Source organism: Stylophora pistillata, chromosome 11 (genome assembly GCF_964205215.1).
Source record: "Stylophora pistillata chromosome 11, jaStyPist1.2, whole genome shotgun sequence".
In the NCBI taxonomy this organism is placed as follows: domain Eukaryota; kingdom Metazoa; phylum Cnidaria; class Anthozoa; order Scleractinia; family Pocilloporidae; genus Stylophora; species Stylophora pistillata.
In genome coordinates, this window is record NC_142529.1 from 16,218,845 (window position 1) to 16,278,665 (window position 59,821).

General features: G+C 38.9%; 7 protein-coding genes across 11 annotated transcripts; 4 read left to right on the top strand and 3 right to left on the bottom strand.

Annotated features, from left to right (window-relative positions):
• Positions 1-5,387: 5,387 nt before the first annotated feature.
• Positions 5,388-11,597, bottom strand: LOC148720301 (uncharacterized). Of its 2 annotated transcripts, none has more exons than XM_088738990.1 (5): positions 11,449-11,597; positions 10,722-10,838; positions 7,808-8,130; positions 6,623-6,902; positions 5,388-6,360 (listed from the first exon to the last, which is right to left on the bottom strand). In XM_088738990.1, the coding sequence occupies exons 2-5, from the start codon at positions 10,824-10,826 to the stop codon at positions 6,073-6,075; spliced, it is 996 nt and encodes a 331-aa protein (XP_088595116.1). In that variant the 5' UTR covers positions 10,827-10,838; positions 11,449-11,597; the 3' UTR covers positions 5,388-6,072. The 2 variants fall into 2 exon arrangements, with proteins under 2 accessions (XP_088595116.1, XP_088595117.1); XM_088738991.1 differs by lacking the exon at positions 11,449-11,597 and adding an exon at positions 11,096-11,114.
• Positions 10,986-16,654, top strand: LOC111345752 (uncharacterized). 2 transcript variants are annotated; one of them, XM_088738992.1, is made up of 5 exons: positions 10,986-11,143; positions 11,654-11,837; positions 13,921-14,182; positions 14,865-15,012; positions 15,823-16,654. In XM_088738992.1, exons 2-5 carry the CDS (start codon positions 11,723-11,725, stop codon positions 16,216-16,218), a joined length of 921 nt encoding a protein of 306 aa, XP_088595118.1. In that variant the 5' UTR covers positions 10,986-11,143; positions 11,654-11,722; the 3' UTR covers positions 16,219-16,654. The 2 variants fall into 2 exon arrangements, with proteins under 2 accessions (XP_088595118.1, XP_088595119.1); XM_088738993.1 differs by lacking the exon at positions 10,986-11,143 and adding an exon at positions 11,238-11,361.
• Positions 16,655-18,865: 2,211 nt separating this feature from the next.
• On the top strand, positions 18,866-25,329 carry LOC111345757 (uncharacterized). The gene is made up of 9 exons (XM_022953040.2): positions 18,866-18,946; positions 19,025-19,059; positions 19,251-19,325; positions 19,979-20,070; positions 20,957-21,104; positions 22,729-22,833; positions 23,030-23,094; positions 23,555-23,671; positions 25,040-25,329. The coding sequence occupies exons 1-8, from the start codon at positions 18,880-18,882 to the stop codon at positions 23,601-23,603; spliced, it is 636 nt and encodes a 211-aa protein (XP_022808775.1). The 5' UTR covers positions 18,866-18,879; the 3' UTR covers positions 23,604-23,671; positions 25,040-25,329.
• A 1,734-nt stretch (positions 25,330-27,063) lies between these two features.
• Positions 27,064-32,798, top strand: LOC111345754 (F-box only protein 4). The gene is made up of 7 exons (XM_022953035.2): positions 27,064-27,626; positions 28,157-28,368; positions 29,266-29,498; positions 29,933-30,005; positions 30,479-30,690; positions 31,596-31,762; positions 32,464-32,798. Exons 1-7 carry the CDS (start codon positions 27,384-27,386, stop codon positions 32,536-32,538), a joined length of 1,215 nt encoding a protein of 404 aa, XP_022808770.2. The 5' UTR covers positions 27,064-27,383; the 3' UTR covers positions 32,539-32,798.
• Positions 32,725-33,475, bottom strand: LOC111345756 (uncharacterized). Its single transcript, XM_022953039.2, has one exon. It carries the CDS (start codon positions 33,456-33,458, stop codon positions 32,748-32,750), a length of 711 nt encoding a protein of 236 aa, XP_022808774.1. The 5' UTR covers positions 33,459-33,475; the 3' UTR covers positions 32,725-32,747.
• A 2-nt stretch (positions 33,476-33,477) lies between these two features.
• Positions 33,478-39,334, top strand: LOC111345755 (delta(3,5)-Delta(2,4)-dienoyl-CoA isomerase, mitochondrial). 2 transcript variants are annotated; one of them, XM_022953038.2, is made up of 9 exons: positions 33,508-33,623; positions 33,812-33,860; positions 35,007-35,232; positions 35,760-35,848; positions 36,088-36,323; positions 37,337-37,407; positions 37,600-37,671; positions 37,970-38,120; positions 38,259-39,334. In XM_022953038.2, the coding sequence occupies exons 3-9, from the start codon at positions 35,111-35,113 to the stop codon at positions 38,352-38,354; spliced, it is 837 nt and encodes a 278-aa protein (XP_022808773.2). In that variant the 5' UTR covers positions 33,508-33,623; positions 33,812-33,860; positions 35,007-35,110; the 3' UTR covers positions 38,355-39,334. The 2 variants fall into 2 exon arrangements, with proteins under 2 accessions (XP_022808772.2, XP_022808773.2); XM_022953037.2 differs by lacking the exon at positions 33,812-33,860 and having other exon boundaries at positions 33,478-33,623.
• Positions 39,335-39,896: 562 nt separating this feature from the next.
• On the bottom strand, positions 39,897-46,049 carry LOC111345751 (spermatogenesis-associated protein 6). 2 transcript variants are annotated; one of them, XM_022953030.2, is made up of 12 exons: positions 45,921-46,049; positions 45,650-45,790; positions 45,404-45,452; positions 45,273-45,320; positions 44,672-44,793; positions 43,763-43,888; positions 42,759-43,068; positions 42,017-42,363; positions 41,388-41,464; positions 41,124-41,213; positions 40,683-40,739; positions 39,897-40,393 (listed from the first exon to the last, which is right to left on the bottom strand). In XM_022953030.2, the coding sequence occupies exons 1-11, from the start codon at positions 45,966-45,968 to the stop codon at positions 40,724-40,726; spliced, it is 1,374 nt and encodes a 457-aa protein (XP_022808765.2). In that variant the 5' UTR covers positions 45,969-46,049; the 3' UTR covers positions 39,897-40,393; positions 40,683-40,723. The 2 variants fall into 2 exon arrangements, with proteins under 2 accessions (XP_022808765.2, XP_088594357.1); XM_088738231.1 differs by lacking the exon at positions 40,683-40,739.
• Positions 46,050-59,821: the final 13,772 nt, after the last annotated feature.

Here is a 59,821-nt window from a genome sequence, read left to right on the forward strand (position 1 = left end):
ATTTGCGAAGCTTGGAATCACTACCAATAAGCATTGCTTCTTACTAACATTAAGAGTAAGTTTGTTAATGATCATTTAACCATTTAGCAATAGCACGCAAGTCGGCATTTAGGGCGCACTCCAGACCAGCTGGGTTTGAGTCCTTGCAATAAAGCACTGTGTCATCAGCATATAGGACTACCTCCGAATGTTTGATGACAGTGGGCAAATCATTTATATCAAATCATTTATATAAATAAGAAATAACAATGGGCCCAATATGCTTCCCTGAGACACGCCATGCGTAAGAGGAAACAAATCAGACAATTCCGGACCGCACGATGTGCATTGCATTTGTCCATTAAGATATGACTCAAACCATTTAGCCTTGTCAGAAGTCACTCCAAAAGACGACAGCTTTCGTAGCAAGATTGTGTAGTCGACCATATCAAAGGCTTTGGATAGGTCCAAGAATACGGCTCCACACAGTTTACCCCTATCCATATTTAACAAAATTTCATCGGAAAAACTAGAAACAGCGTTAACTGTTGAATGTTTAGGCCGAAATTCTAATTGCTTTTCATTGAGTAGGTTATGGTTAAGGTATTGATGAAATTGATAATGCAGAGCCCTCTCTAGGATTTTACTGAGAGTTGGTAGGGCGATAATTAGACGGGCTAGTACGGTTCCCGGCTTTGAAAAGTGCTGTGACTTTAGCGCATCTCTAGATGTTAGGAAACTCGTTGGTTACAACTGAAATATTTAACAATTTCGTAATTGATAGAGTTATAGTTCGTGAAGCACATTTCAGTAAACGGGCACTGATTCTGTCTAACCCGATGGCCTCAAATCTGTTGTAAAACAAAGGAATGGCTTAACGGTTCTTAACTCAAAAGAAACCGCCGCTGGTTCAGCAACATTGAGTTTCGCAAGATTTACATAATTAAGAGATTGAGAGAATTTTTCTGCCATCAATCTTCCAACAGAAACAAAGTAATCATTCAGGGCTGTACCAACAGATTTGGGGTCGCTATATTGTACTCCACTTGCAATTATACACTGCGGGATAGATGAGCTAACGTTGCTTGAGGAAGCCTCATTTACTGATTTCCAAACCATGCCGGAATCGCCTTTACTTCGTTCAATTAGGTTGCAATAGTAATTTGACTTCAAGGACTTAATTTCGCGATTCACAAATATTCGCAGCTTTCTATACATTCCCCAGGGGTATGTAGAGTTTGATTTCTGTGCTTTTCGAAGATGATAATTGCGATCGCGCATCGATTCAGCGATTTTATTATTCATACAAGGAGCTGTCGTGACCTTTACTCGGCGCTTTTTAAGCGGTGCATGAGAATCCGCAACTTCGGTGAAGAATCTGTTCCAAGTCAAGACTGCGTCATTGACATTGCTCTCATCGTCAACAATGTGCCACAGAACATTTTTAAAGTCCTGGATGAGGGAATTTTCATCAAATCATTTGAATGACTGATATTCTATTGTCCTCCGTGTGGCCTTTGGGACACCAGCTTTTAGCACACAATAAATTAGTAAATGATCGCTTTTTGATAGGGACACAACGCTGCTATCAACAATTCGGTGCTGATTATAAACCAGGATCACATCATAGTTAGTAGAGGGGACCCAGTCCCCTCTACTAACTATGATCACATCAATTAACGATTTGGACTGTTCCACGATGCGAGTTGGTTCGGTGATAATTTGAGACAGGTCCAAAGAACGCGTAAATTTATGCAGAATCTGCATATCATGCTTGCATCCATAAGCGGGCTTCAGCAAGAGGTGAACATTCATGTCCCCCAGAATAATTAGATCACATCTATCAAAGTTCAAAGTAGGCATACAGTTTTCGAGACTGGAAATAAACTTGGTGAAATCAGCATAAGGTGCACGATATAAACAACAAATGAGAGTCGGTTTACATTTGGCGCTATTGAGTTCGATCCAAAGTAAAGCTTTTGATCTTGAGCTAGTAAAGCTTTTGATCTTGTCCCTCATCATATTGTATGTAATAAGCTCAAGTCATATGATATTAATCCTTATGTTATTAACTGGATAACTAATTTTTTGATTGACCGTAAACAGAGAGTCGTAGTTGATGGTGGCACAACAAAGTTCCCTGCAATTGGCAGGGGTGTTCCACACAGGACTGTCTTAGGTCCAGTGTTATTCTCCATAATGGTTAATGTCATAAAGGCTGTGAATCCGGAAAAAAATCTGCTTATCAAGTTTGCAGATGACATCACCATCATCCTAAATCTCTAGTGACGTCATGTGCGAGGGGCCTATTCCGATTGGGCCAAATTTGCCTGACGACTCTTCAGTCAGTGAAATTAAAAACATTAAGCTTTGGTCAAGTATGATTCGTATGAAACTAAATTTGACTGAGACAAGGGAGTTAGTAATGAGCCGGAAAGACCTAAAAAACCCCTCCTGGAACTGTGCACATGATTGAGAGAAAGAGTGAACTTATATTAATAGGAGTAGCCTTTCATGATAATCCATGCAACTGGGATAGTCATTTTGACAATATGAGGGATAAGGCTAATTCAAGACTCTATATCCTTAGGATTTTTAAGTACTATGGGTAAACTTTATAAGAACTCACGATCTTATTTCGTTGCTTAATTATGTCTGTATTTACCTACGCAATTGAGGTATGAGCGTGAGCTTCTGGTTGTAAATACCTCTCTAAGATCGATAAATTCTGTAAGCGAGCATGGAAATATGGTTACACCAAGGATCGCATATCCATCAACAATGTAATCTTAACTAGGGATAATTTGGATTTCGCTCCGACGAAGGGCTAACGCTCGAAACGTCAGCTTTTGTAATCGTTACGGTGGCCAATTTACCATTTCAACTTTGTTGATATATCCAAATTGTTTTGTTACCCCCACCGACACAGCCCCAAACAGTTTCTTTCGAAACTATCAGCCTTTATTAACTAGGGATAAACAACTGTGGGAGAAAGTCACACATGCATGCAGACGCGCATTGTTTGGCGGACTCCTTCCGAGTAAACGTGCACGTCCTTTACATCAGCGTGGTCTTAATTATACGTTACCGTGTGTTCGCACAGAGCGTTTTAAGCGCTGTTTTATAAATAGGTCTCTTTTTAACTTTATTTAGTTTAATGCTTGTAGGGATGCATTATAAACTTGCACGTATATTTGCAAGTGTTTAGTTTGATCTATGATATAACAAAGACTTTCATCATCATCATCATCATCATCATCACCAAAGACATTCATTCTCACCAGTATCTATGTCGTTCAGTACGCGAAACGGTAGACTATCTCTCACGTAGATAGTAACACCTCCACCTGTTTTTGACCCTTTATCCCGACGAACTAGTGTAAATCCTGGAAGGCAAATTTCTGAATCCTGAATGTTAGAATCAAGCGGTTCGACATGTTGAATTAAATCGTTGAGTTCTACAGTATCGTTGACATGTTCCCTCCCCGTTATTCGGACCCCTCGACATTACAATCATCCAATATGATGACCAACAGTCGCACCTTTTAGAGCGTGCCTTCGTGTTTAATATACCAAAAAATGGTCCGAAATGAAACTCTTGACGCGCGACTTTGTCTTTAAAGTTGGTTGGAGGTGAATGCTTCTTGATAATCACTTCCAAACTAGCCAATCAGCGCGCACGATAAGCGTTATTCATCTATATGGTTATACTGAAAGGCTATACGGTTCTTCTTCTGTAGGTCAGTGGCATCATGGCTCTAAATTGTTCGGCTGAAAGTGTCACTGCTGCTATGGAACAGATCACCAGTGTGAATCTAGTGGTTGCAAGGAAGAGATACGCTTAAGATATCAACGCATGTCAAGATCCAGAAACCACTGACCCTTACATTACAGTTTAGGAATAGAATGGCCAAACATGGGTTAACTTAGAAGGCGATAGCAACGAGAATGGTGGAAAAAATCTGTTAACAAGAAGAAAAATAGCTATGCACGTGCTTAGCCGGAAAAACTTACTCAACAAAGTGATATCCGGCCAAATTTTGGGTTGTTTGACAATGGAAACCCAATGGCAAATAATTCATGTTTATAGTTGCAGTTAAACGCTATCTTTCCACAGTATGATGAAATTAGGACTGGGGCCAATGGAGAAGGTATATACATGGGCTGTCCGCGAACTCCGAAGGTACGGTTCAGTTTTTTATGAACATTTTCCTCTGTGTAGTCACTACTGAAAGAAGTACGCTCCAGAAAGCACAAAATTTCTTTTAACATCCCTATTTAAAAATTCACTTTAAATTCAACAAGTAAACCGAGAGCTTTTCAAAATTATCTCCAAACTTACTTAACGTTAGCCTGGTAAATTTCAGTTGAAAACATTTTCAATAACTTTGCAGGACACCTTGCAACGCCCATTCGATGTCCAGGAATTGGTTCACAATAAGCTAGCACTCTGGCTAACAAGAACATCTTTTTGTGTAGCTCCTTTAATATTCAAGTAAATAGGAGAAGAGAACGTTGTGCGGTATCAAAAAAGGCCACGTTGCTGAGTAAAATGAAAAATGGCGGTCGCCAAGATCGAATTTATCAGCAGTTTTGAAAAAAAAATTTTGAAAGGCTTTCCTGAAATTTGTAGCATGAGTAAAGACATTTTAAAACTCGGCTTGGACTTTTTCTTCGAAATAAGCAACTACATCCGAATGTTTCAGCTACATGTCCTTAACTGACGCCCAGTGTATCATACCAAAGAACCACACAAGGGAGGTTCTGTACTTATGGACAACTAAAAAACCTTTAGCAATTACCAATGACTGATTGATGTCGCTGCTCTTCAAAATTTTCATAAAAATTTTGGCCAATTAGCCAAGGGAATAAGGGAGCTGTTGATTTTTTGCGAAAAACATTGAAATGATTATTGAAACAAGCTGAACAGTCAAAAGGCACTCGGCGTCTGAATATTGAGTTTCCAGTCAGTCCCACACTTTTTTCTACAGAATTTCAGTAACGTAGCGAACAAAATAGGAATCAGGCGTCATACTTTGGCGTATTTAAACGAGCAGACGCCATCGCAGGGGAAATTGCGCGCGCAAGAGGGCGGAAGGGGAGAGGAGTAGAAAAAAATGACGCTGGGGGAGGGGGGGGGATCGAGGTTGTAAAAAATGGCGCTGAGGAATATTTCTAACAATTTATGCTCAGAATCTTACGGAGACCGCTACGTTGAGAGTGGTCAGAGAGAAAGAAATGGCTTTTGCTCATTTCACAAAACATATCGCCTCCTAACCTCTCTTTAATCTGAACTTGGGGGTTGTCCTTAGATTTGTGTCATTATCTATCGCCTGTGGGTGGAAGATTTTGGGGATCACATGGTGTGCAGGGGGGAACGGATGGGGAATCAATGGTCGCCAACAGAGTATGACGGAGGCTATAGAATATTTATTTCCATTTACCTGCCAATGAGGGAGGGGGTATCATGAGTATAATATTACAGAGCGTTATGGCGGGAATCAGTTACATTTTATCGTCATGCAAGCAAAATCATCCATGCCCTCCTCCCCCTCCCCCTCGTCTCCGCCCAGGCGATAAATAAAGAACTGAGTCCCTAAAAAAAAGCTTCGGGTAGGTTGGGACTTAAAATGTAATAGGTTCCTCCAATTTTTTTTATCAAATTTATTTCGGGATAAAGAAAATTACAAAGGTTGATGAGTACAAAACCTAGCACTTTTACGTATAAATGCTATTTTCTTTACATCTTCGCATGTGTGCTTTTGTTACGGGCGTTACTTCGTGTATTAACAACCCCTAATTACGATGGTTATGTTAGCCTATGCCAAGCTCTCGATTGCAAACGTTTCTTATCTCTATAGCAACCACAACCACCAGTGTCCACTCGTCTTCACAGACCGCTAAGTGTCTGGAAAAGGCTATAGCGTGTGAGCCAAAAGCAAAAATTTCTAGCAATGTCAGCGACTCTTTGTTTCTCCAATTACTGCATTGAGACTCTTTGTTGTTCAACCTCGTTCTCAGGGTCACTCATCTTCCCACCCTTTCGGAGCGGAAAGATGAGACCCTGGAAACGAGGTTGTTTGGCAGTGTGTTTTAATTTTGGAATTGTGCCAGGGATTTGTAACCTACGTTAAGTTTGATGTTTTTATTCTGCCGCAAAGATCGTAGGTAGTTAAAAGCAGCTTTTTCCTCGTCAGTAGTTATACCCAGTGCTGAGTACAGATTCTTGAGGCCTTCCGATCTCGCTTCCTCTACCACTCGTAGCGCTTTCGCTTTTGCCTCAGCGTCAATAACCACGGCTTTAGCGCTCGCATTCTGGGCAATTTCTCGGGCTTCGTTGTAGATCTCGTTTTTAATCCTTTCGGTTTCCTTTCGAACAACCTTTATGGAAAAATGGAATAGCTAGTTGTTCAGCCTTCACGTAGATAACAACTCCAATTATAGATTAGCTAACATACAACAGTGAACGAGGTCGCCTAGCGGTTAGCGATCATCTATAAGGGAGCTGGAGATGTGGGGCAGACAGTTAGGAGAATTAAACGTTAAGGTATAGGAGGTAATATAGCCAATCAGTATCTCTTCCGCTGACGCAATGTCAATAACACTTTAGTTTCCACAAAAACGAAAAAGCTGTATGGTTTACCTTTTCCCGCAATTCAAATTGAGCCCGTTCTTCTTCAGCCGCCTCTGTGACTTGACGTAGATACCGACTTTTCACATCGTCATGCACATCGACCGCCAATAGCTGGAAGTATCTGACTTCCACGAACATTCCTCTTTCGTCATTCTTACACAAGGAATTTTCAATGCAGTAGCCACAAGCGGGCATCTTCTCTTCTTCAGTGGGACAGGTTTCTCTGCAGCAGCCATCTACACGCTTGGCAAGAGCTTTGAACAGTTCTTTTTCGATATTTTCTCGGTTCCTTGTTGGGTACAGATAGGAAAAAATGAATGAATAAATGATTCCTCTTTTGCTCAACAAAAAAAAGAAGGGTCACAAAAACCTCGAGTCTTCGTCACTACGCCCTTCAGCTTAATTGTGCATTTGTCGTGGAAACAGTGGGTGCCTGGATCCGTAACCATAAGTTTGCTGAGACTAAATTTCGCTAATACAAAAAAAAAAAGAACATACCTGAACACATCGCAAGAAGCGCTTAAAGCTACTTTTACAAAACCGAGCTTGACTTCTAATTGAACGCCATACGATTGGGTAAGGACTTCTGAGTGATATCGTACTCAGGTCCTGCCGTGTAACTGAAATTTAGTTATTACCACTTGGCCGTGGAAGGTCTGGGTAACAGACTTATTCCTAAATAGTACGTTCAGCCACAATTTTGAGGCATGTCAATTATTTTAGTTATTTTTATAAGTAAAAAGTACTGGACATCGAAGGTTTCACATGTACCCTTGATCCCCTCCCCTTCATGGTTATTAGAGAGATTTAGCACCGCGTTTACTTGAAACGGCAAACGTCAGCTAGCCCTTTTACATTTAAAGAAAAACACCGTGAACATTTGGCTTCGCGTGAGCTCATGTCAAGTTAGATTTGAAGGCACCTCAGTGTGACTTACAGGGAATAGTTTTGCGCCCTTTTTCTGGCAATTAACTTCTATTCTGAAGGAGAAAGCGGAGAAAATCTTACGTACACGGCAAAAGAGAAACAGGTTACTTTCACGTAGAAACGGCAAAGTGCAGCTGGCAAACGTGAAAATTGGCGGGGAACACAAGGTCACGTGGTCATTCCTACCGTTCACTTTTCACGTTAACGCGGTGCTAAAGATCTCTATTCCCTTAAAGCCATCTTCCCCCATAGGCAATACTTACAAACCTGATGTAGTCGTCGATTGGTAAATCTGCAGCGCGCCCTTTTATGGCGTCAATAGCCGTTCCCCTGACAACAGGCTCGTAGTCGACATTGTAGGCTTCGTGTAAATCTGCCAGAAAGTCCTTTCTTAGAAAATACTGAAAATTGCAACTGATTTTGATCTCGATTTTGTCCCCAGTCCACACAGAAATCTCGTTAAGCGCGACAAAATTAGCATCAGCTGGGAAAACCTTGAAGGTGTAGTCAGGACCCACAAAGTACCGACCTGAGGTATACACCTCGCTGATGTCTACATAACCAGTGGACTTACGTCTTTTGAAGCCGATCTGTGTGCGTAAAGATGGAAAAGAAAACAATGCTTTTTAAAGAGTTGAAACCGTTTTTTAATTGTGTCATAAAACTCCAACCAAATTAATCACAACTATGATATACATGAAAAAATATTCAGTTTTCACGGGCTAAAAAGAGTCCAGTCTTCATGTAACACGGGTACAAGTTACAAATATGACTCTGGAATGAGTGTCTCGTAAAAGTTCGAGTTGGACGAATGTTGCAATCAGTTTCAAATAATCAGTTGAACGAACTTCGTGCAAATCAAGGCGAGCGCATTCAACTTTTACTCGCTTATCTGCTTCTGCCTTCCTCTTTTTCATGCATACTTTAATGAGTATAGCCCCGAATTTCTGTCTCAATTTAAAAAATAATCAAAGACTCCAGTTCTTACCTCAATGACTTCACCTGATTGTTTCATTATTTATCATAATTATTATCATTATTAAATTCATAATCTTCTTTACACTTTTACTTGTTATTGATATATTACAATGCAAGAACGTTGCTAAGTTACATTTTGTGGTATCATATCATCGGGAGTTGCATTGACCATTTGACTCTGAAATTATCTATTAAATGCAGATGTTGCCTTCCTCGCAGAAAAACTGACTTTTACGTCGGCACCAAGCTTAGTCACCGTCCCCTCCTCAATTCTATTTTGCACCATGTCAAAGAACGCGGATCAAGAGTTAATAGGGACCTTAAGAAACCGCGACGGCGACGGCAACGAGGACGAAGAAAAACAAGAGATCTAATTGGCAGAACAATAGCTCAGCACGTGCGTTTTGAAACTTTGTACATTTCTTAGCCGTCCTATGCAAAACAACAACGTGAAATCGCCAAAATTTGCGTCGTCTGCGAACCGAAACCGCGACGGCAAATTATTTTAATTTCCATTTGGAACTCAACAGCTACTTTATACGTCATGCTGAAGTTGAGCTGTGGCGCTGTGTGAGACAGTAAGTTCCCGCAGCCATTTTTGAAATCCTAACTAAGAGTAGAAATTCATTTTTTAATCGAAATCTTCCTTGGCGTCGCCGTCGCGGTTTCTTAAAGTCCCTAATATTCTTTGCACGTACGAACATGCAGTTGAATAAACTCATATCCAATCTCGTGCAATGTGTCAAAAGGAGATTTCGTTGCTTCATCGTAACTGATTTTTTGTTTGTCTGATTGTCTGATCGAAGCGGTGTGGTCGTTACGTTTTGGCTGTTTCCATGGTTTTTCTCGTCTTTTCGATCGTTTCGTTTCGATGGTTTTGTTTTGTTTTTATGGGATTCGATTCATTCCTGAGGGGGGCATTGGGATCTAGTGGAAACCGCAAAAGCGCAAAAAAGTTCGATCGAAACCGAAAACTGCAAACCCTTCTAAACCGATAAATTTGCACATCTCAGATGTCAAAATCGTAATCGGTCTGATACTGTGGTTAGAAGGGGAGCAACCTAGGTTTCGCGGCTATTCGAGATCGGCAGAGGTGTATAACTGCTGCTCAGATCGAAGAGAAACCGGAACCCCAACTATGAAAAACCGAAAAAGCACATCGGATACCAAATCCAAGTACCCGGCCAAATTTTGACGAGAGCCGAAAACCAAATGCTGAAAACGGAAAATCCGCAAAACGCAATGAACGACAAAACCGAAAAACCGACGGTTTTTTGGCACAAAAACCGATCTAAAAAAATAGCCAGAACCGCCAAACCGCAAACCTCAATGCCTCCCTCATTTCTCATATTATTTGTAGGATGTAATTCGAACTAAGAGGTGAGGCCGTCGGGAAGGTCAGTGGAATTCTGGAAAACTCTCGGTCGCCAAAAGTCTTAAAATTCAGTATGCATTTCTAGTAAGTTGACGAGATCAAAGTAATTCTGGAGGTTCTTCTGATTTAAATTCGCCCTTCGCACGAGCAGCAAAAGATGAATTACACCCGTTCACCTCAATTTCATCCGCTTTCTTTAGAAAATGCAGTCATTCAATAAATATATTTGTTGCATGCCTTCTTTCCAATATCACAACGCCCTCTGATCTTGATGATGTTAAACGGCAGAACTTGAGCCAACTTAGCATATTGGATATATATATTGTTGTCTAATGTTCCCTTAATATTTTTTCAAGCAACGAGAAAACAAAAAAAATATCATCGTGATTCAACTAAAACGATTCATTGGTTTGTACACACAAAAAAAATCTTCCTCTTATCTGAGATTTGCAAAGTACGGTAGGCGATATCATTGAATTTGAAATTATCTGATGGACGTAACTCGATAAATATATGAAAACAACAACTTTAGGACGATTTGTCATTGAATTTGATGTTATCTGATGGACGTAACTCAACTGAGAAATATATGAAAACAACAACTTTAGGAAGATTTGGTCCTCTGGTCCGTGTAACGCGAGAAAAAGACTTCGAAACAAAAACCTTTCGGAGAACTCGAAGGCTAAACAGAGTCAAGACGAAAGTTTTCCTTACGATCAGGACAAGGCGAAAACTTCCTGCATCCCGTGAGGTTAGGCAATGTTATCAAGATGTTTTCGTGCAAAGAATAACCCAATTTAATCAGTAAGATTACACTTAATTTCTTACCTCGTAATATTCCACATAGGAGAAGCTGGTCGGGATAAGAATGACGACGAGTAAAGCTGCAATGACTACAACAGCTGCTATGATCATCGAAGCAGCGTTAGCCATCTTGTAAAATCACTGTAAGACAAGAAACCTAGTAAGTTGTTCATGCAGAAAAAATTCCTGCTTGGAAAATCACGAGAGAGGTAGACCATCTGTCAACGTGCATGACGTAAAACAACGCAACAATTAAACTATGTAGAGAATTAACTATTTCAAATGTTATCGCAAGTTCCTTAAAAGGAAACGTAAAATAATATGTGTAGTCCATATTAAGTAGCTTAGTTTACTCGAGACCTGCATTTTTTGACACGTCCCTGTGATTTATTGCTTACCTGTTACCCCGTTTACATCAAGGAAGGTTAAGAAAACTAGCCATTACAGTAAGTTCATGTTTACTGTCTATACTGATATTGTTAATCATTTCACTTTCGTCGATTTGTATGGAATTTATTAGGTGTGACAGAATGTGCATTGATGTGACGACTTTTGACTGCATCGCATACTGATCAGTGGAAACGTTTATATCAGTTATTCCGCTTCGCTCTTCTTACTTATTTGATTTCAGATCGAGTAAAAATCATACGATTGCGAGTATTCGGTAAGGGATCGTCTTGATTTTCTCGCGAAACACCATCCGTTGTGAAGTTTAACGTGACCATGGAGTTTCTAAAGAAATAATACTCACCTGCTCTTTATGTTGCTGTTAATATGTCGTTTCAATCACGGGCTCTATTGACAGTCTATGGATTTACGGTCGAGCGTAAATCTTTCTCAATGTTATCACTCTACATTTGCATAAAGTCTCTAACAGAGGATGTTAATCTTGAACAAAGAGTTTTTTCCCGTTGTTACATACATATTAATTAGGTTTTAAATATTGGGCACTGCAGGTCGAACAGGGCGGAAGATTTGTGCTGACTCAAGTTCGAATTGTGCGGAGCTGTTTGGCCTGAACAACCATGGATTGTGATTGTAGCAAGTCTGCGATAACTGTTGCAATAGTGGTCACTGCTGCAATCATCTTTACTGGCGCAATGGTAGGGACTTCGTTACGAAAGCTTAACACGGAAGAAGGTTTGTAAATGTTGAAGAACTTGCTACTCAATCCACAGAAATTTTTAAGAATATAGAAATTGCTGATCAAACTGAGAGGGTAAATGAATGTCGTAAACTTTTCTTAACTACGAAAATCTCGAGATTTGTTTTAACTAAGCCGATGAGTTTAAAAAAAAATGGACTGTAAACTATCAAGAAGGAAGGAACAGATTCGCTGACACTGCTGTGGTATGTAGCAACCAGCATAAAGATAAGCGTCTTTTCGCTAATGGAAACAGCTCGCTAAAATCTCTGTTAGAATTAAACGTATTTTTATTCGTGACCTTGCCCAAGGTAAACAAATTATTGTTAACCAAGAGAATAGCAGTTATGCGCGATGATGTCACAAAACATTTTCGTAGCGTCAAACTGAGGTTTGGTGGTGATCGCTTCGCGTGCTTTATTGGTGTTTAGAGAAATAATCAATTTCCCTCGTCTATTTTTTTTCACTTTTTGTCCGAAATGCCTCAATGGTGTATTGCCTACGGCTGTACAAACTCTTCAGATATGAAAATCAAAAAGTCCTGGCATCGCTTACCGCTGGAGAACAAAGAACTGCTTTCCAAATGGCTTCCAAAAATTCTACGAACAAACACGCCACCTAATGAGCACTCGAAGCTAAGTGGCGACCACTTTGAAGCCGACTGTTTTAAAAAAACATCCGGGTTCCTTGCGCGTCAGCCTGAAACCGGGGTCTATTCCCACAAAATTTTGCTTTGTGCAAGAAAAAACACCGAAGAAGCTTCTAGGGGAGCGAAAATCGGTCGAACGAAAGCTGCCGACTTCGTGCGTAAACACACCGTTGGACGATTTGGCAGAAACATGCCATGGCATTGAAAACGACGTCATCACGCATACCTGAATTTTCCCCCTGCCAGCATGATAGCATACTTTGTTACACGTAAAGTAGGTGATGGACAAAATACAGGCGACTTTAAACATGTGAACAATCACTCTTATCCATTGGTTAAATGACGATCAAAGGGAACGACAACAATGTTTGCTTGAACGCCGTCTGTTTGCCGGAAATGCGCAAAGACCGAGATATAACTCCAATTCTTTGATTCTCCTTCTCAACTGTTCCTCCCCAGATTCCTCGATCTCGAGTCTCCTGTTGCTATTTTCAATGCCATGACATGTTTCTGCCAAATCGTCCGACGGTGTGTTTACGCACGAAGTCGGTTGCTTTCGTTCGACCGGCATTTCGACTGGCATTTTGGAGAAAAAGTAGAAAAAAAAAAAAAAAAAAAAGACGAGGGAAATTGATTATTTCTTTAAACATCAACAAAACACGCGAAGCGATCACTATCAAGCCTCGGTTTGACGCTACGAGAAATTTTTGTGACGTCATCGTGCATGGCTGCTATCGAAAATTGATTTTAGTAGTTCTGCTGATAAGAGAAGAGTTCTCGCACAGCTTTGAAAGGCTATGTCAATAGAAGGGTTCGGTTAGGCTCAATGTTTTTGGATAACGTTTTTTAAACAAGCTGATTTGTTTGCTTGCGGTCTAAAGAGGTATGCCTTTCTGTGTTCATTAAGCCAATATATCCAGAACGTTTCGGTCACGTTCGCTTTACAAAGAACTTTTACAAAGTAAAAGTTTGTGAATTAAAGGTATACAGATTAATGTTTATGTAAAGTGTGCTAATTTTAATGAAATGCTTGTGTAAATCTTTGCCGTGATCGAGTAGACATTGTGGCGAATCTGCCCTTATTTGTGTTCACAGCAAATTCGAAAAGACCTCTTGTATTTTCGTGAATTAATTTTTATTATTTTCAGGCTAATTTATAAGCACGAAGAAAACGTAATTCAACGAGGTGGTACAAAAACTACGCGCAGTGACGCTGATGCACCACGGGAGCTCTATGAGTGAGGTGTTCACTCATGGTACTCCCGCGGTGCATCAGTGTCACTCCAAGAGTTCCCAGGGGCACGTTGACATCAAATTCTTCTTTCTGATTTTTTTGACTCGCAGGACGAACTTCGCCGAAAAGGGGGGACTGCTCGAAGTCCATCATTCAAAACTAATAACTAATAATCAAATTCTTTCATCTGTAACAGTTGGTGTGGCGTACGATATCCATGAGAAAAAGCTGTCAACTGAAGTGAAGAGGGAGGGGCTTCACTCTGGTTCCCCTGGTTACCGATTCATCATCTTTCCTAGCGTGTTTCAGAGCATAAGTTTTGAAGAGCTGGAGTGTGTTAACAAAGACGGTATTGAGATCGAGTTGAACGTACAGTTTCAGTATCGGGCTCGACCCAAGGAACTCCGAGATATTATATTGCAGTTTAAGGACAAAGACCGCTACTTGAAACTGCTCAAGTAAGTGCGTAAATAAGTCTGTTTATGGCAGTCATGGAAACCAAATGATGGTAAGCGTTGATTGACGTGTTCTAAACGAAACACTGAGTCTTGAGGGGAACATCCAGTTCGAGGAGAGACAAACCTCACTGTTCCCCGCTGGGTCAGTCATCATTCAGTGTCTTGTCATACATCTCCACTAAAAAATATTGGACTGGCACACAAATTTGCCGCGGTTTCTGGGAGCATGACCGTATCACGTGCGAGTCGAAAGTTCAAGTTGTTGTTTGGGAGTACGTATCACGTGTCACGTCCTCCTCCAATCGGAAAACGTAGACTTGAGTTGGGAGGAATAACAACTTTCAGAATTAAGATTGTGGTCCCAAAATATATACAGGTCTTATCAAAAAGTACGGAAAATAATGTGATTTGCTTAATTTTCAACATTCAACTTTGAGAATCGTGGGAAAACGTTTCAGGAACTGATTAACTTTAACTTCCAGGGGTGATTAGCGTGTAACTTTCATAATAACCATACATAACCCAGCAAACAGGTCATGAGAATACTCAAACTTATCGGGCAGAAGTTGTAATCTTGATCTAACACCTAATTCTTGTAATTGATTTACAAGGAAATGTGTAGTGGCTAAAGGGTAGAATTAACAATCAGGTTACAGTTCGCTTTTTTTCTTTTCATCCTCAGGAGCATTGCTGAGTCCGCTATCCATGATTCATGCAGTGCGTTCAATACCACACAGCTACAGTCTGAAAGAGCTTCCTTCCAAGATCTCGTGCGTAAAACAATTGGTCGAAGATTTGGTAGTGTGGGAGCTGATGTCGAAGACCTTCAGGTAACTAGCAGCATGAGAATACGCACAAAAAAGCTGGACAAATAACGAAAACTGGAACGTTGCAGTTATTTAGGCTGTTTTTCCTTTCTTAACCTCGTTTCTAGATCATTTCAACCCTTCCTCCCTTACTCATTCCTAAGGAAAGAGGAGAAAAATATGAAATGAGGTGTTTCCCAAACCTTCTTCTCCCAAGTTCGTCCCTAAAGGAGAGGAAGAGAAAAAGGAAGGAAGACAGAGCTTTCTCTCTTTCCTTTTACTGCAAACCACAATGTTCGATTGCATGCTGTCAGTCTATCAGGCGATAGCGTCATCACCTTATGAATGGACTGCCCTTTTAACGATTCTTTCCTAGTGAGATGAAACGTGTCATTCTTCCCATTCAGCTGCTTCACATTTCCTTTAAATTAGTTTCTAGGGTTAAGCGTTACATCAAAACAACACCCATTAGCTGTAAGTTGATCTATTTTCGAGTCCATCACCTGTTTGCTACATAATGTAGTGCTACACAGTAAATCGCTAGATGTTTTAACACCTTTTCTACCCTAATACATTTCCTCTATACTGTCCTCTGTACATTTTCTGTGTTACTAATGACAAGGTTGATTTGTGTAACAGTCAATAGATACTTTGGAATGTGAGACTTTTCTATATATATTCCCAAATTCTCAAGGTTGATACAGCAATGACGCTGTAAGGAGAAAATAGATGCTAATCACTCTGAGGGATTCAAGGGTAGGAAAGCCGCTTGCTTCCTTGTAACAGTTCTTTACATGGCACATATGAAGTTTAATTTTTTTTTCTTTACTCCAGGTTCAAAACATCATGCGCCCGGAATCCTACGAAAAAGTTATCCGAACGAAAGAAGCCACCAAAGAAAACATAAAGATCGCAGAAACTGAGCGTCCTCGACTTGTTGTACAAGCGGAAACTGAGAAAGAAGAGGCTGTCAAGCAAGCTGAGATCACCATTCAGCGCGCGGAGTCTGAGGCGAGGGTGCTCTTGTCCAAGGCGGACGCAGAAGCCAGTAGTATCAGAGCAGCATACGCTGCAGAAACAGCAGCATTCCTGCAGCTCAAGAACGACACACTCAGTAACAGTGTAGCAGGGCTACTGTCGTATCTTGGAGTGCGACTCATCGCTGAAAACAATAACACTGTTAATGTAGCGCTGGAGGCTCCAGCTAAAACCAAGTATACATACACCTAACCCTTGAGCACACAACTTCTAAGCTGTAATCTACCCTAGTGGCTGCCATAGGTTTTCCCTTGAGGATCTAGATGATATTAACGTATTCCAACCGGCAAGTTATATGTGATCAGTTTTTGAGTCATGGGTTAAAAAGAAACAATGTAAGCAAGCCCCCTGTGATGAACAGGGTCCTTAAAGTCAAGTCGTAAAATTGTGTTTAGTTCAGATTTACCTGAGCTCAGCTTAGGCTATAATTAGCCTTTATAATTAAAAGTAAAATCCCAGAGGGTACATAGGCTAAAACAAACAAACAAACAAACAAACAAACGCACACGGAGAGACAAGCTTGAGTTCTTTCATCGGGGCTGATTTCAAGTTTTAAGAGAAGAGAGATGTCCTCGATAAAACGTTGTTGTAATTGCAATAGAAAGCGTAATAAAACAGTAGCAGTGAATTATTTGAGGTAAATATAATTGCATGGTTTGGTTCCAAAATAAGAATAAAAACAATTTGTATCTTAAGTTTCTATAAGCTAACGTGAAAAAGAGTTTGAGCAAAATACGTTAGAACAGAGCATCAAATAGCCAATTTTTTTCGCTAAAATCAGCCCCACCCTCCCCGCTAACTCCTCTCCAACACCACTGATAAGTGGCCTTACCCGGCTCCTTTAAGATTATATTGCTTTGATTTCTTATTATAAATAGAATCAATCTTCGTGATCAATGATCAATCCCTCACGATGATCACAAACTGTCTACTGCGTCCATATGATTGGCTCAAAACACCTTCCATCGCAGTAAACATGAGTTTAATCATTTCCTTGACGTTCACTGTTCTACAGCACAATAACTTAAACTTCCGAGGTATTTAAGTTACGAAAACTCAGTCCTCACTTAAAGTGAACGTTTCACCCAAACACTTACTTTATTTCCCTATTAATACAATAATTTAAGCCTTAAAACCTAACGACATTTTGTCAACAAAATGCCGTCTTTTCATGTCCTTTGAACATGCGAGCGCTCCCGGTAATCATTCACAACGTTCTAAAGGCACACATGTCCCCCCTAAAAAGGTGCGCAAGTCACCAAAACCCAACCAAACACAGTTATTCATATAGCCGATACACGTTTAATCTCCTCAGCCTTTCCCCCCACTAAAATGAGGATCTTTTGATCAAGGTATTATTTCTTTTGGAAAATACAGCTTGCGTGATTTGACTACCTTCTACGCATAGGTTTAATTCATATAATTAATGCGATTTAAAAGCTATGAAATAGCCAGGAATGATACAAGAGCCTAGTAAAGGTCTCTCCTCTGCTCTAGATCTGGCCACCAAACTTCCCAAGTGCATACATAACTCGATATACGCCAGCTAAAGCATGAACCAACTCTAAATAACATGGCATACAGACACAAGTTGTGCGCGAAGCAAAAAGAGTTAATTACAACTGTGTTGAGTTTACCCAGTAATCGTGTTCTACCCGGAGAAGGAAAAAACTACCAAGAAATATTGGTATTAGATTCATCATGCTCGATTCGTTGTTTACTAGATTTCACGGCCAGGAAATTACATAGGTTTGCAGTGAAAATCTTGAAAGATTCTGAAATTTTACGCTTTTGAAATTAAAACCACCTATTGGCATTTTTATCCAATAAAAGTAGATTTTGAACTAAAACAAGGGAACACCACAAGATGGCTTCGTTGCAGTTGTTCATTTTCGCATGCATAACCGATCATGATGAGGCAAAAGCATGACACTTCGTTCGAATTTGGGACATTTTTACACTGTGGCGGATCAATACAAATTACTTCTCTTTAGATTTCAGGTGTATGCATTTTCCCAAACTTCACAAAATTCGTCGAAATATTCGCTAAGTTTTTCATTTTTGGACTTGTTCTAGTTGGTTAGGAAAGGAATGCTGCGGTGGTAATGCACCAGTAAATTGAAACCCCCACCCCCCGACCCCCGGGATAGGGCGGGGAATTTAACATTTGTGAAGTGTTAAATTTTGCTACTTTCCCCGGTCACCGGGGAATCATTTATTGTTAAAACCCCGTGTATCCCCCCATATCCTCGATCGCTTGTCAAGGCCCCAGTGTTTTTTGGCTGATTTATGTAATAAACACAAATCAGATTTTGGCCTTTTTTAAACAGTTTATTAGCAAGTATATTATAGATTGAAGCACTCATCATTCATACAATTTTCACTCCAAAGTCCACTGTTTAGAAGGAAATTGTGATGTTGCTCTGCCTTGAAGAATTATCAAAACGTTTGTTTTTCGTTTCTCTTCTGGTTTCTAGTTTGTTCTAGTTTTCTGAGATTTCTTGTCAGTGTCTACGCGCCTGTGATGAAATTTGACCAGCGCTCCCACCGTTGCAAAATGATGTTTCCTTGCTCTTCGGGAATACCAAAGTCTCCTCGGACTACATGAAGTAATTCAGCTAGAGTTTAATCTCTGACATCTCTCGCCTTCCGTCTCTCTTCAAACTGGAAAAGAATCTATAATACAAAACAAACTCGTTATTAAACGAGTATTGTACTTTCTATGCAGAAAGCGAAACTAATCTTAGCCAAATATTAGCGGAAGAGGCATGAGTACTAACGAGAAACCTGTTGTACCCACAAGCCACCACTTCAACATGTTTGAGCCTGCGGTATTTACAGCACAAAACAAAGATGGCGCGGAACTGCGAGAAAAAGTTGATAGGCCTCAACAGATTATGGCTAGCCAAACAACAAAAAGGTGAATATCTAGACGTATTTTTAAACGTTGTTTATTAAACGAGCTATTGTTAATCCTTTCCATGACGTTTGGTTCTAGAGGAGGAGGAGAGCCGGCCCAGAAGACCGCATCTGGTGAGAGACGAGCAATGTGTTCTCATAATTTTGAAAAGTTCTGTGTACTTTGCAATCAGCCGATGGAAATAGTAATTAAAAAAGATATAGGTATTCATATATTAAATAGTTCTATGTTACTAAGGTACTGGTATATATGGAATGACTAAGTGCATTTTTTCATTTACTTATTTCTTTGTTTTCAACCCAAGCGTTCTCTGAACAGTGCTGCAGAGGTTAAAAAGTGGATTCCTGGAATAAAGAAGGAATTGGATTATTATTTAGATGTAAGTTGACATTATGTTAACCTTGTGTTTTTTTTGTTATTATCCTTCAAAAAATTAATGGTTAGATGGTCTTTCTTCTACTATTCTTTTTTAATCTGGGTATCTGGGTATTTAATCAGGATTTAGAAAAAAGGATTAAAAATAATAATAATAAATAACTAAGCATGGATGTTTTTGAGACATGGTTATTGACCAGAGGGATAACAGAAAACTCAGCTCTTTCTGGTGGGTTTCATCACTAATCAAACAGCCAAGCCAATATTTTCTCATTTCAAACAAAACGCTATGATATAAATAAACAGTCACTTTAATATGTGAATAAAGGTTGATAGTTTCTAAAGAAACTGTTAGGGGCTGCATCAGTGGGGCTAACGAAATAATTTGGATATATCAACAAAGTTGAAATGGTAAATTGGCCACTGTAATGATTACAGCTTTTGTGATCGTTACGGTGGCCAATTTACCATTTCAACTTTGTTGATTATATCCAAATTATACTGTAATAAGTGCAAGGTAAAATAAGTCATAAACTGTACTATTTATCTATCAGTGAAACTAAGTTGATAAAAATCACCAAACCACCCCCTTCTTATTTGTAAGATGAATACTTTGGTACTCACTTTTAATTGACTTATCTATTTCAATATTTGTAGCAACTCTCTGGAGCTAGAAAACATAGGTATCCTGATACAAAAATGAAAGAATTTGAAAAGAAGGTGGAAGAACTTGAAAATGAATACAAAAGGTATTAAATTTATCAAGAAGAAAACTTTAAAGAAGGGTCCACCCAGGGAATAAGTTACTGTTCAAACTGGTAGAAACTTCTTGTATTTTGAAGGATCATTTAAAATTAAAAGTAGGAAACGATGCTGAGTTTCGCAGACTGAAAGCTATGTTGGATTGGATGACATTGTATAAGCACTACTACATGACATCCAAGAAGTGATTTGTTTATTGATAGGATTCCCAATGTAACAATAACTTTATTTTCATATGGTCAATGAAGTCAGTTAAGATACTCCACTGACTATCTACTTATCTACCTAACTACAATAAAAATAATAAAATTTTTTCAAAAGTAAAAACTGCTTTTCATGGAGGTGGTGTCCAAAACTTTACTTACCTGGTAAAACCTAAAATATTACTTAAAACTGAGGTGATGTAATTTAGATTTGCATTAGGTCTTTAGGTACATGTGTTTTTCCACAACTGAGCTCCACTATACAGAAAACTTCTTTTGAGATCATCAGTTCAGATGGGTTTCTGTTCTAACCTTTAGCAATGGTTATTTAAAGTCACATGATCCAACATGGTGGTATGCACAAATTCCCCTATTTGATAACTACAGTTTGTTTCACTGGGTTTCATGAAATCTAGAAAGAAATCTAGAGAGTTTCTTTAAAAGTTTTGTCGTCATTGGTTTTCTTGTTGCATTTAATGATGATGATCATTAATTAATTATTCTTTTGTTGTAAAAGATATGATAGTGTTTGAACTCAGAACAGCTTTTCTTGACATAGCTGTTATTATTAATAATTATGTAAGGAGTTGATGGAAACTATACAAGAGTGTTTGATATATATATTTTTTTTTGAGTAGAGAGCTTACAATTTTGTTCTATCATTTGATAGGTTTGTTAAAAAGGTTTATGAATTAGATCCTAGCACAACAAGTGTTCCATGGCAACCAAGAGGTTATGTTAGTAAACGGAAAACTGCAGATTGCTCCCAAACAGGAGTGAAACTTAAAAAGATCTGCACTCCTTTGACGGATAAGGAGGTATGTTAAAATTAATACCTCTAGTTGAATACACTTGGGAATTTTGTGTAATTTGGAGCTTTGGAATAATGCTCCTGCTGGGACAAAAGAAAGTAAATGATAAAAGTGTGTGTGTGTGGAACGAATGCCAACACTGAGTTATTTGTTGTTATAAATAGATATCCCTGGGCCAGAAGATGGTACTGTTTACTTATTTGTTAGTTTCTAATCAGATGAAGGGGTGTTTTGGTACACTAGCAAGTGTACATATCATATTACCGTATTTACTCGTGTATAAGCCGCACTCGTGTATAAGCCGCACCCCCAAATTTCAAGCATGATTTTGAGAAAAAAATAAAAACGTAAAAAACCACTCTCACAAAAAAATATTGTTGCTTGTTAGAACTTGTGTTAAATGTTCGTGACAATTTTGTCGAAATCTAATGTTGTGTACTTGCAGCGACCTAAGTAAGTTAATCAACTGTTAAAATACCTTATACAAGCCTCTCTTAAATGGAATTTCATTTTTCTTGCGAATGAGTGCAGTTTTCTTCATTACTAAAGCCCATAACGATGGAAATTTTATGTAAAACTCGAACGATACATAAACGTTTGGTTAGTAACCATGCAATAAAAACAGAGGGAAGTCTGGACACCACAGTTCATGTTCCGCATTGTTGATAAGACACGGTTTAACGAGGTGTTTGGGACTATTTTATTGATCGAAATGATAACCCAAAGTTGACTGTTTGCACGAATCTTTATTCTTGAAAGGCAATCGACCACGAACCACAATCAATGACGAAAATAATGATTATTCTGACCGTCAATCAATCTATCGAACGATCGATCGTAACCTGAAACAACAATTCAACGAAGTTCTATCAATCTAACGAAAAGCCGCGGAATACATGATCAAAGAATCGCATGTTAAATACTGGGCTCTAAAGTCTATAACGAGATTAACAATACAAGTGAAACAGAACAAAAGTTTGGAAACAAATTAAAAGAGTTTTGATGACTGATAAACAGCCCATTGTTCTATCTAAGTGATGGGCGTTCACTGACTTGCAAATTGGCACGAATTTGGCCTCTGAAAGCAATGGTCTCATGTATAAGCCGCACCTGCGATTTTGAGCCCAAAATTTCGGGAAAAAGTGCGGCTTATACACGAGTAAATACGGTAGATGTTTTGTTTTGTAGTATCACTGAGTATTTTTACAAGTTGCAAGTCAAAATACAAACAATAAGTAGAAATACTCAGTGATACAGTAACTAGTCACAACAAAACATCTACTAAGAGATCTATTATCAGAATGCCAAATTGTTATTTCAGTGCAGGTGAATTTCACTGATATTTCTGGAGTACAAATATCGCGTGATATTTGTACTCATCTCGCATGTTATTTGTATTCATCTCGCATGTTATTTGTAATCTACAAAGCACAATTGGATAATAATAACAAGTATTTCTGATAATAGTTTCTAGTAGAGTGTTCAAAGTAATCTGAGGGTTTTCCAATATTGCTCTGTTGCACCTACAGAAAACTTGCACCACTCTCTCTTAGCTTATCAGATACAAAACTAATAACAATTGTTACATGGTCACTATCTGCAAAATTGTTTCTCTAAAATTTTCCGATAGGATGCAAAGTCGTTAGAAGGGCAAAGTGGGGAATTGAAAGAGACAGCCGAGGTTAGATTCACAGACTGCAACAACACAACACATCATTCAAATGACACAGTAAAGGTAACTTTTAGTTTAAATGGAAACATAGCAACTAATGTTAACTATTGATTTTAATTTTTGTAAAAAATATAAAATATTATAATTATGCAGCAATGATGGTTTTATTGAAGTCCCTCTACAACTTTGATTGGCACAATAAATATTTAATATACAGTTGTGAGGTTCTTGAACTAAATCCAACTTTCTTCCGTGACAGAATTATGGAAGTGATTTTGAACAGCAGAGGGATAAAGTACACATACTGGATGTTCAACCCAAACAGTAAGAAGCTTTTGTGGGTAAATTTAATTAGGCCTGGTTTTTGTGATTTTCATTGGTTTGTTGCAGCTACTAATTACATTTCAGAGGAATCCCAATTTTCCAAACCTACTGGAGAAAAAAATTGGTTTTGATAATGAGAAAGTTTGAAAACTGAAATAAATTCGACAGATAATAGGTTAAGTTGGGAAGGGATTAGCCAGTATCCAGTTTTACAAGCTAGGATTCTTTTGTAGATTGTATCTCACCAACAGTTTGAAACTGGAATCTATAGAGAGTACCCCACTGAAACCACAGTCACACTTCATCTACAATAGGTACATGTAATTACTTTGCTTTTGGTTTCATTATGCATGGAATCAAAACATGTACAATGAGATTATAGGAAGAAAATGATCGTGAACCTTTCCCCATCATTTTTTTCTATCAAACTGTACTAAACTGCTCTCAACTTCCTCGTCAGTGCACTTGGTTTGGATTATGATTCTTCCAGTGACTCAGATGATTCTTAGCACAGTCAGTATTTATGGGACTCAAGGTAGAACTATGGAACTAATTTCAAGTATGACAGCAAAACAAGGTAAGCTAGTGTATATGTTACTACCTTAGCTACTTAGGTAGCTCGGTTGGTTTCAACCTCGTTCCCAGGGTCTCTTATCTTCCCGGCTCCAGGGGGCAGGAAGATGAGAGACCCTGGGAATGAGACTGGGTTAGTTTCAACCTCGTTCCCAGGGTCTCTCATCCTCCCTGCTCCAGGGGGCAGGAAGATGAGAGATCCTGGGAATGAGGCTGGCTTAGTTTCAACCTCGTTCCCAGCATCTCTCATCTTCCCTGCACCAGGGGGCGGGAAGATGAGAGACCCTGGGATTGGGCTGGGTTAGTTTCAGTACCACAACTACCTAGAAGGAAAAAGCACCAGATATTAAGTAATGACATTGTATTATACATACATACTTAATGACCCTAACCTTTAACTCGCAAGTTGTGATTGTTTACTATCCCGTCCAGCAGCTACATGTTTCCTTGTTGATAATATACATGAAAAAAGTTCTCAGTTCTGATTGGTTAAGTTGAATGCAGTTTTCAGTTAATTCAGTGCAGAAGAGAGTTAATTCAGTGCAAAGAAAGAAACAAACCAGACATTCTGATTGGTCAGAATGATTGGTCAATGTCAAGGTCAATGTCAAGGTCAATGTCACTTGAAGGGTTTGAATAAATTATTTTTGCACGTGATGCACGCGCTCTTCTTCTGTGTAGTTATGAGAAGCTACCTCATATTTTTTCATGTATATTATTAATAGATAATCACATGTTTTTCTTATGCAATTTGGAATAAATAAGCACTTGTAAATTTTTTCAAAGACCACAAATTGCACTCGCCCTACGGGCTCATGCAATTTTGTTAGTCTTTGAAAAAATTTACTCGTGCTTATTCATTCCAAATTGCACTCGAAATCATGTGATTACCTATACAAATAAGTAATAAATCTAGGATTAGGTGTTTGATCAAGGTAACAACTTCTACCTAGTGATTAGTTTGAGTACTCTCATTACCTGTTTGTTGGTTAATTAATGTTTGGATATCACAGGGAGAAATTACATTTAAATCACTTGCAGGAGTTGAAGGTTTTATAAAAGTAGATTGTTTTATAGATTATTCATTTACTTGACTGTCTACATGATAAAGTGCAAATTATTGTTATGCAAAAAATAAATAAATAAATTTTCTGTGTCTTAGAGTTCTAAACTATTATTTTCATTCAAGTTTCAGTCACTTTCACACTACTTTCAGTCACTCTCACACTACAATTTCAGCCAAAGACTGATACCATTTTAAATACAATTATGCGCTCCCTAACCTATTTTTCAAATATTTGTCTATTGTTTTGACGAAAATGATGAAATCAATGTAGTTGCCATAAAATAATCTCTCCTATTCTTTTTTCAGGTTCTCGAGTGTTTCTTTTGAGATCTTTTGATGTAGAAGAACAAAGTTTGCACTAAAATTTTAAATGTTGGATAAAATTTTGTTTTGTAATAACCTTTAGTTGTAAGCACAAACAATCAAACAGAGACTGAAGATATAGGTGTATGAAAGAGAATTCTTATTTATTTTAGGAAATTTTGCTAGATTTGAAAATAACTTTGTAAATATATATAAATAGGAAAAGAAGAGAGGAAGGAAAAAAACAAACTGTAAATAGAAATACAATAATAAAAATTTCAAAGGGCGGTGTACATATGCAGGCTCCCTGGCCTATTTTCAGTCTGCGGCTCTACTAATGACTGAAAATGGCTTGCACAGTCTCCCAAGTTTTTTTAACCTTGCCATGAGCCAGAGACTGTCAATTTGTTTTGATTTGAACATTTTCTTTTGAATGTCATCACATCAATGTTTGTTTGTTTGTTTTTTGCAACAAAGCCATTCAAGCACTTTAGGGTGCACTGGCTGGCTTTTTCTGAACCGGTTCATGTCAACTTACGTTATGGTTTTCTGTGAGGGACCATATGGGTCATATGATGATGCTTTGACCCCTTATTGAGCACTAGTCCTTAGAATTTCTCTCTCTTTAATTGTTGTAACTGAGACAGACTTTGTCTTTATGACAGATGACTCAAGTAACACTTTTGCGATGTGAGGAAATTTAAAGGCCAAGCTTTTGGGCTACCCATAACTTAACCAACCTACACCTTTAGGCAACCCTACCCTAAGGCTATCCTTATGATAGATGACTAAAAGTAACACTTTTTCGGTGTGAGGAACTTTAAAATCAATTATTTACCTTGTCATCTTTGCTAGCCTGTGTACAGCTCCTCCCCCCCCCCCCCCCCACCCGAATTTCATGTGAAGGATAGGGGGCGGCTGTACAATGGGCTACATCTGCCATACAGCAAGTGTAACGTAATAACGGTGTGACACTGTCTTTTGGGACAAGCGTTACTTTACGCAATCGCTTGTTTCGTAATTGCAGAACTAAACCAAATATCTAATATACCTTATTGAATAGCGAACGTAATATGTCTCATAAGGGTTTGGAATTCATCGTTTATCTTAGTTTTAGCGAAATAGCATTTGCAAGCGGTGAGAGAGTGTGAAGTTGCTGAGGTAGAAAGGTGTAACCATCGATCGAACGAAGGCGATCGATGAAACTAAAGGTCGGCACACACGAGGGGACAAGTCCCTGCGACTAGTCCGTGCGACTAGTCCCGGCGACAAGTCTTTGAAGGGTTTACACGAGGGGACCGGTAGCAGGGACTAGTCCCTTAAGGTGTTCATACGAGGGCACTCAATTGCACAAGAACATAGGAAAATTAAGAGGCAAAAGATGTTTCTTAGTCTGGGGCGTTACACGAAAACAATTAAAATTTGGTAACTTTTCATTGTAGCACTATAAAACATCAGCGCAAACGAACTACACTTATTCAGTCGGATTATTCATGCTTTTACTTGTTCCGTTTTTGTTTTTTTTATTTTATTTTTAACAGACACAGTCAAATAGGGTAAAAATTCCATCAAAATGGCTCCAAGACATCTGTATATGTTTACAAAACTAGAAATAGTTTTTTATTCTTCAGTTGTAGAAATCTCGAAGTCAGGGAAAATTCATCATGAGAAACTGCAATGTTTACAAATACCGCAAGTCACGCATCATACTGACCCGTGATTGGCTTATTTACCGTTTAGTCGCAGGGACTGGTCGCACAAACAGTTCACACGAAGGGACAAACATTTGTTTCATGCGACAAGTCCCTGCGACTGGTCGCACGAATTCAAACCAGTTTGAATTCGTGCGACCAGTCGCAGAGACCAAATTTTGGTCCCTGCGACCACAGAAATGTGTAGTTCACACGAAGGGACTAGTCGCATGAAACTGGTTGGTGGGACTAGTCGCAGGGACTAGTCCCCTCGTGTGTGCCGACCTTAAAGACTGCAATGGACTGACTATGAAGCGGTAAAGGTTGGTAGGCTATGCACTTGAAGGTGTTAGAAAATAAATATCTTTTCGAAAGAATGTGGGAAGCTAAAAAATAAAGTATTACACCAATCTGTTTCAGAATACCGTATGTGTGCTTGAAAGTTTATGTTACCAAAAATAGGATTTACGTGACAACCGGAAGTTATGACAACTGCCACGTTGATAATATTTGCGTTGCTCTATGAGCATCTGAACCGAGCGTAACAATAAAACTCAACAGTTCTTGCGTTAAGCGCTAGTAATAGGGGTATATCCAACGTCTTAACTGACAAAAACATCCATTGCTGAAAATTTGGCCGGGCAAACGACGAAATCATGCAAAGCGAAGTAATCGAAAAATCTCAGGATTTTATTTCCGGGTTAAGTACAGATACGGAGAGCTTTCTTGAAGCAGCAACTTTCCCGATCAAATTTTTTATTAAGTTATACCAAACTTCAGTCGTGGAAAAAGAAACACAAGAAATAACGGTCCAACCATCAAGAGCACGAGCTGATGTCGGGAGAAGATTGATCGTCAGGGAACTTTCCACAGCGGAATTTGGTTTCCAAGAGATACCGGTAATTAAAGATTTAGTTTCTATATCGTTCTGAAATATTTTGGACAATTAACTTTCACAAGTTCGACAAGGAGTTAAACTTGAGTGTACACGTACATTTCTAATAATGTTTGTGGCTACTATGATCATTGTTTCAACTATGGTAAGAGGCGAGCTAAATCTTGTACTTTAAATGATTGTTCAGTCAAACTTTTGTTCAGCGATTCGAGGAAAATCTTGGTAAAATTTCACAATAGTAGTTAACAGAGTTACCTTCGACTTACTTTCATGTTTTTTAAATTTGCTGAACTTTCAATTTGTATATTCTAAAAGTATTGTTAGATATTCAGAAGGATTAATCGAAAATTTCCGTTTCGTTATACTGAACAAGTGCAGTTGTGGTTTTATTTAGCTTAAAGCTCAAAAAGTTCAAGTGTACTTTAAAAACCTGAAATAATTTGTTTTCTTGGTTTCAAAACCTCCCTGGCTAGCTACGTAACCAACAATCTTAACACATAGAATTTATGGAAATCTAACATTTGTTCATTGCAGGTAAACTTACAACTCAAAATATTCTCATATTTGGATGCAAGATCACTTTGTACAGCTGCATCAACATGCCATTATTGGAACATGCTCAGTGAAGATAAGGCACTCTGGATGAACTTGATGCAGCGTAACATGCACCAGTGGAGCACTATGGGATATCAGTCATGTCCATCAACTTACATGGAAGCGAGATCAGATTTATCTTTGAAACAAATGTGAGTAAAACATGAGTATGAACCACCATTGGGCATAATAATTTGAGCTTCTTTCATGAATGAAATTTGTTTTTAAAACAGGGCTCACAGCACACAATCCTGCAGAGCTAATTCACTTGCTTTCTTGTGTCCCCTTAGCCTTGACTTGTTGTTAAAGCTAATTTCATTACATGAAATGCAGTGGAGATGGGCCACAAATAGAGACTTTGTGTAGATGTGGGTACTCAATTAACCAGACCCAAGGTATAGACATGCTGGAACTATTCAGGGTTGTCACTAAGCACTGGCTGCCGGGGAAATTTACTTCGATAAAATAGCGGCGATTCCTGGCTGGATCTTTGGCTGGCAATAGCTTGGGAAAGCACAACCGGGACCTCCGAGGTTACACACCTACAATCCTTCGCCACCTTGGGCCTCCTCACTTGAAATTCAGCCAGCAGCATAATTTCTTAGTTACAACTCTGACCATTAAGAGCCAGATTCAACCTCTGGTGATTGGGGTCATTTAAAATGTCTTCTTGGACAGTGAGGATATAAATTATATACTTAATTCTCACAGTGCCTCACTCTGTCCAGGAGCACACTGGGGAAAATCACCATAGCTTCATCTCATATTGTACTTGAAGATCAAGTATATTACTCCTTAAAAGTCACTTAATACTGTAGAAAGCAGCTGGGCAATATGGTGCAATACGCTTTTGAATTTGAGAGACACTCTCAATTGAAAGAACTGTCTCCATTTTCATTCTCCTGTTAATTGCTTGTGAAGCAAGGTTTGCAGAATTTTATTTTTCACTCAATAAAAAAAGGTCATTAACAGTAATTTTGCCCCAGGTTGATTCACTAAATGAATGTAAGTTACATTCATAATTTGCACCATTCTTTTTTTCTTGGTAGATACTTAAGGTGCTGCCCAGAATGCAGATCTTTAAGGAAAACCAGAGAATCTTTCAAATCGATAGTGTTTTACAACCTGCAACACTTGTCCTCCTTTTTCAAGAGAAAATCACCCCGCTTGGTCATGTTTGGTCCTGGGTTGGAATCAGACACCAAAGGACTAGTGCGTCAACTACTATGGGATAAAAAGTCACCATTTGAGGTGACAGGAATGTTCCCTGGACAATTTGAAGGTGTTTACACCTTTAACTGATTTTGTTGTAAAATGTTAAAAATTTGTTTTTAAACATACAATATATCCATATTGAATAGTAACAGAAATTACATTATTTTACTTAATGCATTAATAGGCAAAGTAATAATTCCCTCTTTCTCAGAAGACAAAGAATTGTTCAAAAGTTTTGTTAAAATTAATTTCACTTGTATCAGTATAATAATTTTGAATCCTTAAACTCCTATGAGTGACCAAGACATAATTTCTCCATACGATATCAATACAACATCAAGCAGATGAGTGATGAGAATAAAGAAAATGATCAATTATTTGATCCAATACCAAATTCTCCAAACTCACTTCACGAGAATTGTATGCCAGACAGCAAGGAGATTTACTAAAATGATAAATGATATCTTAAAACTGATCATTTGTTATATGGTTGCATTTTAGGAATTGGTTCTGGAGTACAGTTGAGCTTTGAAAACATGGAATTAAACCTTATCACACTTTATGCCTCAAACAAGTAAGTTACTTATTCATAAAACAATATTTAATAGTTTTCAAAAAAATTGAAATTTTGTCAAAAAAAAAATCTGCAGTTATGTTCATCAATTGACCTTGCAAATGAATGAAATTAAAAAGTAACGCCATTTGTTTAGGAGGGCAATATTTACAAATTGTGTATAGCATAAAATACAACCTTGAAAATATCTCACTGAAATTCTCCCCATTTAGTTACCAGAACTCATCTGTATCATTTTCCATCAAGTAAGAAAACTGTAAGAAAACTTATGTGGCCCAAAAGAAGTGAATAACTGATTGCTTTCAAATTCACTGTTCCTTTTCATGTGCCTTGATGCACCACTTAGGTAAAAAAAAAAATTTAACAATAAACAAATAATAAAACTAACAAATTTAAAGAATGCCAAGTGACATGTCCATGAATTCAATTGTGACATTCTTTGCATCAATTTTTATTTTTTTGATCTCTTGCAGAAAAGACAGAGAATCTAATGCAAGACTTGGAAGGCCAAGATCTAGTAAACTGCTAGCATCTGCTGGAGGTGCAAGTAATGAGGTACATGATGCAGATGAACTGGATCAGTCCCAATCCAAGCCCATTGAGTTGAGCCATCCAGTCAAGGAACTTTGTAAAACTGTAGATGCATTTATATACGTTGTTGATTCTTCTGCTGACTCTGAAAGGGGTATGACATTTTTTATGAAAAGTTGTTTAAACTGAATGTTGGTTGAGGTAGATATATAAATGACCATGAAGTTTGAAAGGCAGACATGTGAAAGAGACCTTTGTTGAAGCAGATTGCTGCTAACATAAATGTTCAAACACAAGTTTTTCAAAATTCCCTGCAGCATTCCATCAACCAATTCTTACTTACAGTTGATAAATGACTTTCTTTTTCACTTGCCTGCTGACACAGCACAGGTTATTTAGAAAAAAATGAACAATTTTTAGAAGAGAATGAATTGTGTACAATCTCAAACCAAAAAGAAGAGAAATAGATCCTTTCCTTTACTTCAATGACATTGAAATGAATTTAGTTAATAGATCAGTATTATCAGTATTATTGTTACATGACTTGTATTACTATCATTAACATATGTCATAACTACCAGTGCCAACTATTAACACTACCAACAACATAACCATCAACATAGAATTAGAGATCACTGCACAAAATGGTGTAACTATACAGCCATACCAAAATGCTATGTGGCCATTTACATGGTGGCACAAAGCAGCAGCACAAAGCAGCAGCACAAAGCAGCAGCACAAAGCAGCAGCACCAGATTCAATCCAAAAGTGGCAACAATGACAGATATGCACCTCAGTTACATTCTGTCTGCATCAATTAAAAAAAATGCATACCGTCCTATGTAGAAAAAAAATTAAAAAAATTATAGCAAATTCTCAGCATCCTTTGTCATAATTAAGGAAGTTGCATTTTTCTTCATTGCTTTACTTCTCCAAGTCTAAAATTTTCCACCTGGTCCTGGATTTTCAAAACATGTTCTCAGATTTCACCATTCATTTATTTACTTACAGCAGTCTGAAATACTTTACCTTTGTATTAATTTGTTTCTCTCTAAACAGTGAATGTAGGAGACACAGAGTTGTCTGCCATGATGAACGAGAACTGGACACAAGCTAAGGCTCCCCTTCTAGTACTTTCTTGTGTTGAAAAAGAAACCACACCTTCAGTGTCGTGTGCAACTGTGGTTGAGCTTCTACAGCTTAGACAACTGAACAGACCATGGCAGGTTAGTGATGCTAGAGTCTGATATTATGCATTCGAATAAGATTGTAACTCTGATTAGGTCTTTCTACTCCAACCCTGAATTACTTTACTGAACACCATATAGACTCATTGGAGGAGGGGAAAGAAGGGCAAGGTTAATTGAGTCTCACCACAGACTGCTTCTACAACCACTTTTTGGTGTGAGTGAAAAAAACCAGGAAGAAAAAAATTGATATCAGTGTGCTGCGCAGGACTCTGGGAGAGAGGCACACAAAGAGAAGGGACTACAGACTAAGCCAGAGAGTTTGGCTTTTGCATCAATATGATTGGCTATTGGTAAGAAATTTGTCAACAAGCAGTGACGCAGGTCATTGTGCTGTCAACAATCCAGGTTAAATTTGCCCTTTCTGACAATGTGTTCACTGAAACTATGATAATACTGATGTTTTGATTACTGAAAATATAATAATAAAAGAAAGAAGGGGCCATTATTAAGAGGAAATGGGGTTAAATTATAGCTCAGGGAATCTTTTAAATTTCATTCCCTTTTTTGACACAGCTTTCATTAAAAAGAAAATTTAAAAAATTAAATGGGAGGCAAATTCTTATGTTATACTGTACATCAGTTCTTTACCAAAAATATTGGAAGTTCATATTCATTGTAATATTCAGTTTTTATCTTTGAACAAAATGTGAATCCTTTTATTTATTATTTCTTTTAAGGTCAATTCAGCTTGTGTTGAAAACCTGGATGGAGTTCTGCCTGGTATTAAATGGTTGCTCAACTCTGCAAGTTAAATGTATTCATTCAGTATCAAAGCCGGCAAGAAACTCTTTGGTGCACATTTGAATAGTTGTAAATCACATCATTCACAAGCACGTTATTTAATTACTGTGAGCCTAAAAAAAAAAAAAATGATTACAGATGTGCATGTAGATTAACAGAAAAACAATTTAAGTAACTGTAAATATTTTTTTTTAAAAAAAAATTAGTATTTTTTTGTAAATTAGTATTTTTGTGTTGTTCTAGATATTAAAAGGTGCTTCATGTCCTCATAGATTATTTCTGCCATCTTACTGTAACCTTTTTCTGTGAAATGCAAACCATCACTCCATAATTCCTGCAAATCCTTGTCACACAAGCTTTGTTGGGGAAACTTTTCGGCAAAGTCACATAAGGTGATGTTAACCTTTTCTTCACTCCTCCCATTTGAGTCCCTTAATTTCTCATTTACCAACAAACGAATGTTTTCTCCTTCTTCCTTTACCCAAGACAAACCATTCTTCCTGAGATCTTTGAAGTATAGGTCAGTTTCTGGGATTGTTAGTGCGACAACCTTTGCGCCGTGACCAATGACCGCAGCATGTAACGTTTTAATACCGTCAAAGAGAGTGTCTTCTAAACCTTTCTTAGTCTCAATGATGTCATTAGTTCCTCCCAAAATAATCACTAAATCGTACGGTTCGCTTTGCTCCAAAACCTTTGGCAATCTTTCCGTCATTTCACCACAAACCAACTCGCCGTAAATCCCTTTGTTGTCGACCTCGAACTCGAAATCAGGGTGGTATTCTCTCAATAATTCCAAGAGACGAATCGTATAAGGTTTATCCATAGTTTCATTTAGCTCACCGCCTGTATTTCCTGCGGTAAGGCTGTCTCCAAAGGCTAAAATTCTGTACAGCTTGTCGCTCTTCTTTGCTATTCGGTCGTCCGCCATTTTTAAAAAACATTGGAACGAGGCGCCTAGGCTTTGCAGCCTCGCTTGCCTCCCCGGTAAATATGGCGGAAAGGGCAAAGTTCTGAGCAAGGATAAAATCAAGGTTTTGGGTTAATTTTTCAGGAAAAATTGAACAAATGTTTTCCCGATTTAGAGTTGGAAGAGGTAAGCAGTTACAATTTTATGTGTGAGACGTAAAAGAATGATTTCAGAACTCTTTGATGAGTGCAGGGTAACATTGTTTAATTACAGAGGTAAGTTTGTAGAATTATTATGTAATTTCACGCAAGTTTTTTACCTCTACATTTTGAAACGGTTACTTTTATTACGATGAAGCAACAATTTTTTTCCAGGCTCCATGCGGTGACTTTTCCCTCCAGGGCCCTTGCTTTCATAAAGGGGGTAAGTTTCTAAAGAAACTGCTGCTGTGTCGGTGGTGGTAACAAGGTAATTTTGTTTCGAGCATTAGCCCTTCGTCAGAGCAAATGACGAAGGGCTGACACTCAAAACGTCAGCTTTTTATTCTTTACGGTTGCCAATTTACAATTTCAACTTAGCTGATAACTATAATCATATTAACTTAGATTTAAGAATTTCTTCTGAGAGGTGTGCTAAGCATATCAATAGTCCATTTTACAGTTTTGTGCTTGGTTTCCAAGCCTTTGAATGGGAGTGAGGCTGAGGGTGACCTTGTTATGATACAAACCTTGCTGCCTTTCAAATGTAAATCACTTTGTTATCATGCTAACTAGATACAGGTCTCTATCACAACAAGGTCACCTTCAGCCTCACTCCAAATGAAAGGCTTGGCAACTAAGTACACAACTGTAAAATGGCCTATTAAGTGTAATAAATTACCTTTCTGTACTCTGACTTTTAAAAGACTCAATGGACGTGCACAACAGGAGAAAGGACTGCTTTGTATCACAGAAACAGTCTAGCCTTTTACACCCTAACATCACTTTACAAATTCTCCAGACTCTTATTGGTACTTACAATAAGATTGTGTCTTAAAATCATGAGCTTTTTGAGAGTGTGATCATTTCCATTGTTCTCATTACCTTAATGTTTGATTCAGGGGTGTTACTTTTGGAAGAAATTAGATGCTTATTGCTGTAAGGAATGAAAGGGTTAATGGTATTAATGGCATATATATTTGATTTGAGTATATCAATAAAGTTGAAATGGTAAATTGGCCACCGTTACAATTATAAAAGCTGATGTTTCAAGCGTTAGCCCTTCGTCTGAGTGAAGGGCTAATGCTCAAAATGTCAGCTTTTATAATCGTAACAGTGGCCAATTTACCATTTCAACTTTGTTGATATACTCAAATTATTTCGTTACCCCCACTGACACAGCCCCAAACAGTTTCTTTAGAAACTATCAGCCTTTATTCATTGGTATATATATATATATATATATATATTTATTTATATAATATTTATTTATTATTAGTATTTTTTAATTCCTTTGTCCTAGAAACGTGGGTTCATTATAACCATAAGCAATTTGGCTCAACCCTAATTTCATAATACTTCTTTTACTTAGTTTTGGGGATCAGTGGTCATCTATTAAATAGAAGCCAAAGGTTGAAGCCAGAGACAATTTTGCCAGCTTCTCAAAGCAGTGCTGTTCACAGATCAAACACAAGGATGAATAGTACAGAACCCTACAAATTTGAAACTCTTGCTGTGACTAAACCACTGGACCATGTGATTCAGGTTGAACTTAACAGACCTGACAAAAGAAATGCTATGAATGGAACGTTTTGGAGGTACATTTCATTTGAAATTATGGGAATTAATCTACAGATATCATGTTTCTAGATTTTATGTATTTTATCAACCTAAGAATGGTTTGGTGACCTTTGTCCCTTGAACTCCTGGTGGAGGTCAGCTTGTGACCTTTCTGTACACTGTTAATGGTCTATGCTCAATGTTTTTTGACGGAGATAAAATTTTAGTCATCAGAGGAAAATCATCTAAAAGGGCGCTAAAGGTGTAATATTGAAACATGAGTTTTTGTAATGTGATCTCCCTGACAAACCAGTATGGCTTGCAACAAGTTCTACAGGTTCACACAGCATCTCAAGGTTTTTAGTTACTAGACAAATGAGGTTGAAGAGGCAATGACAAACACTAATATTATTATAGTAAAAATGGCATGACAGCTAGTGGTTGTGCCACCTACAGGTTTCACACCACCACTCTGCTTTGCGATATGTTTTGGGGAAAGTACAATGGAATTTGGATGAACAGGTTTATATTTAAAATTACCATCTCATCTTCTTATTGTGCACAGGGAGATGGTGGATTGTTTTCGACAGATTGCTGATGATGCCGACTGCAGAGCTGTGGTTTTAACTGGAGCAGGAAAAATTTTCACTGCAGGTTGGGGCAAATATTATGTTAGATTCATAATAATGATTAGGTCTGTCAACTAAAATTGGTAAAGAGTGCAGAGACCTATTGCGGACCATCCAAGCATATCTCAGTTTCATTACAGACATCTATTATTGATATGAGTGTTGGCTACCAAATCAAACCTAAAATTCATTTCTAACAAGAACTCAACAAATACATACTTGTGAAATGTTTCACCTCAGATTGGTTAACTGTTTCAATTGCAGGCCTTGATCTTATGGATATGGGGAGTAATTTAATGAGTTCTGACCTGGAACCCTCCAGAAGAGCTCATGTGCTGAGAAAATTAATCCTCTTCTTACAGGATTCATTTCGTAACATCGAAAAATGTCCGCAGCCAGTCATTGCAGCTGTTCACTCAGCATGTGTGGGTGGAGGAGTTGACATGATCTGCTCCTGTGACATTCGTCTTTGCTCATCTGATGCTTGGTTTCAAATTAAGGTATGTAACCTGCACAAGTTGCCCAAAAATGGACCTGAAAGCAAGCCCTTGTTATAAGTGCTTCAGGGTTTGTATTTCTTCACTCATGAGAAATTACGAGGCCTTCAACAACCCGAAATGGCAAGAGGTATGAAGAAGGTCCAAAGCTCATAATGATTATTTATATTAGAGCCAAATCCCAAACAAACCTCCAACCCACTTGTCTCCAATCTTCCCACCAGCAAAGAAATGTGCATCCTGCAGGGTTCATAATAAGAGCATGCTTGCAGGCAGTACCCATAGACTCCTTAGACAATATCCTGGCTTTGGGTTTGCTCTCCTCTACTTTCTATTTCTAATGTTGTGATGCATTGATCAGCTGATTTCTACTTTGTGTACCACAAAATATAAAATTCAACTTCCTTGGTGCTCTTGACTCTCAAGTTACACTATGTAAGTAACACTTTTGAAAGTAAGAGTGACTAGCATCTAATTTCTCCTCACAATGTCACTCGTGAATCAAACATTAAGGTCAGTAGAATAAAGGAAATGATCAGCAACTGAAGAAGCTCCTGATCGTTAAACAAATTCTCCTTGTCAGCACCTTAGGAAATGTATTGAGTGTGGGAAACAAAAGTGCTCTTCGAGTCACACCAAATGACTCACTAAGGTTTAATCTTGTTTAGAACTCGACAATCTCTTCTCTCACAAAGAACAGTACAAAACGTCACCGATGCGTTCTTTTCACGAGGCCCGTCAATGGAACCGAGGCTCTAACGATTTTCAAAACGAGGTTGTCACACAACTCTCAAAAAATAGTCACGACATGAGAACAGTATGGAGAAAATGCATACTGATGTTAGGGTATAAAGGGTTAAAGAGTGGGTTTTTTTTTTTTTTTATATGTAGTCTTGGAGAAAAAAAAACATCTTCTGAGTGTTGTCTTGACGTTTCTTTGCCTTTTGTGAAAATCTTTCTTATAGTTGTATATTAAATTTTATATCTCAAATTTTATATATTTTTTCATACTCAAGGAAATTGACATAGGACTGGCTGCAGATTTGGGTACTTTGCAGAAATTTCCGAAAATTATTGGAAATGACAGGTGAGCATTGTTTTGTTAATTTTTTAAATTTTTTTTTTTATCTTTTTTCAACACGATAACCTCCCGAAAATCAAAGTGGTCTTTGAAGAGATCTTTCGATGCTAGCGCTCTTGATATTGAAATTAAGAAAAGAAAAACAGCGTGCCTTGTATAATTGCAGACTTATCTAATAGTATCTATTTTCATTTTCAGCCTTGCAAGAGAGCTTTGTTTCACTGGGAGACGATTCACAGCTGAGGAAGCCTTGCAATTTGGATTTGTTAGGTTTGTTCTGTGTTTTTGTCAGTGATACCCTTTACAAACCGAGTTCGAGGTCTCCCCTTAAGGTTGTGGACTATGTATCGGTCAATTTGAAGCTTTACGATTCCTTTCACCTAGGCAATCCTCGCGCATTTCAAATTTTGAAGATGGTCTGTTTAAATTCGTGCTCCCTGGGGCCAAAATTGTGTTTAAGTGCCCTACCCAAGTGTCAGATTGAATCGTCAATTTTTATGTAAAAAAACGAGATTATCAAGCATGAAACCTTGTTGTAGACCTCTTCTTTTATTCTCGTTTCCTGTAGTCGTGTCAGCCCAGGCCGTGATAGCCTGGTAAAGGAAGCATTGGAGCTGGCAGGCCAGATTGCCAAGAAGAGCCCCGTTGCCATGGCAGGGACCAAGCACAACCTTAATTTTTCAAGAGACCATTCTGCACAAGAGGGTTTGGAATACATGGTAAGAACATTGCTGTAAAGGTTGTAATAATTGTCTGTAGAGCATACAATTGAATGTTCTTCAGTCAGTGAACAACCAGTCGGTACAATTTCATGATGAAAATGGTTTATGTTTTTCTTGTTCTTTTTCACCTTTCAGGCTACGTGGAACATGGCTATGTTACAAACGGAAGACATTCTGAAAGCTGTGCAGTCTGGAATGAATAAAGAGGAACCCGTGTTCTCAAAGCTTTAAACCACTCTCAGTCATAGTTGTAAACATTACATTGACACTTTGATCTTACAGAAATCCTTCAACAATTGTTCGCATGTGATTATCAGTATTCTTAAAACGATGTATGTTTGTATGTATTTACGATATTTAGACAGGCCAGCCCAGTTCAGCTTAAAGCTGGTTTAAATCCCATCACACAGTAATCTCGTGTGTGGGGAATTAACGGCTCCTACCCCAACCCTGCAGGAGACGGTACCTCCATTTATTCGTCCCTATCCGAGAAGAATAGAATATCTAACCATTTCTTGATGTTATAGAAAGGTAGCAAATTGTTCTCAATTATTTTTAGACCTTGAGTGTTGGTCTGGCCGGGGCTCGAACCCTCGACCTCCCGCACAACAGTCCAGCGCACTATCCATTGCGCTAACTAAGCGGCGATCTGTTTCAAAAACTGAACATGTGTACCATCCGCAACCGTATGGGATGCCGTGACCCCGTAGCTAACGGCGTTTCTTTGTCCCACTTGCGCATGTCATACGGTCCTTGTACTCTACGAGGATTTTTTCGTGATTTCTCCATCGTCTTTTGACGGTCTGCAGAAGCGCGACAAAGATAGGGTTAAAGTAGCTCTTTGACGCGCACTTCCTTCCTAGACGACAGTGACGCGACAAGGATTTTGCTCTTTGTTCATGAGAGCCAGGGCGTCTCCGTGCGGTCAACAAAGCAAGCATTTCTTGATAATCGAGTTCTAGGTCTGCACTGTGATTTATGGACGTAGTTTTTTTTTAAGACAAAGTAAGATATTTATTATCTTCTCTTTGTGTTTGTCGTGTCCGAGAAACAAACTTAAAATTTTCTTGAGTTTCTTTCATATATGGTTTTTTTCTTCCCCTCCTCCGTTGCTTTGTTCTTTGTATCCACGTGTAACGAGCGTGATCTGATCATTAAGCCAATCTTTGTTAGAGACTGTACACTTCAATCTAAGATTACGTGGATCTGCAGTGAGGTTATTTATTTTTTTTAATTGAATGAATTTGGTCGCGTGTTGTTTAACACAGTTGGACTCCAGCCTCTGTATCGGCAATTTTTTTTTTTATACGACTCCTAACCACGGCGTACTCGCTTCGAAGAACATACGCAAGACTAAAGCAAATCGTTTACACAACTTTAAGAAAACCATCCAACAAGAGGGTTTGGCAACAGAAACTTTTTTAAATATGGCGGACAGTGCCGGAGAGTACTTAATGCAAAGCTCGGAGCGCGCTTAGCTACAGAGATACAAAAAAGGGTATACCTTTTTGGGCTCAGTTTTGGTTCTCTTGATTGCAAAAGTGTTAAGAAAGCACAGGAAATGCATACTTACTTATGGTTGCTTTTAAGAAGGTGATTTTCCATTTTGATAAGTGTTATGTTAAAAGCATAAATAGTGGCCGAAATCAACTGAGTCGGGTACTGAGAGGCTCCCCTTTATGCCAAAAAAATACACAGGGAGAAATTCAGTGTCGTCAGGCTTTTCTTTTCACAAGAAACGTTCCAAATAGAAGTCATACAAAATCATCTTACTGCCCTCAAGAAGTATATAAATTTATTTCTATTAACTTGATACATAAAAACTCTCGAATTCCCAGTGATTAGTCACTCCGAGCTAAACAAAGCATGCCGCTATGAACAGACCAGACAAAGGAACACTGGTGTCATAAATAATTGTTAAAACACGTGAAAGGTTTAAGGGTTGCTGAGGTAAAGTTCAAATACTAAACTCTGTAAAACTGTTAGAACTGGCAGACTAGAATCACTTTCAGGTTCCACAGCTCCTATAATGATGCAGGAGCACTTGCAGTAACCATCTTTGCGAGTTCTCGTTTGAAGGACCCGAACTTTGGATAGGATTTTCCTGAGACATCACGTCGCGACGTTAATAGTGAGACTCTTTTACACTGTTGTACATGTTCCGATAAATCTCGTGTAATGACTCTTCAAATAAGGCTCGGTGTGATCGCCCGGCGAACTGAGACTTTTGATTGGACCAGAAGGAGTCACGTGATAGAGGCACAGTCACACTGGAAAAGAGAGATGAAAATTGCTGACTAAGGGAATGTCTTAGGTATCTCCTACAAGTTGAGTGTTGAACGCATCAACGTTTTCTGTTAAAGGACCGATCATTTATCACCTGAGAGGGGGGAAGGTTTTGGTGGTGTCGCAATAAAATTTAACCATGCCTTGTACACAAAACGAAAGTGAGAGCTAGCCACTGGATATCTCAAGAGGAAATTTCTTTAATCGTGTGCCTATTGAAAACGCCTTTTGACAGAGGACGCACCTTAAATAACAAGTAAATATGAAAATCACCTTTCGACAGGAAATCAACGATTTTCCATACACCTTGCGTGTCAATAACCTCGAAGGCTGAAATTTGACAAAAACAGAGAAATTTTCAGCCGTTGTTAGTGAGAAACCTCATGTCTACGGGTAGCAATTTGAAGAGGAAACGCTCAGAAAAGCAGAACTTGGAAGCCCTTTGAAAACTGTCTGCGTCGAAGGGAGTTGTTTCCAGGATTTTATTATTATTATTTTTTTTTGGTAGTTTTGGGGTTGAGTGATGTCTGCTGCCGGTAGCCGTTGGGTTTGATGGAAAACTTTTGTTGCGTTTTAGAGGTAGCACCACTTTAAAATATATGCGGCGATTGGAAATGACGCTAAACCTGTATCAAAGTTATCCAGCGGGGTAAACTAACTCACACAAGCACGCAGTTAATTTTTTTTTAGTGACAGCATTTGTGGTGTAGTTACCTTCGGTCCAGTCTTGTCCCTAAAGTGGGATGTTCGGGATCCTCAAATGATCTGTCCAGAGATTCCAACCGGGCGCCATTTATTTCAGATCTGTATTGTGAAAAAAATAAAGCCGGTCTTAATTTTTTTAACGAATCTCCAATTGAGTACACCCAAGTATCTACTATAGGATCTGGTCGTACCCAACTCGTAGAAGACAAACCGCACAAATCAAAAAATAAAATAAAATAAAAAATGCAGGTAAATCAAGAAATCAAATCTCACCTCAGTTCTTGTAACGAGAGCAAACTGTCATCGTCGTCAGAATCTGACAGTTCCACAAACGTTTGGGAAGTGTAAGTCTAAAGAAAGAGAGTACAAAGGAATGATTGTTTACCACAAATCAACAAACTTAATTTACTGTGTTTCCCTTCCCCTAACCTAGGAATCAATAAGCCAGGAGAAGTTTTTAAAATTCAGGTTAACGTAATTAAGTCGCGTCATTTTTTGCGAAGCTTAATTTTTAACTTTATCACCTCCACCCCGAATCCAAGATAAGCTTCAAAACTTAGCTTTCAATAAGAGCTGAAATCCGCCGTCACAATAGAAATAACTTCTGGCGATAATTCTACGACCGTTGTTTGAGTTAAGGACTTTTACACTTGGTGATAAAAAGACAAACGGTACTGAGGTCTCAAAAATGTTGTTTTTCCGGTTTCAGTGAATCGTGTTATGTTTCCTCATTTCGGAAATTACTAATTCTTCCAGGCTAACTTTGTTTTATGACTAGTAAGTACTTTTCTCCCGATTCGCAGTAATTAAATCGCACTAATTTTCAACATCACCTAGTTTCAGGAGGGGAGGGGTGGGTGAGGTTAGCAGTTAAAGGTTATCAAAGAGCAGTGTTTACTTACAGGAACCGGAGAACGCCGTCTCATCGATTGCTCTACCCGGTCGTGAATCTCTTGACTAGACGATGACAAATAAGAGCCGTATCCATTAGGTTCCCGTGGAAATATTCTTCTGCTTCTCGGAATGGGCTCACTATAGGCCCTTGATACATTCAAAGGATCGTCATCAAATGCAGGAGCACGAACCCTCGGTGGTTCTGAAGCAAAAGACGTGTATACCGGTGTAGATGTGGTCCGCCTGTGTGGAACGCGACCAAACCGATGTTTCAGGAAGTCTCTGCCATAGACTTTCAGGTACGCTTGGCAGACAATGCATTCTTTATGAGGAACTCTACAATTTGGACACGGAGCTGTACATTTCAAGAACAAAAAAAGTTTTGAAACTTTTGGGAAAAAAAAGTAAAAAAGAAAATACCAATTTGCAAATCTTTTTCCCGCTTTATTAAGCAACCAAGAAAATACTCCGAAAGTAAGTAAATTCTGCGCGAGTCATGCGGGAGGGGGGAGCGCGAGATTTCTCTTTCGCACTTGCCTCCGTTCACCTTAAAATGAAAAATAATTGCACCTGTTCCGCATGGCTATTAAATATTAGCAGAAGTGTTCTGACTTTTCCCCTGCTTACTAGCATTTATCTGAAATCCGAGAAAAAAAAAATTGGTCTGTAACTTAAAACAGTAGTGTACAGACCTTGAACTCGGTTGGTAAGAGGTATATTGTCTTCCAACAAAGATTGTGATATTCTTACCAGGGCCTCCCTCCAAAGGAATGACTTTACTCTTCCGTTTAGACTGTCCAGGGATTAAAAACTTGCGACGAGAAATGATCTTGTCATCAGCCTTGCCAGCCTTGAATGGAGGTCTGAGGGAAGGTGTGGCTGACTTTGGTCTGTGTGTCGGAGAAAGAGACCTTGATCGTAAGGTTACTCTCCCATTATTTTCAGGGCGCCTTGGACATTCACAAATGCAGTGGTACTCTCTGGTATGTATACTGTGGTTATGGTGTGTTGGAGCTGGTGTTAAAATGAGCTCTTCTTCTGTTTCTGAGCTGCTTTCAGCCTGTTAAATGCACATTCAATTGCTTTCAGTTTGTTAACCCATTTGATTCTAACATCTGTCACACTGTTCTCTAGTAAATGCAATCTGAGAAGCCTCCTAGTAAACATTAAGGTTAAAACAAGTTCATTCCCTGTAGTTGCACTACCTGCAATTTGTAAAATAAGCAGTTTCTTGTGATAATTCAAATCTGTTGAACATACACAGGATTTTGGAATATTACTTGGTGGGAAATGGGAAATGTCAATTAAAAGAACCATGACCTGCATGTCCCGTGAAAAAAAACAGATGTCATGCTGAACCAAAGTCAGAAACAGGTTAATTGAGGAATTAGATGTAAAAGGCCTTTAAAATTCCTGGAAGGATTTTGTGGATGCATTTGTTGCATCAGTTTTTGTTTGAAGCTTTCAAGGATGTCTTCTCACCCTTTGAAGAGATGTATGATGGGAGGAATAATTTTAAATAAGGTATTTTTCAGGTGTGTTTAATTTTTATTTTTACTTTAAGTTAAAAGGCCTGGAAGTTCACTTTCTGAGGCAAGGGAGCAAAATAATTTGACTATGAGTGTCAATAACTAATATAAAAGACTGTCACAATTACAGGATTGAGGGAATCATTTTTGTTTTGATGGCAAGATCAAAAACCTTACAAGAGAACCTGGAAATGGGCAGAGTTGCCACTTGACCAATTACAGTACCTCAGAACTAGAAGAAGATCCGTCATCATCATCATTGCCGACACTGGTAAGTTCCCTATATGTTCCAGGAACAGTTGTCTCTTGAATCAAAGAGTTTGACGAGAACTCCAACTTAGGATCAATACCCTAAATAAAGAAAAAAAAACTAACATTATAGCCTAGCATTAATCTTTACTTAGGAATTAATGTTGGTTAAAACTATGGAGTTAAAGGAAAACTCTATCTTAAGATCAGTACCTTGCAAATTCCAAATACAAAATTAATATCCACAGTAGACAGACTCATGCTTACTGTATAAATTCAGAAATGTTGATCAAAATTTGAAAATCAATAGGCCATTTTACAGTTGTGTACTTAGTTGCCAAGCCTTTGGTTCAGAGTGAGGCTAAAGGTGACCTTGTTGTGATGGAGACCTGTTAGCATGATAACAAAGCGATTTACATTTGAAAGGCAGCAAGGTTTGTAGCATAACAAGGTCACCCCTAGCCTCACTCCCGTTCAAAGGCTTGGCAACTAAGCACACAACTGTAAAATGGACTATAAAATGGATACAGAACTGAAACTTGCTGTGAACATTGATATGTTTAAAAGAAAACTCAAATCTTTGCTTATTTCTGAATTTTTGAAATCTGATTAATACTTCTGATTAGAATATCCATTTTTTTTAACCAATCATGAACATATGTTTTTATATATATTCTTAGTCTAAGATTATAAATTATTATATTAGATGTTGTGATTAATTAATTTTATTTCAATGTATAGTCAGTAATTTCTACATTGTTCCTGAAAGCCCCATTGGGGAGGCGACAATAAAGTACGTATGTATGTATGTATTTGTCTATGAATGGTACTATCTTGGTGCATAACTTATGCAGCATTCCTGTGTACCAAAGTAGTTGAACTTACAGTAAAGTGTACTGTTCTTCCCAGTAACAGCTCCCTTTCCACACCATCTTTGCCTGTCAGGGTAGGTGTGGGATACAGAAATTCCCTGGCTGATTGCTCATAGCGAGCCAGAACCTTCCCTCCTTCCACAACAACAAAATAATGTTAATTAAAATAGAGGAGAAAGGTAATTATAAAATGTTCTCAGTCCTCCTGAAACATATATTACAAAACTCAAAATTTAATTTTTAAATAAGAAAGTGGTAATCCTCCTCCTCTTTCTCACTTACTGTGCACCAAGCAACAATTATTACACCTCATAGTTTTGTTTATTTGTATTTGTTCAATTAAAAATCCCAGATTATTTAGAACATTAAATGACCACAGGTGTACAGGCATTATAAAGAGCTTCAGCTAGTTTCTATGATTTTGCTTTGAGATCCAGTGTAGGGAAAACAAAACATGCCAAGCTGTGTTCATTTAAAACACAAAGAGCCCTCAAGATAGTTTAATGTAGCAGGTGGATAAATTAATATTTTCAAGCAGTAACTGCAAGCGAAACCTTTATAAATAGAAAAAAATTATGATCATGTTTCGGTTTCTGCTCAGTTCTGCTACTCACCCCTATACACATCAGAGTATTGGACAAGTTCAAACAACACATGTTCGTCTAAAAACAAAAAACAAAATACAAATAAGAAACCAATATTTTCGTTCAAGAGAGTTTTCCTTGAACGAAATATTTGTTTTTACCTTCCAAAATCCCCATCACATGGGTAGGTTCCCTTGCATTTACAAAAGTCTACAAAAAAAAAAGACGAAACTCGATCAAAAATACAAGCAGAATCAAGGACGCATGTGAAGAGCCAATAAGTTAATTGAGGAAGCGTTAAATTTTTTCAGAGAGATGATAAATTATTTACATAGAAACATCTGAGAACTCGCGTCCTTAATTAATCTACGTGTATTTCATTAGTAAAGTTTCTGAAAATCTCTTACCCTCTCAAAGTACACCCTTTCATTCAGTGCGAGAGGGAACGTCGCAAACACCGACTTAGTCCTCTTCGTTTGTCCCAAAATACAAACCGACAGAAAAAGCATATTCCTGTCGTTCAAATGCCGTGTTCCTGGGCATGTTATCTGTAGAATAATAACAACATCACATCGTCGTGTTGTATGTGGAGCAGTTGAGGATCTCGTAAGAATTTGCCATTTTGCGTGTTCTCGTATTTCACATTTTCCGCGACGTTTCAGCCGATGAAGGTCTTACCTGATAGATATCTAATGCTACACTGCAAGTTAAAGCTTTTCGTGGCATGGCGATGGAATTAAAGGGTGCAATAACGGAAAAAGATCGAAGTCGCTTTACCGAAGCTTTACCGTACTTTGCTGCTAAGGACGCTATCAACTATCTAGTTACCAGGCCTTCATTTATCGATGAATGACTCCGCTGACCACATTGAATCGAGCCTGGCAGTCCCGGTCCCAGTCTCCACGAGAGACTGTCGCACACAATACAAGCGCGTATTAGTGACTCGAATATTCTCGCTGAACCCTCACATATTTTCTTAAATTTTAAGATTTTCCTGCTGGAAACACAACCCTCAATTTTAAAGTATTGTATGATTCATCTGCTTTTAGACTCACCAGAGTTGCAACTGTTCATCATCTTCTCCACTCCTCTCAACGTGTTGTGTAACCCCCCCCCCCCGTGAGCCCCTTAGCGTAGGGCTTAAATTGTTCATTTCTGACGCTCCTCGGCTCCCTTAGAGAAGCGTCGAGGAACTTTGATGGTTCTTCCTGACCTAGATTTCTTCGGAGGCGAGGCAGCCTCTGCGGCATCTTCTTGTTCTTCGGTCAGTTTGCGTTTCCTTTTTCGTTCCATACGTACCGCACAAGGCTTGCACGCCTGTGAAAACCATTAGGCATAAATTTTAGAAAATACGGCATAAACGTATCCTAATAAAAACTGTCAAGAATTGGGTTTTTTTATGTGTGATTAAAATATTGAGTTAGTTCTTGTTTAAACCAGTGTCACAATGAGCCAAGAAGTTTCATATCCCCCAACGTTATGTTTAAACAAGAGAAAATCAACCCCCACAATACCACTTGAACTCAATACTCAATGCCCCTACCCTATCCTCTATTAAACATTTATCTGCTGTCTCTGACCTCGATATGATCTTCTCTTTTCTTGTAATGATACCAATGTGCCACGCATTCTGCTTGCGTCTGAAACGTATGAGAACAACATGTCATAACAAAAATCATCACGGATCCACTGATGCTTAATTATGAGTTGACTGTTTGCAAACAAACTGTGATTCGACTGGATTTCTATTGCAAGCCCAGGGTCATTTTGACCCCTTATCAGCAGTATGGTCGCTAAGTCATACCGCTCTCAAGAGGCCAAAATTATGACCCTGAGCTCGACCTTAGTCGTTATACTGTATTATCGTACTGATATATCCTGTTACCTTGTTTGGTACCGATTCAGCCGCTTTAAAAAAGTCTTGCTTCTTTCTTTTTAACCTGTTATACAAGAAACCATAAGTCGCAGGTAAGCTTTATAAGGTTATACTGAAATGAAGTACAAAGAGTCGCGATAAAATTGTTTCTTGATTAACACATCTAAAAAAGTTAATTTGTGATTTTCATTGTCGTTTTACTAAACTGATAGATACTGTATTATTTCCTAGAATTTCAGCTGAAAGTAGGGGGGTGGGGGGAAGGTACCCCCCCTTCTCCATTTGAAGGGGAGCGCTTTCTTATGCACTGATTTCGCAGGATGGGTGCTTCATAGAGCGAGGGCGCTTATTCGAGGAAATACGGTATGTCTGTTACAAATGGAACAAACTCTCCCTTAGCAAAAATTGGCTCAAGGTAGAACTAATATTTGCTTGAAACAATTATTTGGCAACTAGTCCCTCTAAAAATCACGAGGAACTGATGAAGAAAACGAGGAACACGTCACTGAAAAACAACATACTCGCACACTGCACCTTTACCTTATCTTTGCCTAGGTTGGAGCGTATTGCACCTTATCATTGATAAATACCTTATTACTGATGTTGGAAAGACCATAAAATGTTCTTGATATGATCTATTTTGCCCTATCGTAAGAAATCTTCGCAACTTGCATGAAGGACGTAATTTTAAAAGAACTATGTTTCGCGCCCGCATATGACCATTTCGCAGTTTGAAACGCAACGGCCAGAAATTTGAATAAGCTTACGTCATTTTCTTATCATTATTATTATTATTATTACTTTGCAACATCGATTTGTAGTGATTCTAAAACAAAAGGCCTGTGTGAAAACTCCAGTTCATACTCACGCAGAGCAAAGTTGTTTCTCCTCTTCGGGGCTCCATGATTCTTTTTCTCTCTTAGTTCTCTCTGTTTCCTCTTCAAACGGATTTGTAATGAGCTCTGTTTCACATAAATCAAAGAAGCTCATTAAAACGATTTTTGTCCATGGAGCGTAAGACGTGCGAGAAACAAGTGTTTTTAACTGGAACTTACCCTCTCTCAGCTGTTCTCTTTCTCGAGCCGCAGGGTCCGTGATGACGTCTGGGATAATGGCTTGGTTTTTGGCTACATCCTTTGTTTCAGAGAGAGAGAGAGAGAGGTTGAGGAATATTTGCCACGTTATTTTACGTTTGCCAATCATCATGTCGTAAAAGGCTTAAAAAATCAATAGACTGGAAATCTTCGCCGCGACTTTTTATAAGAAAACATATGTATGAATTTAGCAAACGAACGCAAGAAGTGGGTGAACGGGCAAAAGAACAGGTAATTTTCGATCTATCAAAATTCAAACTTGGTTCAGATCGAGGTAGAGAGATGAATAATTAACATCTTTTGATTTAATCTTCCAAGCCTCGGAGCCATGTTAGAACTTTTAGGTATCCAACATGGCCTACTGGAGGCCAATGAAAGGGTGGGAGGGGAGGGAAGGTTGGTCGATTTTCAAACAGAACGCTAAAAATGATCTGAAATCGTACAAATTGTGTAATTCCGGGAAGGCAGCGGTGCAAAAAGGCATCATCTATTACTCATAAATGAATTACTTTTATTGGGAAAAGGAGTGACATACATTCCGTAAATCCCCTATTGATACCTTTGAAACTGTACAGTGATCATTCCTGAGTAACAAATGAGCCAAAAAGAGTCAAATTTAATTGTTATGCATAGCACATACCTTCCAAGTCATAAAAGCTCTGTAGGGACCTCTCCCTCTGATTCTCGAGTACTTTCTCTGAAGTCTCCAAATTCCTTCCTCTTCCTTGGGAGGCGGCTCAGGAAGAAGCATACCATCCAAAGGATCCACATATGAACCATTGCTGTTTCTTTGAAAAGGCAAAATATGATTTTTTTCTTAAACAAACAAGTGAGCTAAGTGTCTGACTTTCGGTTAAGGCGGCAGTAGCAACCGACCGGCCGACCGACCAAGTAACTGACTGCCATAAAAAAAAAAAAATTAATGACTCCATGACTGAGCGAGTGGCAGACTGACTGAGTGATTGGTTAAAAAGTGATCGACTTACGGACTGAATAAGTGTGGGACTCACTAACTAACTCACTCACTGTCTCTCTGACTCACATACAGATGATCGATTGACTTCCTGACAGACTGATGTTGACTTGCTCACCAAATGATTGACTGATTGATAGACTAACTGATTAACACTTAGCTTACCAGCGAACTGATAACTGAATGGGTAAGAGTGAATGAATGATGGAAGAATGGATGAATGATTCGATGGATGGCAAAATACTGTAGTCCTTTAACAAATGAATTTTTGGTGCGTACGGGAACATAAGTTGGGCCGCATTTGACTTTTTTCGCAAAACCAAATTGTCCTTACAATGTCTTTAATATTTCTCAAGCGATTAAAACCGTCAACAGTGTTAATATTATCCCTTTACAAATTTATGTTGATATTGTTGTTGTTGGGGTTCTTTTTTTTCTTTACTGTCCACATACAGCCGTAAAATATGCTTTTAACTGTTCAAGTTGTAATCGCCTCTGGAGAAATGAAAAATTTCGGTGGATCACATTTAAGTTTTTGCGCTTTCGTTCTTTCACTAAGAAGAGTCCCACGCACCTAACATGCAATGAACACTGTTAACTCATCTAAAGTGATACTTCAAAAAGAAAAATCAGACATTTTTCTTATTAGCCAGTTTCATTTCGTTTTCCCAGGTTTTCAGTTCAAAAGTAGTTGTTTCAATGGAACCTTCACACGAAAACAAAAGAACTTTGAACTGTACCTTTTCCTCTTATTTGCCAGATGTGGTTCAGGATTTTCTGTAGATGGGCCAGCTCTATCCATGTCCATCTCTTTCTTGTACTTAGCTTTTATAGCGAATTAATAAACTGCAATCGAAATATAGAACACAATCGAGTGCGCAGCAATAGTTGCAAAGACTTGACTGTTTTTTTGCAGATTGCCGAAATAACAGATATGTCACAATGAGAGAAACGTCATTCTAAAGTTTAACTGGACATGCGCGCGCGCGCGCACGTTTAACATTTGGGAGGTTAATGTATTCAAGAAGCCTTGGGAATTAAAAACGAAAATAAGAGCTGTGCTAGAGCTAATTTAGGGCCATAACTAAAAGTCGTTTCTCCAATCAGCTTCAACATAAATGATTACAGTTGTTTTACATCTGTACGTTCAACTCAGGTTGCAAGCGGCCAATAAGCAACACTCCCGTTAATGCAGTAAATGGTTTGAACCCGGGGGTTCAAGGTACTGTTGTTATGGACAAAACTGACTATCACGACAAAATGGACGCACTAGTTAACGACAAACGAACCTACGAAGAACTCAAACGTGACCCAACTCCTGCCCTTCAACGTAAACTCAACAGTAAACTACTGACACTCAAGAAAACGAACGCCTTTGACACCCAACGGTACTATCGACTGAGGTGCTCGGTACCACAGCCACCGAAACTCTACGGTTTGCCGAAACTACACAAACCTGGTTTCCCGATGCGACCTATTGTTTCTTTCTGTGGCTCTCCCACATACCAACTATCCAAGTACCTGACGACAATACTACAACCGCTAACCGACAAATCCAGACATAAACTAGAATCCACTGAAGACTTCATTAACGCTACCAAGACTGTTCAGATACCTGACGACTACAAACTAATGTCATTTGATGTGAAATCACTGTTCACAAGTATTCCACTTCAATTAGCATTACAATGCACTGAGACTGCAATCCAAAAATCTACCGACCCACTACCGCTACCGACAGACGACATCATGGACTTGCTAAACATTTGCCTAACGTCTACTTACTTTCAGTACAACGGTAAACACTACAAACAGTTACACGGCACTGCCATGGGGTCTCCAGTTTCTGTTGTCCTGCCGCCGCCTGGTTAGCTCAATTGGGAGAGCGCCGGACTGCTGTGCGGGAGGTCGAGAGTTCAATACCGGCCGGACCAACACTCAGGGTCTTAAAATTAACTGAGAAGAATATGCTTCCTTTCTTTAACATCTAGAAATGGTTAGATATTCTAGTCTTCTCGGATAGGGACGAATAAATGGAGGTCCCGTCTCCTGCAGGGTTAGGGGCAGGAGACGTTAATTTCCCACGCACGAGATTACTGTGTGATGGATGTCCTCCCTTGGGGTGGGATGGGTGGGTTTCCACATTTGCATTTAAACGAGCTGAAAGCTCATATGCGATATGTGGTTAAAATAAAATTACTTACTTTACTTACTTGTTATAGCAGAAATTGTGATGCAGAACATCGAGGAACGCGCCCTTTCGACTTGCCGACAAACGATACCGCTTTGGTTACGTTACGTTGACGACACATTCACCGCCGTTCGACACGACGAAATTGACGCATTCCACAACCACCTTAACGAACAAAACACTGACATACAGTTTACCAGAGAAGTCGAAGAAAATGGCAAACTTCCTTTCCTAGACTGCCTGGTAAGCCACAACGACAACTCATTACGAACGACAGTTTACAGGAAACCGACACACACCGACAGATTACTAGACGAGTCATCCTACAACTCTACATCGCACAAAGCCACAACTATCAGAACTCTAACACGACGCGCACAACTAGTATGTGACTCGACAGACAGCTTATCCGACGAGAACAAATACCTTCACCGTGTTTTTACGAAGAACAACTACAACAACGACTTCATCCGACGAAACACTCACCGACCCACTACCACTACCGAAACAAACGACACCGCAACCCCTACGACTACAGCAACCATACCGTACATAAAAGGCATGTCCGAAAACATCTCGCGCATCTTACTACCCTTCAATATCCGCGTCGCCCACAAACCCATCACCACACTACGTCAGTTACTAACCAACGTTAAAGACAAAGACGAACCGAGGAACAGACAGGGAACGATTTATAAGATCAATTGTTCCGACTGCCAAGCCTCCTACATCGGTGAGACTGGCAGAAACCTCACAACAAGACTGACTGAACACAGACGGGCGACGAGGAAAGGTGATGTCAGCAATCACATTGCTGAACACCATCGACTTACCAACCACAACATTGACTGGGACTCTGCGCAATGCCTAACCTACAGCACTGACTATTTTCAACGACTGACTCTGGAAAGCTGGTTTACTAACTTAGAACAGACTCCCCTAAACAGATGTCAACAACTACCCGCCCCATACAAACGACTCATTCACGACATAAACATCACAAACGACCGAAAAAGAACAACCTAGCTTTACCGACAGACCGAAACAGACCAATCACGACCGAAGCCACAACTATCAGAACTCTAACACGACGCGCACAACTAGTATGTGACTCGACAGACAGCTTATCCGACGAGAACAAATACCTTCACCGTGTTTTTACGAAGAACAACTACAACAACGACTTCATCCGACGAAACACTCACCGACCCACTACCACTACCGAAACAAACGACACCGCAACCCCTACGACTACAGCAACCATACCGTACATAAAAGGCATGTCCGAAAACATCTCGCGCATCTTACATCGAGTCTTACAGCCAATAACATCACGGCAAAACCAACCGATCATTTCACACGAACTGGAATAAGAACATTCTACTGACAACAATCATTCACTTGACTCTGATGATGACTTCCGCACAGGTTGTCGAAACGTCAGTCACTGCCACCGACAACAGTCCTTCTCAGGACTACACTCACCCGGACGATCATACTACACCTTCACACTCCCGTTAATTTTAGGCAATAAGTAGTTCTGGCTGAGTCTGGAATTTTAAGGCACTCAACTGAACACTTAGCTTACAGCTAGGAAAGGTGCACAAGTGCCTATGGACAAGTGAATTTCTGTTTGTCAATAGATCTTATCTAATCCTACTGCACAGATCTAAACTAATTTGATTTGGTGTCTTTTGGAATAGACGGGATCTCAAAATGCTTGTAAGTTTCCCTGAGCAAACCCAAACGTGGTTCGGAACTGATATCGTCTGTGTTCGCGTTGAAGCCCTCCTTTTTACCATCGTGTTGCGAAGAAGTATCGGAATCAAACAGTTTTCTCAACGTATCACGACTCAATAATGTTTGCCCATCAGCGTTCAAAGAGTACAGAGATTCGACTCCCTTGTGAATGGCGATTGCGTTCATTTGTGGTCTGATTTTCGTACCAAAGCAGACGGATTTTGGTGAAGTTTGGTTCCGGTATGTAGATAATGGGTACTTTTGGCGATCAGAACGGCTCACACTGGGAAAAGCGTGTACGCCCAAGTTGTTCCAGTGGTACGAAATGTAATAAAGACATTTTCAACTGAATATCGAAGGTTGCTTTGGTCTTGCGTTAGTTTACTCTGTGACTGAAAAACTTGCGCCACCACTAGTGAACAAATGCAAAACTAAAACCGATCCCACCTTGTTTACTCGCTTTTTCCCCATGCTTTAAGCAGGTTGCCTGCCTTTACTTTGAATTCTCAGTGTTTAATATGTTCATCTTTGTTCTGATTAGTAGTTTTCTTGTTTTTTTTTTTTTGGTTTCAGTTTTCGACACTCGATTGAGAACTGCTCTTACTATTCTTACTGAAGACCGACCAAAATTATAATCAGGTCTGATCCTAAAATTAAGTTAAGCTAAAGAAAATTTTAGAAGACACATACACCAGGAGCTACTTATCACAAGTCAGTTGATAAAACCAAAATTCCCTTGTTGCTTCACCGACACAGCACCACAGTTTCTTCATAAACCTACCCTTCCCCCCCTCCTTATTCATTTGTTAGCCCTTCGTCAAAGGGCTACCGCTCGAAACGTCAGCTTTGAAAAACTTTATGGTGGCCAATTTATATAATCAATTCAGTCGTTATTTTAAAACCATAATTTCCTCGTTACTCGCACCAATGCAGCACCACAGTTTCTTTAGAAACTTAACCCCTTTCTTCAGGTCTAAAAGCTTCCACACGTAATCGATATCAAACGTGATCAAACGCGTTTGACTCCTTTAAAATAGCGATTGGTTTTTTAGAACTATTTTTGCACTAAAGGTCTCATTGATGGAATGAGTAGCGCTTGCCGGGTTTCTGGCGACGCAAAGCAAAACCAATGTAAACTGGAATTCTTTTCAAAACTGAACGGAAAATAGTACTATTTACGGCAAAAGAACACAACATCTCCACATAATACAATTGTATTTAATTTTCCATGCACTTCACGGGGTCCATCTTGTATGCTTTGCCTAGATATCCGTCCTTAAAATGACCTGTATCTCATCTGACAGTTTCAGACTTTCCTGTTTAGCGAACCAAAAATAACCACCGCCAATTATTTTACTCGCTACCAGTACTACTTGGGGTATCCCACTACAGCATGTTGACTTGTCGTTTAATCAATAATACCACAACAATTGTAAAAAGATACGTCCCATGGAACGATCAATAAAGTAAAAGGGCACACCAATAAAACTGAACACTGACAAAATACTAATAATACTAAAAAAGTGAACGTGATCAGCACATCTGGTCCCAGCTGTATAAGGGGCGGATAGCGCTGTCCAAAGGATAACTCGCTATTTAGCATATAAGTGATTGCAAAACGTATTGCGCTATCCACTGGATAGGGATTTATCCAGTGGATAACATCATCCACTTCGACCGAACTGCGTCTGAGCCCTGAGCTCCGAGGACCGATATGGTTATCGTTCGTTTGACGCTTGCAATCCCTATACGGATACTTAAACCTTCATCTTTTTTTCAATCTCTTTAAATACTCAACCGTGTGTCTTTTTCCATTTGCCCTATTACCGTCTCTTTCAGTTTTATTTAACCTTCGAAAAGTGTTTTCGGTTTCATTTCCGTTAAAAAAACAATCAACAACTTAAGAATGACTCAAAAGATGGAGAGACATCTCTCCTCGTTCACACTATGCATCCCTCATTCTCTCTTGCGTACGTAAATAGGCCTTTTTGGCCTCGTTTTCGAAAGATAATTATATTTTAAACAAGCTGAGACGACTAGGAAGACTAACTACAGACATAAAAAAGAATTGGAAGGAATAGAGTTAGTACCTGAACATGCAGATGGAAGATAATCTATTTCATACACAGTATTTGGGTTTGTCTTCAAAATTCCTCTTCACCCACAGAAAACTCTGTAAGTGGTCGTAACTAGTGTAGAGAACCTTGATTTGAATTTTGTGCAGTTTCTATTTTCTGCCTATCAACATGGCCTTTTTTCCCTTCTTTTCGATCACTACCCTTTCTTTAGCTCTGTGCTCGATTGCCCACCATGTCAAGCCAACCATCATACAAAAGTTAACTTTATGACAAAAGCACAAAAAAACCTTGTACTTGCACATATGTACCACATCAGCCATTGTGCTTCCTACAATCTTCTATCACATGCTGAAAAAATTGAAATATAATAATAACTAGCCCACAACTAGAGGAGGGCAATTTTCAATTGAGCGTCGAAAGTGACACGGGATTGCTTTGGTTTTACTTAAATTTACTCTGTGATTGGTTCAGAAAATTCGCGCCATCCTCTTAACCAATCAGATGCAAAACTAAAAACCAATAGCGACTTGCTCATACGCATTTTCCCGCCTTCAGGCAGTTTGCTTGATTTTACTCTGAGTTCTTATTGGCTAATGATGATGTAAACCTTTGTTCTGATTGGCCGCTGGAATTACTTTGGTACTGGTTTTTTGACACTCAAATGAAAACTGCTTTAATGCAGACCATTGATAAAAATCACCCCTTGGAGCAGGGCTTAATTCTTCACCTCCGACGCTCCTCGGCCCCCTTGGAGTAGCGTTGGGGAGTTTTGACGGTTCTTCCTGTCCTGGATTTCTTCGGAGACGAGGCAGCCTCTTTGGCATCTTCTTGTTCTTTTCTCAGTTTACGTTTCCTTTTTCGTGTCATGCACAAATTTTGCGTCTGAAACGTGTAAGTACGACATGTTGTAATAACAATTATCAAGGATCCATTGACGCTTAATTATGAGCTAACTTTTAGCAAACAAAGTGTGAGTCAATTGAATTTCTACTGCGAGCTCTCAGGTCATCTCGGCTCCTTGTCAGCGGTATGGTCGCGAAGTGACGTCGCTGACAAGAAGCCAAAATGACCCTGGAACCGACATCTACCGGATTTCTTCACAGAGGTAAGTCGTTATATCATATTATCGTATTGATGGGTCCTGTTACCTTATTTCGCACTGATTTGGCCGCTTTAGGAAAGTCTTGCTTGTTTCTTTTTAACCTGTTACACACAAAACGGAGACCATACGTCGCTAGTAAACTTTATAAACCTGTTTCTTTTTCCTATTGTCCTATTAAAATCTCTTTCGGTTTTATTTAACCTTCGAAAAGTGTTTTCATTCCCGTATAAAAAACAACCAACATCCTAAGAACGACTCAAAAGATGGAGAGACATCTCTCTACATTCTCACCACACATTCCTTATTCTCTCATGCGTACGAAAATAGGCCTTTTTGGCTTCGTTTTCGAAAGAAAATTATATTTTAAACATGCCGAGACGACTACGAAGACTAACTACATACATAAAAAGACTCGGAGGGAATAAAGTTATCATTAGTATCCGAACATGCATAAGGAAGATTTTCTATTTCATGACAATTCTTTTAGTTCTGTGCTCAGACTGCCCACTATGACAAGTCAACCATCACACAAAAGTTAACCTTGTGAAAAAAGCCCAAAAAAACTTTGCAGCTGCGCATAGGCACCACATCAGCCAACGTAATTCCTACAACCTTCTATCACATGCTGAAAAAATCGAAATATAGTAATAACTCGCCCACAACTAGAGAAGGGTAAGAGTGTCGAAAGTGATCCGGGATTGCTTTGGTTTTATTTCAATTTGCTCTGTGATTGGTTCAGAAAACTCGCGCTATCCTCTTAACCAATCAGATGCAAAACTAAAAACAATAGCGACTTAGTCATACGTGTTTTCACGCCTTCAGGCAGTTTGCTTGTTTTTACTCTGAGTTCTTATTGGCTAATGATGATGTGAACCTTTGTTCTGATTGGTCGCTGTAATTACTTTGGTACTAGTTTTTCGACACTCAAATGAAAACGACTCTAAAGCAGACGACTGATAAAAATCACCCTTTAGAGCAGGGCTTAATTCTTCACCTCCGACGCTCCTTGGCTCCCTCAGAGAAGCGTCGGGGAGTTTTGATGGTTCTTCCTGACCTCGACTTCTTCGGAGGTGAGGCAGCCTCTTCGCTCAGTTTGCGCTCCCTTTTCCGTTTCAAACGCAGATTTTCGTAATGATGCCAATAAGCCACGCATTCTGCTTGCGTCTGAAACGTGTAAATATGGCATGTTATAACAATTATCATCAAGGATCCATTGACACTTAATTATGAGCTAACTGTTTGCTAACAAAATGTGAGTCAATTAAATTTCTAATGCGAGCTCAAGGTCATCTCGGCTCCTTGTCAGCGGTATGTTCGCGAAGTGATGCCGCTGACAAGAAGCCAAAGCGACCCTGAGCCCGACATCAACCGGATTTCTTCACAGAGATAAGTCGTTATATCATGTTATCGTACTGATGGGTCTTGTTACCTTATTTGGCACTAATTTGGCTGCTTCGGAAAAGTCTTGCTTGTTTCTTTTTAACCTGTCATATAAGAGACCATACGTCGCTGGTAAACTTATTATCAATCTTATAAGATTGTACTAAAATGATGGACGAAGAGTAACAATAAAATAGTTTCTCGATTGACACATCTAGAAATGTTCATTTACAATTTTCATTGTTTTTTTTTTCTAACTTGATAGATACCATATTTCCTCAAATAAACGCACGGGCGCTTATCAAAAATTTCAGCTGAAAGGGAAAGGGGGGGGCAGCGCTTATTTGAAGGAGGGCCCTTGATCGAAGGTGACGCTTAATTTTCTCTTGTAGTTTAATTTTCTCAGTAGTTGAAGCTTATTGAAGTTACAAAAAGAAAGTGGCAATAGAAACAGGTTTTGGTTGTACTCGTTCTATTTAAGAAAGTGAGGGAGGAGGGGGCGCCCGTTTAAAGTTATGTCTTAAGGAGGTTGGGTGCTTATTTAGGGGGGAGGGTGCTTAATAGAGCGTGGGCGCTTATTCGGAAATAAGGTATGTCTGTTACAAATGGAGTTAACCTGTGATCAAACTATTTCCTATAAAAAATTGGCTGACGGTATAGCTAATCTTTGCTTGAAATTATCATTTAGCAACGTGCAGTACTTCCTTGAAAAAGCTTACTCCCCCACTGCACCTTTTACCTTATCTTTACTATAGGTTGGAGCCTACTAGATCTTTTCATCGATAAATACCTTGTTACTGATATCGAAAAGACAATAAAACGTTCTTGATGTGCTCTAGCTTGCCTTATCGTAAGAAATCTTTGCAACTTGCATGAAAGACGCAATTTTGAAAGGACTATATTTCGCGCCATTTGAAAATTTTGCGCTTTGAGTTGCAACGGCCCGAAAGTTTTATCTCAATATCATTTCTCTATTTATTTATTTATTTATTTATTTATTTTTTTGTAACATCGATTTGTAGTGATTCAAAAACAAAAGGCCTGTGTGAAAACTCCGATTCATACTCACGCAGAGCAAAGTTGTTTCTCCTCTTCGGGGCTCCATGATTCTTTTTCTCTTTTTGTTCTTTCTGTTTCCTCTACAAACGGATTTCCAATGAGCCCTGTTTCACAGAAATCAAAGACGCTTATTAAGATGATTTTTGCCCATAAAGCGTAAGACACGCGAGAATTGAATGTTTTAAACATGTCACTTACCCTCTCTCAGTTGTTCTCTTTCTCGAGCTGCAGGGTCCGTGATGACGTCTGCATCTGGGATAATGGCTTGGTTCTTGGCTACGTTCTATGTTACAAAACAAGCGACATAAGAGAGAGGGAGAGGGATTGAGGGGTGCTTGTCACGTGTTTTTACGTTTACCAATCATCATGTCGTAAAAGACTTAAGAAAAAGACAATTTGAAAATTTTTGATTGTTGATAAGAATTTAGATCAATTTAACGAACGAACACAAAAGTAAGTGGGTGAACGGGCCAAAAAAAAACTGAACTAGTGGAGGCCGATGAACGGGTGGGAGGGGAGGGTAGATTGGTCTATTTACCAATGGAACACTGCAATTGATTTGAAATTGTAGAAATGACACACCACGTAAACAAGCTTTCCAGTATAACTTTGGGGAGAAGGACTGACATGAATTCCGTAAATCCCCTATTTAGACCTTTAATTTGGAACTGTGGAGAAATTATTCCTGAGTAACAAAAGAACGAAAGAAAATCAAATTTGTTATAAATAGCCCGTACCATCCAAATCAGACAAACTCTGTAGGCGTCGCTCTCTTCGATACTCAAGTATTCTATCTTAAGTCTCCAAATTCCTTCCTCTTTCTTAGGAGGCAGCTCAGGAAGAAGCGTACAATCCAAAGGATCCACATTTGAACCATTTCCGTTTCTTTGAAAAGGCAAAGTATAATTTTTTGAATAAATAAGTGAGCTACTGTCTGACTTTCTGTTAAGGCGGCAGTGGTTGACAACCAACCGACCGACCGTCGACCGGCCGACCGTCCAAGTGACAGACTGACGTAAAAAAAAAATGACTGAGTGAATGACAGACTGACTGAGTGATTGGTTGAAAAGTGATCGACTAACTGAC

Excerpts from the sequence above, each read along its gene's own strand:
- LOC148720301 (XM_088738990.1), bottom strand. The coding sequence starts at position 10,826 with ATGGCTAACGCTGCTTCGATGATCATAGCAGCTGTTGTAGTCATTGCA. Across the intron at positions 8,131-10,721 it reads CCTATGTGGAATATTACGAG|ATCGGCTTCAAAAGACGTAA; the intron begins GTAAGAAATTAA and ends TTACGCACACAG. Across the intron at positions 6,903-7,807 it reads CCAATCGACGACTACATCAG|GAACCGAGAAAATATCGAAA; the intron begins GTTTGTAAGTAT and ends GTACCCAACAAG.
- LOC111345752 (XM_088738992.1), top strand. The coding sequence starts at position 11,723 with ATGGATTGTGATTGTAGCAAGTCTGCGATAACTGTTGCAATAGTGGTC. Across the intron at positions 11,838-13,920 it reads AAAGCTTAACACGGAAGAAG|TTGGTGTGGCGTACGATATC; the intron begins GTTTGTAAATGT and ends CATCTGTAACAG. Across the intron at positions 14,183-14,864 it reads CGCTACTTGAAACTGCTCAA|GAGCATTGCTGAGTCCGCTA; the intron begins GTAAGTGCGTAA and ends TTTCATCCTCAG.
- LOC111345757 (XM_022953040.2), top strand. The coding sequence starts at position 18,880 with ATGGCGCGGAACTGCGAGAAAAAGTTGATAGGCCTCAACAGATTATGG. Across the intron at positions 20,071-20,956 it reads CTTGAAAATGAATACAAAAG|GTTTGTTAAAAAGGTTTATG; the intron begins GTATTAAATTTA and ends ATCATTTGATAG. Across the intron at positions 22,834-23,029 it reads ATTCAAATGACACAGTAAAG|AATTATGGAAGTGATTTTGA; the intron begins GTAACTTTTAGT and ends CTTCCGTGACAG.
- LOC111345754 (XM_022953035.2), top strand. The coding sequence starts at position 27,384 with ATGCAAAGCGAAGTAATCGAAAAATCTCAGGATTTTATTTCCGGGTTA. Across the intron at positions 28,369-29,265 it reads GATTTATCTTTGAAACAAAT|ATACTTAAGGTGCTGCCCAG; the intron begins GTGAGTAAAACA and ends TTTTCTTGGTAG. Across the intron at positions 29,499-29,932 it reads GTTCCCTGGACAATTTGAAG|GAATTGGTTCTGGAGTACAG; the intron begins GTGTTTACACCT and ends GTTGCATTTTAG.
- LOC111345756 (XM_022953039.2), bottom strand. The coding sequence starts at position 33,458 with ATGGCGGACGACCGAATAGCAAAGAAGAGCGACAAGCTGTACAGAATT.
- LOC111345755 (XM_022953037.2), top strand. The coding sequence starts at position 33,596 with ATGTTTTCCCGATTTAGAGTTGGAAGAG. Across the intron at positions 37,672-37,969 it reads TTGCAATTTGGATTTGTTAG|TCGTGTCAGCCCAGGCCGTG; the intron begins GTTTGTTCTGTG and ends CGTTTCCTGTAG. Across the intron at positions 38,121-38,258 it reads AAGAGGGTTTGGAATACATG|GCTACGTGGAACATGGCTAT; the intron begins GTAAGAACATTG and ends TTCACCTTTCAG.
- LOC111345751 (XM_088738231.1), bottom strand. The coding sequence starts at position 45,968 with ATGCCACGAAAAGCTTTAACTTGCAGTGTAGCATTAGATATCTATCAG. Across the intron at positions 45,321-45,403 it reads TGTGATGGGGATTTTGGAAG|ACGAACATGTGTTGTTTGAA; the intron begins GTAAAAACAAAT and ends TTTTGTTTTTAG. Across the intron at positions 43,889-44,671 it reads GAAGAACAGTACACTTTACT|GGTATTGATCCTAAGTTGGA; the intron begins GTAAGTTCAACT and ends TTCTTTATTTAG.